The 71,841-nt window shown below is 36.7% G+C and overlaps 5 protein-coding genes and 1 long non-coding RNA gene across 8 annotated transcripts; 2 read left to right on the top strand and 4 right to left on the bottom strand.

Annotated features, from left to right (window-relative positions):
* Positions 1-25,255: 25,255 nt before the first annotated feature.
* LOC107590774 (probable RNA-binding protein 46) lies at positions 25,256-34,258 on the bottom strand. Of its 3 annotated transcripts, none has more exons than XM_016279678.1 (6): positions 34,169-34,258; positions 33,375-33,539; positions 30,809-31,146; positions 30,138-30,267; positions 26,825-27,631; positions 25,256-25,844 (listed from the first exon to the last, which is right to left on the bottom strand). In XM_016279678.1, the coding sequence occupies exons 2-6, from the start codon at positions 33,517-33,519 to the stop codon at positions 25,651-25,653; spliced, it is 1,614 nt and encodes a 537-aa protein (XP_016135164.1). In that variant the 5' UTR covers positions 33,520-33,539; positions 34,169-34,258; the 3' UTR covers positions 25,256-25,650. The 3 variants fall into 3 exon arrangements, with proteins under 3 accessions (XP_016135164.1, XP_016135165.1, XP_016135163.1); XM_016279679.1 differs by lacking the exon at positions 34,169-34,258 and adding an exon at positions 33,624-33,779; XM_016279677.1 differs by lacking the exon at positions 34,169-34,258 and having other exon boundaries at positions 33,375-33,779.
* Positions 34,259-34,862: 604 nt separating this feature from the next.
* LOC107590773 (lecithin retinol acyltransferase-like) lies at positions 34,863-37,721 on the bottom strand. The gene is made up of 2 exons (XM_016279676.1): positions 37,186-37,721; positions 34,863-35,033 (listed from the first exon to the last, which is right to left on the bottom strand). The coding sequence occupies exons 1-2, from the start codon at positions 37,693-37,695 to the stop codon at positions 34,878-34,880; spliced, it is 666 nt and encodes a 221-aa protein (XP_016135162.1). The 5' UTR covers positions 37,696-37,721; the 3' UTR covers positions 34,863-34,877.
* Positions 37,722-41,222: 3,501 nt separating this feature from the next.
* Positions 41,223-44,391, bottom strand: LOC107590728 (lecithin retinol acyltransferase-like). Its single transcript, XM_016279638.1, has 2 exons — positions 43,695-44,391; positions 41,223-41,393 (listed from the first exon to the last, which is right to left on the bottom strand). Exons 1-2 carry the CDS (start codon positions 44,220-44,222, stop codon positions 41,241-41,243), a joined length of 681 nt encoding a protein of 226 aa, XP_016135124.1. The 5' UTR covers positions 44,223-44,391; the 3' UTR covers positions 41,223-41,240.
* A 1,299-nt stretch (positions 44,392-45,690) lies between these two features.
* Positions 45,691-63,730, bottom strand: LOC107590749 (uncharacterized). The gene is made up of 21 exons (XM_016279656.1): positions 63,692-63,730; positions 61,438-61,573; positions 59,903-60,003; positions 59,641-59,707; positions 59,161-59,291; positions 58,210-58,298; positions 57,994-58,093; positions 57,230-57,273; positions 56,825-56,902; positions 55,757-55,953; positions 55,183-55,247; positions 54,974-55,080; positions 54,602-54,704; positions 53,779-53,878; positions 53,060-53,099; positions 52,895-52,946; positions 52,360-52,480; positions 49,249-49,332; positions 48,635-48,758; positions 48,066-48,156; positions 45,691-47,200 (listed from the first exon to the last, which is right to left on the bottom strand). The coding sequence occupies exons 1-21, from the start codon at positions 63,728-63,730 to the stop codon at positions 47,126-47,128; spliced, it is 1,944 nt and encodes a 647-aa protein (XP_016135142.1). The 3' UTR covers positions 45,691-47,125.
* A 6-nt stretch (positions 63,731-63,736) lies between these two features.
* Positions 63,737-66,939, top strand: fga (fibrinogen alpha chain). The gene is made up of 6 exons (XM_016279637.1): positions 63,737-63,877; positions 64,020-64,130; positions 64,257-64,440; positions 64,576-64,721; positions 65,140-65,944; positions 66,244-66,939. Exons 1-6 carry the CDS (start codon positions 63,824-63,826, stop codon positions 66,936-66,938), a joined length of 1,995 nt encoding a protein of 664 aa, XP_016135123.1. The 5' UTR covers positions 63,737-63,823; the 3' UTR covers position 66,939.
* A 2,305-nt stretch (positions 66,940-69,244) lies between these two features.
* On the top strand, positions 69,245-70,940 carry LOC107590772 (uncharacterized). Its single transcript, XR_001609817.1, has 3 exons — positions 69,245-69,468; positions 69,815-70,323; positions 70,818-70,940. It is a non-coding gene; the product is annotated as an uncharacterized lncRNA (long non-coding RNA).
* Positions 70,941-71,841: the final 901 nt, after the last annotated feature.

Genomic DNA, 71,841 nt, shown 5'->3' with positions numbered 1-71,841 from the left:
ATAATATATATATATATAAGTGTGAAGAGCATCTTCTGTGCTCGTATGCACAAGCCCAACTAATAACAATGATGAACAGATTAATTTAATGATTAAAAGAAATAACAACAAATCTCTTCTCAGGCTGCTGCTCTTAATTTGTCTCTATGATTTCATCTTCTATGTCCTGCATGAGTCATTGGCACTCATTAACAGAGATAAATCTGGATGTTTGGTTTGATGGATCACTTATCTTTCACAGCAGGGAATACAGCAGGTCACTCAAAGACGAAAGCATGTAGAAAACTAGATGTGCATTAACACTTTTTGGCTTTTTCTTCCAATTAACATGAATTGGAACTAACAAATATCAAAATGAAAGTGCAGAAAAGTCTGAAACAGAATAACAACACTATGGCAAATCTCATGAAGAAACAGCTCACTACTGACATAATGGTAAAAGCTAGTCAAATTTAAGTGAAAATTAGACAATTAGTGTTGGGTTCTGAAATGCGTTATTGGAGTGCTGCTTTCAGCTTTCTGAGCTGTGTTGTCTTCTGCTGCCTTTCCAGAATGTTATCTAATGTTCTTTTTTAAGTGCCGTTTCGAGGGAAATAGATGATACCACAATAATAGAAAAGCCTACAACAAAGTGGTAGGTCAAATGAATAACGGTGCAGCTTGAACACTTGTACAGATAACACAGACGAAATCACTGGAAATGACAGTGGTTAGACATTTCATGTGACCAGAAGATTGTTTTACACAGAGATAACTAAAAAAAAAAAAAAAAATCTGGAGACTTTTCTTTTCTTTTAATTTATTTTTGAATTGATCTAGAATCCCTCATTTCATGGCATAAAATTCAGTTTCAGTTCGTTGTTTTGAGAAAGCTCTCATCATCAGTCTGAGGCAGAGATTATACTGATGCCTACAAAGTTTATGGCCATATTTGCACTGTGACATTTTAATTTCTGTTCATCGCCATTTATGTTGGCCAACTCATCAGCAACCTCCCTCTTAAAATCATCAGAATAATACAATGCTCCAGGCTAAATGTTCCCGTTAGACATAATCCACTGTTTGTGTGCAGTGCAGCTGGCAAGGTCTGCATCCAGAGCAGCATCTTAGAATGCAAAACACATTTACAAATGTCAAGCTTTTATCTTTTATCTGAAAACTATTGAGCCTGCAAGCTGCTGCTATCTCATCCATTTCTTTGCATGCTTTTGTTGTTGTTAAGCAAACTGAAGTCCTCTGTTCATACTTGTTGTGGACAAACATCTGGACAACAGACAAAGGCCAGGGTCACTAAACACACAAACACACACACCAAACACACTTATGCGAGACATCATATCATGAATATTGTAAATGACATTGACACAGCTGTAAACCACATCTGAGAGCCACATCTAATCTAAAAAAAGAGCGGTCGATACATACTTTCTCGCTTTCATGCACTGTGTATTACATCCAAAACACTCTCTGCCACTCTCTGACTTCATGCAAGTGCAAACACACACTCACACAAATACTGAGTGCTCTGATGGGATTATGACTGAATGCTTTTCTACATGGGTGGTGCAAATGCTAACAGCTGGGGATGGATTGCAGCCGCTTCTGTTGCCTGTATTTGTGAGATTTTGAGTGCATTTGCATGGGTTTATGGTAAAAGAAAACCAGTTATGCATACAAAAGTCAGAGTGTTTTGGCTGCCACTTTGTCTTTCTCTCTTTAGTGTGCCATTAACCCTCAGACACACACGTTTAGGGTACCAAACCCAGGAATATGAGTTTCAGATGAATTTCCTGCAGTGAAGGTACTTCCCAGCCCATTACACCAACGTTTCCATGTAATCGACTTGGAAGTATCTCGCTGTTAAGAGTAGCAGCCACATCCCACTCGATAACCTCCATTTAACCTCCTTTTAGCAAATAAATAAGCACTATAAAACAGACCACCACAATCCGATCTCACAAAACACAAGACAGTTGAATTTCAAAGCAATAGATAGCTAAGTAGCCTTTAAAAAATGCTCTGAAGTAGGTGGTGCAATATCAGCTGTTGCAAATAAATGCTACGGGCTGGTGGTAAACAGACTTTGAGTGAGGGAACATCTCTCAGAGCTTAATCAGTGAAAACTGCTTAAATACAATTTGTCTGAGTGTTTGTGAAAGGAGAGGGAGTGAGAGGAAGAATAAGCATCAGCGAGGCAAATGAAAAGAACAATCAGAGTTTCATACTTATGTGTTTGAACACTTGTAGTCCCTGTAGCTCCAGCTTAATGTAAAAACAGGTGAATTTATTGCTAATTCGCTCTGTTTTGTATCTATTCAATTACTCTGGATCAGTTCTGTTTTCTTTTTTTTGAGTACAGACTGACTGAAATTGATCATTCTAAAGCTCTATCAATAAACAGATGTTTTCCACCACAAACTGACCTTTTCACTATAATCCCACATTTCATTTTCAGACTTTTTATTCGACTTAAGTTGCTTTAAATAATGTGTATATTGCTGATGGAATTTATATGAAGGCGATCCTAAAGGTAATCTTGTATTGAATCTGACAACAGCTACATTAGAAAGTACAAGTAAACAATTTCATAATGCTTTCTGTAAATGATGCTTTTATATGGATAATGTTTTCAAAACACTCACTCCTGTGCACTGATACTTTTTTCCATGCAACTGCATTACCCTATCTGAACAGTGGCTGTTTACTGCAAGCCTTAAAGAAGACACCCCCGAAAACAGATCATTTCATTTTTACCCGTTTTGAAATTATGGGTCAAATTACCCGTTTTTACCTATCAGAAAAATTAAAGCTAATTTCATTAAGCTGGAGCTACAGGGACTACAAGTGTTCAAACACATAAGTATGAAGCTCTGATTGTTCTTTTCATTTGCCTCCCTGATGCTTATTCTTCCTCTCACTCCCTCTCCTTTCACAAACACTCAGACAAATTGTATTTAAGCAGTTTTCACTGATTAAGCTCTGAGAGATGTTCCCTCACTCAAAGTCTGTTTACCACCTCGCCAACTAAAAAATAGGAAAAGGAATGGTTCAGTTATGTAGCTATCGCTAGAGGAGAGATAAATGCTAAACAAAACTAGAGACTAAACAGAAACACGGAATGGCTCTGTAAAGCAGCTAACACTTGGGGAGTGCTAAACGCAGAACAATACTCGGTGATCGGAGCAGGAACTGAGTGGGTGTTGTGTAACTGGTCTCAGGTGAGCGTGTGATTAGTGAAATAGTGCATGGGAAATGTAGTCCGTGGTGACGTGCAACAGTCAGTGTAGTGAGAGAGTCAATATGATGGACGAGTGACCTCTGGTGGCGATCGGATGGAAGTTCACGGACCGGATTTGTGACAGGGACTGAGGCAGGACTGGTGGAGCAGGGAGCCAGGGCAGAGCCGGCAGTACAGGTGGAGCTGAGGACCACCACAGCAGAGCAGATGGGACCGAAGATCCCCACGGTGGAGCAGAAGACCACCAGAGCAGAACAGAAGATCTCCACGGCGGAACAGATGACCACCCGAGCAGGACAGAAGACCACCAGACTGGAGCAGACAGAGTAGAAGACCACCAGACCAGAGCAGAAGACCTCCAGAGCGGAACAGAAGACCACCAGCCTGGAGTAGATACCCCTGGCAGAGACTGGGATCTAGGGAAAACTGAGACACACAAGACAGACTAAGGGTTCAAAGGCAGGTTTTTGGGCTGTGATAGACAGTTCACAATCAATCCCCATGGCTGGTTCAGAACAGGACGAGAGTTCAGAGATGGCCTCCTCGAGGATTCGCAGACGGCCTCCATAGCTGTGACAGGACAGGCAAAGAGTTCACAGACGACCTCCATAGCCGTGACAGGACAGGACAGGACGAGGATTCACAAACAGCCTCCATAGCCGTGACAGGACAGGCAAAGAGTTCACAGACGGCCTCCATAGCCGTGACAGGACAGGACGTGGATTCGCAGACGGATACTACTGACACCTCTGGAGGTTCTCTAGCGGATGCTGCCACCTCTGGAGGTTCTACAGCAGTACCATCAGGAAATAGGGAGAGTTCATTAACGGTTCCTTTGACTGCGACATGACAGGCTGAGAGTACCTTGCTGGGCGACACCACCGTACAAGGAGTTTAAACGAGCGCTGCCGCCTCGGGAGGTTCTGCAGCACACATCGCCACCTCTGGAGAAGCTGCAGCGGGCTTATTCCACAAAGAATATTCCTTGGGCTAACGTGGGTCTATGATTGGCGAACAGTATCTAGAGGGCTTGACAAGAGGGGTAATCCAATAAACACAGGCAGAAGGTCAGGAAACAGGCAACACGGAAAGACTAGACTAAGACTAAACCTAAAAAATGGGAAAAGGAATGGCTCAGTGATGTAGCTATCGCTAGAGGAGAGATAAATGCTAAACAAAACTAGAGCCTAAACAGAAACACGGAATGGCTCGGTAAAGCAGCTAACACTTGGGGAGTGCTAAACGCAGAACAATACTCGGCGATCGGAGCAGGAACTGAGTGGGTGTTGTGTAATTGGTCTCCGGTGAGCGTGTGATTAGTGAAATAGTGCATGGGAAATGTAGTCCGTGGTGACATGCAACAGTCAGTGTAGTGAGAGAGTCAATATGATGGACGAGTGACCTCTGGTGGCGATCGGATGGAAGTTCACGGACCGGATTTGTGACACATTTCATATTATTATAAACGTTGAGGACAGTTGTGCTGCTTAATATTTTTGTGGAAAACGTGATACTATTTTATTCAGTTAATTTTTTTTGATGAATAGAAAGTTCAAAAGAACAGCATTTATTTGAAATAAAACATTTTTTAACAATGTAAAAGGCTTTTTACTATAACTTTTGGTCAACTGATTTCATCCTTGTTGAATAAAAAATTTTTTTAAATTGTGAAAATTATGCAATTATTTTTGCATCATTGATGTGGTTGAATCGTATCTGCTTTATATTCCACTTTATATTAAGTTGAAAAGTGTTTTTATTTTTTTTATTAAAAAATAAAATCTGTAAGGATATTACAATGACCATAACGTAAATCCTTCTAACATGTGTATAAACTACAATGCTAAGAGAAAGTTGTTATTTATTTATTCTAACAATTAAGACACGCACATTTACCATTCAAAGGTTTGGGATAGGAAAGTTTTTTTTTTCATGTTTTTGAAAGTTTCTGTTCTGATCAATGCTGTATTTATTTGATTTAAAAAATAATACTAATAATACTAATATGCACATTTGGTGGTCAAGTAGCATTTTGTATTATTATCAATGTTGACAACACTTGTGCTGCTTAATATTTTTGTGGAAAATGCGATGCAATTTTATTCAGGATTTTTTGATGAGTAGAAAGTTCAAAAGAACAGCATTTATTTGAAATAATATTCATTTCTAAATGTCACAGTTGTTTTTGGGTTTTGTTGGTGTTCATGTCTTTTACTTTGTATTCATGCTCGTATGCTGCTTTCACGCCATGTCGTAATTACTGTAATTTCGAGATGACAACACGTGGCGTTCTAATTGGTGCTGTACACGCTCTTGGATTGATCACACTATCAATGCCTAAACATAGTAAGTGCGTTCGACTTCATGCGGCGCTGCTCAAACCGATCGGCGGACACTTTCTGCTCCCGTTAGTAACGCTCGCGCGGTGTTTGCATACTCTATCACAGATGAAGTGAATTAAATGCAATATTTGTCAAATACACAGATGTTTCAGAAATGTTTTCATGAGCAACAGAAACACTTTTTACATACTGCTTAATACAGCGCCATCTGTTCAAGAATAAAGTTCAACGTAAATATATACTATTTAAAAACTAATAAAGTGGGGGTATATATGCTTTCATGATAAACGTGAGTCAATATAACATTGCGACTACAGTAAAAAAGCTTTTACTGTTCTAAAAACACAGATTTATGAGCAGTATTGGATTTGAAGATGTTAGAAACACACGTCATTGTTGTCATGTGGTGAATTTGGCCAATCATGAAACAGCTGTGTCGTCATCAGCGCTCCTGCAGTCGCTCTGAAAAAGCTGTGCCAGCTGAGTCAGCCGGCTGCTATCTAAACACTATCGCGGTACTTTGATGCCATACGTGACAGTGACGTAGCATCGGCGCCGGTTCAAGTCGGACTAAATTTCTAACTGGCATGCACTGCTTCAAGTCAGCCGCTGATCAGTCTGCGCAGTGCTGCATGAAGTCGAACGCACCTTTTGTATAGTCCTCATGTGCCATTGTCTCATGTTTAGCTTTGTTCGTGTAATTACTGTTTGCTAAGCTTGTTCATGTTCTGCCAAGCCAAGCCTTGTTTTTTTGTGTATCTGCTCTCTTTTGGATTTCATTAAACTGCATATGGGTTCTAACGCAACTTGCCTTAGTGGATTCGTTACACTAAGACATTTCTACAAATTTATGTTAAATCATTTTTAAAGATTTTTTCCCCCATTTTATCATCTTCTCAAAAAAACAATGCTGTATGATAATATAATAGAATAATAGAACTCATTTTAATATTCAATTTATTTAAAGAATTAAATAGAATTAAAATAAATCTTTTTGCAATTATTAGTCATATTAAACAATTATATATTATACAATTTATATTCTGCTTTATATTCATTTTCAGTGTTGAAACAGTGTGTTGTTGTTGTTTTTATCTGTAAGGGTATTACACGAACCATACAGTAAATTCTTCTGACATGGTAATAAACGGCAATGAGAATGCAATGCAATTTCTCTCTGCAAGAGAAAGTCAATATTTATTTTTCTGGTTACTTGCCTATGCATTCTTCGTAAAAGAAATTTGCTTAAAATTTCACTTAGCTCACCCTCAGGCCATCCAACTCTCTCAGAAATAAATGTACAAAAGCTGTCACAGGGGCAGTACCTTTTCAAAAGGTACATGTTTGTATCCATTTTGGTATCTTAAAGGTACATATTAGAACCTAATAGGTACAAAAGTGTATGTACCAGTGACAGCTTTTTTTACCATTATTTCTGAGAGTGAAGATATAGATGAGTTTTATTTAGAAGAAATTTAAAAGAAGTCCAAACATCTGACAAAAACATCACAGTAATCCACAAGACTCCAGTCCATCAATTAATTCCTTCTGGCCAAAATACCAGTCCATAATCCATAATAACGCTTCCTCTAGTGAAAAAGTCCATACCCTGTTGTCCTCTCACATCAAAATCCATCGACATTTGTTTATAACGGTTTTGTACTATTTTCAGGTGTAAACGGTACTTGATCCATGAATGCTTCTCTCCTGATTCAGATAAGATGACTATATTATAGATAGAAGACTCTTTTTAAGTAAAAAATGCCTCGATAAGGAATTTCTTTACTGCAAACAGGCAGCTTTTGAATTCATAAGACATTAATTGATGGACTTGGAGTTGTATGGATTACTTGTGGATTACTGTAATGTTTTTATCAGCTGTTTGGACTCTCCTTCTGACGGCACCCATTCACTGCAGAGGATCCATTGGTGAGCAAGTGATGTAATACTAAATGTCTTCAAATCTGTTCTGACGATGAAACAAACTCATCTAGATCTTAGATTGCCTGAGGGTGAGTACTGTACATATTCAGCAAATATTCATTTTGGGTGAACTATTTCTTTCAAATGCATTTACACTGCACATTTTGATTTGACAATTTTATATTTCAGTGTAGCTTTTTTCATTATGAAAAACTTCACTGAGATAAAAGAGCTTGATGTGAGTAAGTATAGCACTAGTGCCTTTTCTCCATCAGGGTTAATGCCAGTACTTTTTCTGTGTGCCCTACTTTCGGCATCACAGCCAGATGAGAACTGCAGTGAAGGGAAAGTGTCTTGTGTTCCCTGGGCAGTTGGTAAAGGCTTTAGTTTGCTGCACACATGTACACTGGGGCTCAGTCTGCACACTCCACTGGGACTGGAGACTGGGGTGTGAATTTAATCAAGCCTCTCGGGATACATCTGGCAAGGTAACCTACTGCCATCACTGCAAAGAGAAGAAAACGGCATTTTAGCACTTTTTTAGTGTTTAAGATTGACCACAAACCTTGATCAGACAGAAATCATTAGCTGTAATACACGGCCTTGCAAAAGTATTTCATTTTTTCATGTCTTCTTATGTTGGTGGCTTATGTTAAACGGCTTTCTTTCTTTTTTTTTACATCAATCTACACTCCATACAACACAATGGCAAATTTGAATAGTACATTTTTTATTTTATTTTTTAATCAAATAAAGTTATCACAAGCCTGTTTTTTTCTTTGTCATTATGGTGTATAGATTATAGATCAATATGAAAAAAAGGTAAGACTGGAGTAATGGCTGCTGATAATTCAGCTTTGCAACACAGAAATAAATTATATTAAATATATTAAAATAAAATAAAAATATTCTAAATAGCAATAATATTCTTCAATATTATTGTTTACTGTATTTTATTACCTTTCAGAAAAAATCTTCCTGACCCCAAACCTTTGAACAGTAGTGTGCTGCATTGTCCTCTGCACCATAACAATAAATCTAAATCTAATTTAATATAATCTAATTAGGATGAATTGATTAAACAGTTACACAGCAGTGGAGTGATGCAGTACTAGGAACTCCAAATCATGGTAGTCTGCTGCATCCTCAACAACCAAGTACTCAGAATGAAACTGCAACATGCAAATTGTGTTCAGCATGAATGGTTTTGGACTGGTAGGATTTTTTTTTTTAATAAATCTTAAAAATATATATTTATAATTGATTTTTATTTAATTATTATCTCAATTTTAAAACATAAATTGCACCGACTATTTTAAATATAATCAAATTGGTTTCTGCCTGGTAGCTAAATCTGTCAAAATACAATGCTGAACATTAGATAAACAACTGTGCATATGCTTTTGTGTTATGAGACGAAGATACTTTGGCAGGTTGTCTGGTCTTATTAGAGAGAGCTTTCTCAGGTGTGGGCACAATACGAAGGTGAAGACGTACCTTGCATCCCTAGTCAAAGGAAATAAGCTGGACCGAAGGGGACAAGCAGTGTTTTATCTTTCATTCCAGCATTATTTATTCAATTTGTCTGACGCCCACATATCTATGAGGAAATGAGAGAGCGCCGATAAACAGAATCACCAAGTCCCAAAGGACTGCGGTCTGCATTAGCAAAACTCCAAATACAATCAAAATAGTCCCATTTTCTTTTAACTTTTTGCTTTGAATGGCAGTTATTTTCTATTATTTGCCTTCGGTTTGCGGTAGAGCATGTTGACCCCAATTTAAATCAACAGAATCCATAAAGCTTTTCTAGGTTTTTCTATAAATACAAGTTACAGCTTGTTTCTGCACCTGAGATAACCTCTGTAAAACACAGCTTTCAGAGATATATCTCCTTTGGCTTGGGTTATGAATATTAATGCCATATATTGGAGGCCTTATAGATTAGAAGCCCATTGGCCTGTATGAATACTAATGGATGGGGCACAGTGCAGATCCACAGAGAGTCTGTTGATTAACCTGCGCTTTAGTTGCTGAGCATCGCAGTCAAGCAATCAATAGCAATGGAGAATCTTTTCAAATAAAGCCAAAAATCGATTTCCCTGTAGATGTCTGTGTCTGGTCTTATTCATAATGCAACAAACTTTCCATAATTACAAGGCCAGTTCTTCCCAACACTTGGGAAACTTCTTGTATATATTATTGAAAGGTTGTGCAACCATATTCAAAAGAATAGTGTAAACAAAAAAATTATTTGATCTACTCTATTTTGTCATTCCAAACCTGTATGATGTTCTTTCTTCAGTGAAAAAACAAAAGATATTTTGAAAAATGTGTTGTTTTTTTTTTTTTTACAATGGTAGTCAGAGAAGTCCAAAGTTGTTTCTGAAGCTTTGTTTACCTGAGAACAATGTACTGCTTCACTATCTGATTTAAAAGAGGCCAGTTTTTTACTCTAATATAACAGCACAATGTTAGCATGGTTTCTGGAACAACATAAGGATCAGTAAACACATTTTCATTTTTAGGCTGAACAAACTATTATGTATTGTAGTGGTAGTTTAAATTTAGTTTCGCATGAATACCACAATCGCAGACTGTAATGAAAGTACTGAAGTCAGAGTGAAAAGTTGCATACTGTTAACAATACATTACTCTTGGTAAATAATTACCATCACACGCTATTGATTTCTCGCTGTAAATGGTTACATGTGCCTGTAAATGATTAACTGTAATAAATATCACTGACACTGTCAGGCAACACATCAGCTAGAACGAACAGACCATTTATATATGTAAATTTCCCAAGTCCCAATTCATGCACCAACAGGCTATACAACTTACCAAGAATACAAAAGGATTTGTGCAAGGAGCCCTGATGTCAAACTGTCCCATAGAATGTACATCAATTCAGATGTGCTTCAGTAGATACACAATACAGACGGAACTCAAAGGACAGGGGCTGTTTCAGGACATTTAGTTGTCACATTTATAAATGGCGTGCCTCATGTTGATCTTAAGATCTAGACAAATCTTGAATTTTAAAGACTTTATGTTAAAAATAAAAACACTAAGATATGCTTCATTGAGGGTGACATAATGTATCATGCAAGATAAAAATGTTTTGATATGCAAATTAAAACTCCAAACCAAAAAATGGTTTACCCAAAAATAAAAAATAAAAACATGTCATCATTTATTCACCTTCATGTCACTCCAAACCCGTATGACTTTCTTAGCACAAAAAAAGTAATTCTGAAGGATGAACTGGTTGCTTTTGTCAAGCTTTCAAGCTTCAGAAAAAAAATTGTATAGTACTATTTTTATATTTTATTTTTATATATTAATTTTAAAGTTTTAGTCATTTGGTTATGTACATATTATTAGCTTTAAAAATATATATATTTCTATTTAACTTTATTTTTATTTCAATTTTAGTAATTTTAGAATTTTATTTCAGTCATTTACCAAGGAAACATTTAAAATTTTCATTTAAGATTTAAGTTTTACATCTAATATATATATATAATTTTATTTCAATTTACAATTTTTAATAGTTTTAGTTTTTGTTAACAATAACAACACTGAAAAAGAACCATAAATGTATCATCAAAACTACAATAAAAGCAGCCCACAATTTACAATATTCTGCAATAGCTTTGTGTGAAAACAGAACCACACAAGCGAATTTCTAACAGAACTTTACAGACATTATGTCAATTTGTAGGCAAACCCAGAAGAGACTTTCGCATTTTGTTCTATAATTGTAAGAATGCATAATGGTAGTATTTATTTTACTAAATTTAAATAATGAAAAATAAAAAATAAAGGTTGTCCAGAGGATAACTTCAGTTTATTACAGTAATGGGAATGAGATTTTGTGTCACAAAGCAAAAATCTTATTGGTCCAAAAAATAGGTTTCATTTTCTGTATTCAAATATAATTTCTTATTTTTATCTTTTGATTTTGTAATGAAAAAAGACTATTTATTAAGATTCACCTCACAGATGATCTACAATAGGACCACTTAAATAACATTCCAGTAATAGCCAAAATTATTTAAACAGGTTTCACACAACCTTCAACCATCATAAGCTGTCAGAGGTAATTTCTCAGTTCCCTCAACCCCATCATCTCTCTTATCAGATCTAATTTGGAGCCATTACAGTTATTCTAACCGTCATTAGATGGACAGTCTCAACAAAAAGGAGTAAAATAAACATGATACCAGCTGTTAACCGTCTGTGCGCTTCTCAAGTGATCCGACAGTGATGCATTCTCACTCACAGACAGATGAGAAGATATAACAGGGAACGTGGATGGATGTCAGATGGATATTGATGATAAAGTCTTTACATGCTGCGGGAGCGTGATCCAGTTTACTATAAGACGGACAGAGAGTCAGCGGCAAAACAAACAGAATAGGAGACGGTAATCCTCAAAACACAGGTTGAAGTTAAAGATTACATGAAGAAAAGGACAGAGAATGGGAGACAGAGGAGATACAAGTTTGAATCCTGAGCATTTACTCTGAAGGTTATGGCGACCAGCAATGAGAAATGACAAGCTGTGAAAAGTAATGTGGAGGAGCAGAGCCGAGGCATGAGGAGGGATCGTGCTCCAGTGCTACATTACATGAGAACGAGATACGAGAGATTAAAAAAAACCCTGGATAGCAAGGAAATGTGGAAAGAAAGAAGCCGAAAAAGGGGAAAAACAACTGAGAAAGGAAAACAAGGTTGAGGACTGCAAAACTAAGAGGTCATATCAATATGTTTGTTTGTTTTTTCCGCCTGAGGTCGATTTATGATGTTAGTCAAGCTCTCTTGGACCATAAAGTCCCAATTTAGATTTTCAAAACCATTATCAAGCTTATCTTTGAACTAACCATAAAAGCTTGTCCAAGTAAACATGTGGTTTAATCCTTCAGACAGTAAAATATTACAGAATAAGCCACTTTAAAAGCTTAGTAATGCTAAACGATCTTTTTGACTGGAAAGGAAAATTTAAGACCTTAAAATGTATTACTTCAAACAGCTTAATTTCAAAATAAAGGGAAATTGGATTTTTCATCATATGATCCTTTAAGAGACAACACACATAAAATTCAATCTGATCATATCATAGTCGCGTTTGGTCTCGTGCTGTATCGCGTACCTTGTCAGTTTCATGAGCTTGCTTGGCCCTTTGTTTTGATAAACAGTAAAGCGTGTTCAAGTGCCAGCAAAAGACTTGGAACAGTGTAAAGAAATACCCTTTAAGAGAAGCAGTCAATCAGCGGAAGTTAAAAGCAGCATGTAAGTGTATTTATTTCGTACTAACAGTGCTACTGACACTCTCTGCTCCACTCTTACGTCTTGTTTAGACACCGTCTGCCCCCTATCTTCCAGGCCAGTCCGTACCACCCCATCTGCCCCTTGGCTATCTGATGTTCTCCGCAAGCATTGTTCTAAGCTCAGGGCTGCAGAAAGGGTATGGTCTAAATCAAAAAATCCTACTGACCTTAATGTTTATCAGTCACTCCTCTCTTCCTTCTCTGCTAATTTCTCCACTGCTAAAAGGACATACTATCACAACAAAACTAACAATTCATCTAATGCTCTTTAAAACATCTTCCTCCCTCTTTTGTCCTCCTCCTCCCCCTCCTTCATCAACTCTAACAGCTGATGACTTTGCCACATTTAATAAAATTACAACCATCAATGCACAATTTGCCACACCACAAACTGTCAAACACATCTTACCAGCAAACATATATAAACATTGTTTCTTCTCTCCACTCTCTGAGGCAGAAGTATCCAAACTCATATTTTCCAATCATCCTACTACTTGTCTGCTTGATCCTATTCCATCTCATCTCCTTCAAGCCATTTCTCCTGCAGTTGTACCTGCACTCAGATAACCAGGCTCAGATAACCCCACTACTTAAGAAACCCACTCTTAACCCAGTTCTTTTAGAGAATTACAGACCGGTATCCCTAGTCTCTACCTTTCTCACAAAGAAAAACCTGCAGCCAGTCTGGCTTCAGAAGTGGACATTCAACCGAGACTGCCTTGCTCTCGGTTGTTAAAGCCGTAAGACTGGCAAGAGTGGCTTCCAAATCTTCAATACTTATTTTACTGTATCTGTCCACTGCTTTTGACACAGTTAACCTTAATGTTTAATGTAGGGGAAGTCGTGGCCTAATGGTTAGAGAGTCGGACTCATAACCCAAAAGGTTGTGGGTTCGAGTCTCGTACCGGCAGGGATTGTAGGTGGGGGGAGTGAATGTACAGCGCTCTCTCCCACCTTCAATACCACGACTGAGGTGCCCTTGAGCAAGGCACTGAACCCCCAACTGCTCCCCGGGCGCCGCAGCATAAATGGCTGCCCACTGCTCCGGGTGTGTGTTCACGGTTTGTGTGTGTTCACTGCTGTGTGTGTGCACTTAGGATGGGTAAATGCAGAGCACTAATTCCGAGTAAGGGTCACCATACTTGGCCTCATGTCACTTCACTCACTTCACTTAACCACCAGATCCTCCTGTCAACCATATTGGCAAAGGGCATCTCAGGAACCGCACTCCAGTGGTTTGAGTCTTACCTCTCAAATAGGTCCTTCAAGGTATCTTGCCCGGTCCGGCAGATTTGCTTTATACAACATAAGGATGATCAGGACCTTTCTTTCAGAACATGCCACACAACTCCTTGTTCAAGCTCTTCTTTTATCCAGACTGGACTATTGTTCATCAATTTGCACTGGCTACCAATAGCTGCTCGCATAAAATTTAAGGCACTGATGTTTACAAAACCACCACTGGCTCTGCACTTCTTTACCTACATTCACTACTTCAGAATTATGTGCTTATTATAAGCTTGCATTCTGCAAGTGGAATGACGCATCATAGTGCCATGCCAAAGAGGCACTTTCACAGACTTTTACATTAACTGTTCCCTCCTGGTTGAATGCCCAATTCAATCCTTTTGTTGGTTTTAATTGCTTCTATTGTCCTCATTTGTAAGTTGCTTTGGATAAAAGCGTCTGCTAAATGATGTAATGCACATGTAGATATCAGAAACTATGACCTTATATATCACTCCACTGTCACAAAGTCACACGCAACCACCTCATCTGTAGTTTTCAATAAAAAGATGCCTGTGATTTAGGCCTAACTTGGTTCCATGCCCATTGAAACATCTGTTTCCTCTGAACAGGGAGTCTTTAAAAGCCCATTACAACAGCATAAGCCATGACAGCATCATAAAAATCACTTAGAACTGGCATGGCATCAAAACAGCCTGAACAATTTATAAGATGAACTGATGAAGGTTGTAAGGACCAGATGAAAATGTTGCAGCAAAATGAGCTAAGAACTCAAAAAACAACCTTCACACCCAGTGCAGCGAGATCCAGGGATGCTAAATGAAAAATAAAACTCAGAAATGATTTTGTTTTCCTGTGAACAAAACAACAACAAATGCTCCTTACCTCTTAGTTTAAGTTCATTTATCACGCACAAAGCCCTCACTGAATTCTTCATTCACACTTCAAACACATTTCGACATGCATTATGAAGCAAGCCGAATATATCTTGGGGATAATGTAGAACGATTACATAGTACATGCGTTGAGTGTTTTTCACAAAAGCGCACATGTATCTTTTGTTCATGCCCCAGATAAACACCTCAGACAGGCAAATGCTGTGCCACATGTGGCGATCTGACCTCTCATTTCGCTGACATTCCTGAAATTATCACAGTACGCTACACTTGATTACCTGCGCATCAGTTTGTAAGGTTTTAAGGCACTGATGTTTACAAAACCACCACTGGCTCTGCACTTCTTTACCTACATTCACTACTTCAGAATTATGTGCTTATTATAAGCTTGCATTCTGCAAGTGGAATGACGCATCATAGTGCCATGCCAAAGAGGCACTTTCACAGACTTTTACATTAACTGTTCCCTCCTGGTTGAATGCCCAATTCAATCCTTTTGTTGGTTTTAATTGCTTCTATTGTCCTCATTTGTAAGTTGCTTTGGATAAAAGCGTCTGCTAAATGATGTAATGCACATGTAGATATCAGAAACTATGACCTTATATATCACTCCACTGTCACAAAGTCACACGCAACCACCTCATCTGTAGTTTTCAATAAAAAGATGCCTGTGATTTAGGCCTAACTTGGTTCCATGCCCATTGAAACATCTGTTTCCTCTGAACAGGGAGTCTTTAAAAGCCCATTACAACAGCATAAGCCATGACAGCATCATAAAAATCACTTAGAACTGGCATGGCATCAAAACAGCCTGAACAATTTATAAGATGAACTGATGAAGGTTGTAAGGACCAGATGAAAATGTTGCAGCAAAATGAGCTAAGAACTCAAAAAACAACCTTCACACCCAGTGCAGCGAGATCCAGGGATGCTAAATGAAAAATAAAACTCAGAAATGATTTTGTTTTCCTGTGAACAAAACAACAACAAATGCTCCTTACCTCTTAGTTTAAGTTCATTTATCACGCACAAAGCCCTCACTGAATTCTTCATTCACACTTCAAACACATTTTGACATGCATTATGAAGCAAGCTGAATATATCTTGAGGATAATGGTTAAGAATTATTACAGTACATGCTTATCATGAGTGTTTTTCACAAAAGCGCACATGTATCTTTTGTTCATGCCCAAGATAAACACCTCAAACTGGCAAATGCTGTCTGTAAAGTACCACATGCGATCTGACCTCTCATTTCTCTGACATTCTTGAAATTATCCCAGTACGCCACACTTGATTTGTAAGGTGCTGCACACAATGCAGAGATAACACACACGCTGATGCACATTTATAATGCTCGGCTTGTTTGTTAGCTTGTTTCCTATGTGAGGGGAATGAGATGACCCAGATATGTTCACCCCTTAATGTTAGGAAATCTGTTCCATTAGCCTCTGTGATCTCACTTGCTTGAGAGGAGGAGATCCATAGCAACCAGCTGAGCATCACGCCTCCTCTCACTAGTGTGGGGAAGAGTTCAGGATTTCAAAGACCGTCATTACAATGGCACCTGCAGCTGAGGCGACGAGAATGGGTGTTAAAAAACATGACCATCCTAAGGCATTTTTCCTCTTTTCAATGCAGAACTAGAAAGAAAGAAAGAAAGCAAAGGTACATTTAAGCAAAACTTGATGGTTAGGAAATTCCATCTGCATTTTTAAATGAATCATTTGTTATATGCCAGTATCTCATGTGTATTCAAGCTATGAATAGAAATTAATTAAAGAATTGAACTGAGAATGCCTTTTGAATTTCAATTCAATTAATGAACTTGAATTTGAGGTAGCAAACAGTGTGCAGAATTATACAAAATAATTTGTAATAACATTTAAGGAAGCAGAATTCAAATGGAATGAAATTCAAATGACTCTAGGATGTGTGTTTCTTAAATAATAAAAAAATTTCAGTATGAATTATTCATAAACATTATTGTGCACACAAAATATGAGGTATTTCCAGAAACACTGGATGATTCATATTTAATGTTATTAATTATTAATCAAAATGCCACACAATACACACATATCTGTATTTATTGTATATGTTTCATTATATTTATTTAATTACTTTTATGCTCTAATTTATCCTTAAGTCTTCAATTAGAGTATAACAATTAGGTTCAGAAGATGGAAAACTTAAGTTGTTTCTGCTGTCTTTCTGATTCCAATTCCTTCAAAATTCTAACTCCTGAACTGAAATGGAATCAATTCTGCCCAGCCCTGATGCTTTATCAGTTGAACTACAGGAAGAAAGAACAGAAATTACAATTATATTGACATATGCAAGACCAGCAAATGTTAAAATATAAAGAATTCAACTTTCAGAAACATCAACAGAAGATAAAACATAACCTCAATGATATCGATCTGTCAGGGACTATGGGGCATTTTGTTTTATGCATAGTTTTATCAAGCAAAGCGAATCTGATAACAGCATTTAAACCCTTGAAGTTGAGTGCTTAAGAAAGAAAGAAAAGATAAAAAGAGAGTTTTTAACAGAGAACTCATGCACGTAGCACATAGCGGCAAGGACAGATGAACATCATTAGTACACTGAGCTCGAGAGCTCCCCTGCTATTTTCACTTCACAGTTCACACTGGGCCTTGAACTGTCCACAGCACTTTTTGCTAGTGAAAAATAACAAATTCTAGGGATTTAGGCTTCAACGTCAGCGGCACATGTCAGGGATTTAGTCTGAGCTGAGCATGAATCTCAGGAGCGTTTGGGTGTTAAATGGTAAAACTCACAGAGGTATTTCTTGTGAAAATTACTTTCTTTTACTTGCACAAGCTTTGTGAGCCCTGCCTCTATTAAATAAATCATGTTTTATTGTGTTGCTGAATGGTTTATAGCTTGTTGTATTAAAATATTAAAATATGCTGCAGACCAAATGCTGAGATTTATTAATTTCCATCTGCCTGCTAATAAAGTGCTTGATTGAAACTGAAATGAGGGCAGATTTATCATCTCTCCCCTGTAGTTATTTGCTTTTTTCTTTGCTTTCAGCATGGCACACCAAGCTTTACACATGGTGTTAAATGTTTTCATGACCCCATTTCACCCAGCTGTTTCTTGACATGCTTTTTTAGTTTCTTTTGTTGGTTTCCAGTATTTGATTACAATAAACAGGAGCCATAGTGGGCAACAGTGTTTCAACATAAAGGAGAAGAAAGAAGAAATTGTGCAAAAGTAACCACCATGTGACTTAACATCAAGTCAAGTCATCACCAAGAGAAAGGTGATTTTTTTTCTTATTCACTTTGGCACATTGTTTTGTTTTGTCTGATTTTATGCAAAAATAATAAAAAAATAAAACAAATCTTATTACAGGACACCTTTTTTTTTTTTCAAGGGGAGCTGTATGTTTTAAAGACAGGTGCCGCAAATGTGCTTCTCTTTATAATCACAATCTAGTGGGGAAAAAAAGAAAGAAAGAGGCACATCACAGTACATGCAGTGTTATTCTAACTATTAGTTTTGTAACTATTTTATTTTAAATTACATTTTATTTAAAATTTTATATCCTGTTTTCATTTAAATTTTAGTTGAAGTTGTAGTTATTTTGTTGCATGTTTTTGACATTTTTATTAGTTTTCTATTTTATTTTATTAAAATATGTCTGTATAGTTTTTATTTAAATTTAAATTATGTTTTAGAGAAATGTTGCTGTGAGAGGCCCTAGATATGGCTCAGGGTTCTCCTTCAGTGGAAGTCTATAGGAATTTTAAGGGAGATTTATTGTCCATCAGGTGAAGATCGCAAGCCAGATTGCTTAGAAAAGCTGTCATTCTCAGTCATTGTACTGTCAGGTACACATTTTCTCTTACCATTGAAAGAGGTTGATTGGCCAAATAACACCCCTGTAGTTTCAGTTACTGAACACTATAGACTCCATTACTAACCGATTCAGCTGAAGTTGTTTAAAATACACATTTTATCTTAATAAAACTGCCTTTGCAACTAAAACGTCACATTATATAACATCCAATTTTATTCAGCTGCTCGGATCAAATCATGGTGCTATACAAGACGGTTTTATAGAAAATGAGAGTGAAAGATTGATAGAGAAACGGAGAAAGAATGAAAGGATGTGCTAGAAATATTCATATAGAACAGGTATAACCCAGTCTCATTTCGCCTGGTTAATGTCCAATAAAGCAATATGTCAAACCGTAAAGTAGCTGTGCATTATATTACATTTATAATGAAAGTCTGGCACAAATGCACACACATTGAAAATGACCCTGTGAGTGTAAAGAGCACAGAAAATCTAATATATAGATATAGGTGTCTCCTGTGTCAATATTCTAGCTCACAGTGGCCAAAGGTCAAACTATATCATTGCATTGAGGCTGTGCTCTTGTCCAGATGATTAAGGTCTACCAACATATATGTGACTGTAGCTCCCACTGTTCACCAGATTGGCTTGTGCGTGAGCACAGAGGTTGTGAAAGTTCGTCATCATCTGTCACGGGGGTGGCCTATTTGACAGCTGGATACACATTGACCTTTGGTGAACAGTATTTCTCAGTCAAGCTGCAGGTGCAAAAAGCCGGTCAGAGCCATGAACATAAAGCCAAGATGAGAGATTTGTACGTTCCTGGAATGCTTATAAAATTCCTGGAAAGGCGAATGGTTATCAAGGTTTCTGATGTGACTTTTATAATCGTGCAGACTTCTGCATGGGCAATTGACTTTCCATGTAATTTTAATCTAAAAAAAATAAAAAATAAAAGGCAAGTCATCTTTGTTTGTCTTTGATTTTCATAATTTGCCGGGAAAGCTCTGTCTATAAAAATATAACAACCCATTCAAACTGTGTTTTGTTTTTAAGCAAATTGCCCTGTGACATGACAGAATTAATCATGAACTGCGATTAACAAACACATAAGAAGAGTTCTATGCAAACTGAATGGATAAACGTTAGCAACAATTTCTCTAAACAGCATAATAGCTTGAAATGTCCTGCAGTGTGACGTGTCCTGCTGCGTAAAATGCTTTACTCCATATACAACTATTTATCTTTATTATATATGAACTTTATATGATGGTATCAGAGTTTCAGAACTCAAAACTAACTTTAAAGTTTCAAATACTAAGTTTTGGTATTCATTTCTACCCTTCTGAAACACAGATTTGAAATCGGGAGAATTGTGACATCACGATTGTCCTTGACATGCCCCCTAACGTATTGTCGTATGTAATGCAAGGAGGTGTGTTCTGAACAACTCATATCTGTCCATCAATAATAAGAGTGATACTGCTGTTGGATAAAGGTTTTGATGGATAAAGATTTTCAGACTTTCTGAAAATGTTCAGATTCTCAAGACTTTCTGTTCTTTCAGTGGATGTAAAGAAACTGTACCTTCAAAAACTATGCCTTGCTAAAGATTTTAGCATTAGAAATGCATGGCTTAAGTTTATTTTTAATGATGCGCCGAGCAACTGAAAGATAACATTTTCGTTTGCTCTTCACATTTCACAAGACTGTTTTGTGAATTATGCTGCCATTTTTTCAAATATAATTTATTGAAAGATAAAATGCCAAGCATTTTGTCCTCTGAGGCAATGCAGTTAAGTACATTTACTTTAATCTTACAGTGTGTTTACAATAAAACCAGTGTTTAATGCTATTAAGACACTAAGCATATCATTGCTAGTGTGTTGGTAATAAAATCAGTACATACAGAAAAATTTCCTTCATTTGAATATTTTAAAACTACATAAAACAACCTTTAATTACACTGGCTATGTTATCAACTACTCAGCAGTTCGTATGTCACTACACATCTTATATCAGAGCAGAATATAGAGAAGTGCTGCCACTAAGCATGAAAGTTGCAACCAAAATAAACGTTTAACCCCTGGCAAATGAATGAGAAATAATGAAATGTCTTAAACCAAATCTTAAATCTTTTGAAATCAACAAGTAAAAATGGTACTTTTAAAACAATATACTGAAAATTAAGCAATTATCGCGCTGAAACACTGTTGCAATCACTGTGGTTGCATTGTTTCAATTTCCTCTGCCTTGGGATCTTACTCGGACTCAAACATATACAGCATCACTTTCCATCTCAAATATCAAAACACACAACATGCTGTAAAGGAGGGCATGAATATGGTGCAATGAAGCAGTGGGTGTTTACTTCCGTTTCTAAAAATGGAAACGTACCTTGCTTTTCAGAGAGTGAAAATAAGGATTTTTATTTTTTTTAATACAAATATTTGCAAAAAAAAAAACATTTGCAAACTTTATAAACTAGCATCGATAAATAATATACAACTCTGAATCTGCATTTCATGACCTCTTTAAAAAATAATTTGTCAAAACACAGGACCATTTATGTAAATGAACTAGTACTAGGGCTAATATAGTGGCAACAGTTATAGCATCTAAAAACATATATTTTAATATAAAACCTTTTGTTGAGAAAGAAATAAAGCCACATTATTTGTCTATTCATACAGATTGTGGCTGGTCTATGTGCATTTCTTCAAAATATTGCCCATCTGACTATCGTTAATAAAACACATCGTGATAATGTTGTAATGGTCTACACCTGAAAAATCTAAACTAATCATGACATTGTAAACTACTAGAGGGTGGGATGTTTTACTTGCAGGCTTTAGTAAAAACGTGCCACGATTAGTTCAATATCTATGCCTGACAAACTAATTTTGTTGTCATTACCTTCTGCAAGGTAATGACAACAAAGGGAAACAAAGGGAAAAAGATGTTGATTTCAAACGATCATTGTCTGTATGCTTGAACTAAATCATTTGAGTGCATGACAGATTTTAAAAATCTGGTTTTCTGCATGCCATCAGTCACAATCCAAGCTCAGTTATATTAAGGCTAAGAAACGGCATGCTGGGATCATTTTATCCTGTGGGGCCCACCATCTTATGATACCCTCATAAGTAACAATGTGTCCCGTGTGTACAACATCTATGAGGTTGCTTGAGAGAAATGAGAAGATATTTCATTTTTCCTCTAGTCTTCCTTCTGACATATGGGCTCTGCCACCTAAACCCATTCTCACAGCATCTTGAGACTGCTGCTTGACCTCATCTGTCTAACTTATCCATTTTTCATGCACGAGATTGCATGTTTGTGTGTATGTGCTTGTTTTATTGGACTGTATCTATAACGCATAACCAAGCACTGAGGCCCTCGACTTTATTAATACGATTTACTCTGAATTTAAAATGCTTGGCAATTGGCTCTTAAAATGAGACATTGCTTTGGGCACTCTCATTCCACAAATAGCTTAATTCCTAGCCAGAAACTAAATTTAAAAAAATGTAAGCACTAAGATGCTGCTGAAATATGAAGTGAATGCATATTCACCTTCTTCTTGCATTTACTTGACTGTACAGTATAGTACAGCTATTTTGTCGGAGACTAGTCTTTCAAGGTCTTTTGTAGAATACTATTACCACCATGTGACCTCTGCAACTCGCTTTAGGATGAAACCAGAAGATGATGCATTCACTAAACACGAGTAACATCTACAAACCTTAACATTCATTCTTAATCATGTTGAAGGTGCACTATGTAATTGGAATCAAAATTATATATGATCACGCTGTAAAAAATATATATATATGTGAAGTACTAAAGAAGGGGGAGTGTAATGATTACATAGCCTTATAAGTGAACTGCATAATGCATACTGAACTGAGCTGTGACAATGAAGGAGAGTTCGCAGCACTCGGGCCACCACTTCAACATAAATTCATTCTGGAGCCATAAAGAGTTGCACTGCCCCCTAGTGATAGCCACTAAAGACCTTTGTTTCCTAAGCCACCAATTTTTTTTTACCATGGAAATCATATTCTTTGGGACAAACATAATTTGTTTTTAAAGTTAATATTGGGGTTTGTACCATCTAAAGCACTGCACATCAGTTCATCAAGATTGTTGTACTCAATAGGTCTTTGACATACATATTAGCTAACAGATAAGTGGACACAAGTGCAACACATTTATGAGAAGATTCAATACACAAGGAATATTAAATATTCGTTCAAATATCAAATAGTAAATGCCATAAAACGATAATGTGCTTTTAAAGATGTCGCTTACAAGTGAAATTTGTATAGGAGTCTATCCTGTATATTTGTTAATTTTTGCTAAAGTCAATTTTTGGTAGACCAAAATAAGTTATATACACCAAAATGGTGAGGTAATCCTAAACATCACCTCTCAAGTGTGGGCAAAGCTTTCCATCCAATAAACTGGTTGTCCTCACCTTTTGAGAAGGGATGCTCTAGATGTCATGCTAAAAAGCCCTCCTTCACTGTTCCCTTCAGGATTTTCAAAGCTGGAGTACTTCCTTTGAATCAAATGAAGTAAATGTGACGTAAATGATCGCCAGAGTAATGCCAAACAGGTGAATTGTCTCACAGTCTGAAATGCTAAAAAAAGAGCTCCTAGGCTGAAAGCACTTTTATCAGCACCCAGCGTGGGCAGGTTAATTTACAAAGTCAACAGCTGCAAAAAAAGTATTCACTAGACCTGAGGTAGGACTGTCATTTTTAGTGCCTGTACTGTTGGCCTATTTAAATCACAACTTATGTGAAGTTTCTCGATACTTACAGTACCTGGAACAGGAGGAAAAAGCACCTATTTTACTGTTACTGTACATCAGATGATGACAACGATGGCCATCCAATGAACCAAGGTGCTACTTTTGTTCAACAAACCTTGTTCTGTCTTTCCAAAAAGGGAAATAATACAAATGCTTTAATAAACCAATGATGTCCCAAGTGTACTGAGAACAAAAAATAAATTGGAAGAGTTGCAGCCACATACCTGATTTGAAGTCAAAGACATCCCCTGAGCTTCTTCAAACATCTGCTTCTCTGGTGTAACAGTGCCTCTGGTCCTTTATGGGCATCAATAAAAACAGAAGCTGAGGATTTGAAAAGTAATGGTAAAGGATTATGTACAATACATTCTTGCTAAGACTCCAAATTAATATCCATTTCTAATTAAATATTCCAAATACACACTCAACTCAATGCACAACTTATGCAATGAAAGTTCAGGTTGAGTCTGGACTTCCAGATCTCACGACTTTCCTGTCTCTCTCCACTGTCCTGTAGAGCAAATGGATAGAAAAAAAAAGAAAAAGAAAAAATATAAAAACACACAAACAATACACTAATGGCTATATTTTGTGAAGAAACAACTTGTATGGTGTTCTAAAACATCTTACAAACCTTCTACAGCTCCTATCTTTACGGCAGTCTTTGTTTCTTAATTTCATCCTCCATACTGGTTTACATCTCTCACTGCTATGAACATAAATGGCTTTCAAAGCAAAAATCTCATAAAAAAAAATTACTGAAGTGGCCCAACTAAGCTTCGGTCCATTCTGTGAACAGCAAGACTGGAAGAAAGGCCCAGCACAGCACAACAGACAGCATTTCCATAACTAATTTAAACTTCTTCTGACTAAGGTGGTCTAAAATTGTCACATAGCAGCATAGCAAAGGCTATCCAATTACTGAAAAACAACTAAGGAGAGGACAGCAATGAGTCAAGCCAAGAGCTTGACACAATTATACAAATTTGTTATACTAAAATGTACACAACCTTTTAAGTTATTTATATAATTTGGACAATGATAATATATATATATATATTTTTTTTAAATTTAATATATATTTTTTTATCTTAGTCATTGGATATTTTTACTTTAATGCAAATTTTATTAATTTTGCCTGTATCCTAGTGTCAAATTTTTATTTTGTATTCTCAAAACTTAATGGAAATTTCAAAGGATGTACTGTTTGGATAAATAATTAGGTTGGAAATACTTACAATGTCTCAAAAGTGCCTAAAAGTATTACACATGAGGAACTGTTTAAAAAGATTTAAAATTATAAAAGCCTAAATAAAGCTGTTTTATCTTACATGGAGCAGGTCACATCATGAAGGCAGGCATGTTGAGATCATAATGAAGAGTTTTGCTTCTGCATGACACTGCATTCATGTTGCTATGTATCTGTACAACTCGAGGACGACTGGCAAACAGGCCAAGTGCAAAATAAACAAATCTTTAAAACACTAACTTAATGTAATGGCTGACTAAGTGGATATAATGTTTGAACATTTTTGGTCATTATAGCATAATCATTAACATTCTTTTTAAGTCCATAAAAAATAAACAATCCAAATGGAATTATGAGATTTAATCTGCCAGGGAAATGTAACAAAGTTGAACGCGCAACATTACCAACCCACTATCGCATTATTAAGAATATGCATCCATTTTCTTCGTTTTAATAGCATAACAGTTTGTATATTTTGTTTCTATTCAAACACTGTGTCTAACACAAGTAAATAACTTACTTCTTAAGAATAAAAAGGGAACTAAACACCCAAACAGAATATATAAAATACTCAGGTAAAGAAACAACAACAGTGGCTTGAATGTTATAATATGTGAATGGAGAAAAAAATCTTGCCAATGCTGCTAGTCATCTGGCCGAAACAGCACTAAACTAAAAAGTCAGTGAAACTATTTTAAAAAACGACTCATATGAACGTTTAAGAAACACAGTAAAAGTAAGTTCACAAATACTGGATGGCTTGACTACAGGAAGGATGACTGGTTGGGAATGAAGAGTCTTTGGGCAGAGGAGCAGGAGATGGGTAGGGGAGGTGAGATGGAGGACATGGGGTATGCTGGGTAAGGCACAGACCTACATCCAAAGGACAGGAAACCAGAGCCAGAAGGTGCAGGAGGAGAAACATTCACAGGGGAGCCGGGGGAACTGATAGAGCAATCTGTTACACAAACAGACGCAGGAAAAACAACTGTTAACGCGCATCTGTAACACATCAATTTTGGATATCAGCCGAAATTTGATATGTACAATACCATTCAAAGTCTGTAAGATTTTTAAAAATGTTTTAAAGGAAGCCCCTTACACTCATAAAGGCTGCATTTATTCATGTTATTTTATATATCATAATATATCATGAAACATTAATATTGTAAAATACTATTACAACTTAGAATAACTGTTTTCTATTGTAAGACCATTTCAAATGTAATTTATTCCTGTAATTTTTCAGCAGCCATTACTCCAGTCTTAAGTGTCACGATTCCTCAAACATCTTTATAATATGCTGATTTTATCATCACATTATTATCATCAATGCTGAAAACAGCTGTGCTGCTAAATATTTTTTGGGAAACTGTGACTTTTTTTTTAGGACTCTTTGATGAATAGCATTTATTTGAAATAGAAATAGTTTGTAACATTGTAAATGTCTTTACTGTCAATTTGGATCAATTTAATTTTCTTTGCCGAATAAAAGTATTAATTTCTTAAAAACTTGCTGACCTCAAGTTTTATAATTGTGCATGCTCATTTTGCCTGTTTTTATTTAGTCATCTAACGCTCACAAAAATTACAACTTTAAAAGCACTAATAATTCAATAACATTGTTAAAGGCAAATCTTAAAACAAATATCCATTCTTTGTACTGTACGCTATAATGTTGTGATGCCTACATTCAGTGCATTTAAAATTATGTTTTTAAATGACTAGCTTTTAATGTTATAGTTTTGATATATTTAGACAAAACAGAAGTGTAGAATTTTATGATTGGTCAAACTATCAGCCATAACATCAAAGTAATTATCATCTTATACTGTATGCATCAACCAGAATTTTAATATCAGTGCACTCCTAATTTGTATAGAATGCTGTACAGAAACGAAAACTACAGAAACTGGAAAACAATTGAAATAAACTAACCCAGGTTCCAGAGTGCATTCTGAGCAGCAAGCTCCTTGGCGTCCTCCAGTATGGTGCAGGCTTTATCAGGCATGAAGCTGCTCCTGGTGCTGCTGATAACCACTTTGTAGATGAGCAGCATTTTCCCCTCTTGTCCGGCTAGGGTGTAGAGATGATACTCCGGCAGAGACCAGTCATTCTTGTGGCAGTAGTAATCGAGCAATGATACAGCTGAGCTCAGCTGGCTGGACTTCAGGCTGTTCAGGCTGACTGGGACCACAGTGGATCCGGGTAGGAACGGATACACACAGCGATCTAAGTCTACTGCATACGGGCTGCCCAAGTGAGGCGGCAGGCTGAGGGGCCGCACAGTTAACCCATCACTTACTGCTCCTGTTCCCAAGCCGATGGTCACGTCATCTCTGCTCTGGAACAAGAAGTTGGAATCACCATAATTTCCAGCAGCTGCCACTCCACCATAGCTATTCCGCAACCCAGATCTTTTAGTCCCATCTTTGCTGACAGGCTTAGCAAGAGTCACCTCAATGGGCGAACCATCTATAACTTTCCCATTCATGGACTCAAGAGCGGTTAGGGCATCCTCGCGGTTATAGAAGTGGATGAAGGCATAATCCGTCAGCTTCTTAACACGTTCCACAGAGCCAGGCTTCATGCGTGAGAACTCAGAGCGAAGCGTCTCCTCCATGGTGCTCAACATGAGATTACGAACATAGAGGACTCGCACTCGCTGCATGGTTTCCTCATCTAATTCCTTTTCTGGTTCGGCCCAGTCAACCTGGATGGTGTGACCCCACAACTGAAATGTTCCTGAAACATCAAGACGACAATGACACACAGCAAGTTGCATGTTGGTGAAAAGATCTAACAAGTGTAATGATTACATTTCATTGTCAGGCCCTCATAGATTTTCCCTCAATAAAAGTATATAAACAGTGCTGCTTGTTTGCTTTCTAGGTTTTCATTTTAAGTTTATTTACTGTAAATGAGTTTCCTGTTCAGAAGAAAAAGGGTCAAAATTATTGTCCATTAAGTTGAAAATAACCCAGAATACACCATGTCTACAGTGGACATGGGTAGTATGTTCAGACACAAAACTAAATCACTAATCAATGAAGTTTGTATCTTGCCATGCTTCTCCAGCCACCTATCTGTCTGAAATAAAATTGATTACAAAATATCACATACGTGAATTATTTTTAATTAATTTTCCATGGATTTCACAGCAAAGATCACTTGTTTTACTTCCATAATCTGCTGTATCCTGAATCAACTAAAATATATTGAAATATAAAAATGAAGGATTGCGGAAGGGACTGTCCATTGGGAATCTGAAATCTGAATTGTGAAAAGTTGTCATTACATTCACTAGTGGTCAGAAGTAGGGCTGGGCGATATGGGCAAAAATTCATATCTCTGTATTTTTTGGCCGATTTGCGATATACGGTATATATCTCGGTATTTTCGTTTTTGTATTTGTATTTTAAAAAATCTGTATCCTTTAACTTTACAATTTTATTTAGTATTTAATATTTATATTTTATACAACCGTTCGTTCTGGTTCTCAAATCTGATTGGTTGAGAACCGTGAGATATTGTACTGGTATCGCTACAGGAACGCCCTTTCACAATTTTGTATCACTCCGCTTGTTCTGGCCGGGTCTATGTTTTTTTTTTAATTGTTCACTGAGCTACGTTAGTTAATATAAGAAGAAACGTCTAGTTTCGCGGTCTTTCTCGCTCTCATTTGGATGCACGTCTTGCCGCATTATTTTGCACTAATAACCTAACTGAAGCAGCACATGCCCTTGATACGAATTCTAAAAGTGACGTATGTTTGTCAACTTGAGTTTTGATTGATAAAAAAAATATGATTTTCTCACCTTTTTGCTCAAAATTATGCATTTTTAGTGTTGTGTTGATAAAAAAAGAATGCTTTAAGCTAGAATAAAACAGATTTTTTTGGTGTATTGATCTTTATTTTGGTGTATTGCATATTCAAATATTCATACAGCAAAATATTCTGGAGGCCATCAAATTTTAGTGAAAATCATCAAAATCGCGGACGGTGGCTTGCAACTTTTTTCAAAAATGCTGGCGGGGAAAGAGTTAAATTCACAAAACTAAAAATTAAAATAAATGAGAATAAAAGCACAGAGTTGTGTTAGGCTATTTTGATTACCCCATTACAGTCACTTTACAGTCAGTGCTATCATAAAAATAGACTTATTTGTAGGTTTAAAATTCTACATGTCACATTTATTGTCCAACTACAAATATTTCAGCGAAATGTATATTTTAGTCAGAATTATTGCGCTCCTTTTTAATTGAGCACCGTCTGTTTGGCGCGCATGCGCACGACGGCGCTCGTTCACTGAAGTCTGTGTGAAGTTTAGCGGAGAATCCCAAAGCAGAAGGCTCATGCACTTCTGACAGCAAAATGGAAATATTTCCATGACTTTCTAATATTTACAAATGGAGAACATACCTGTGAAATGCAAGTTATGCATTTAGGAAAACAGCACATCTCAAACACATTAAACAATGCGAGTAGCCTAGTGTCTCTGTCAGCGGCACACGCAGCCTTTCTGTCAGAGAATATGACTGGCCGAGCCGCTTAAACTAATATGCGAAACGAAACTATAAACTATACTATGTCTTACCAGTTTTTAAAGGCCTAAATATGAAGCTTGTCACATGTTTAGAACAAACTGGATTATGCACTTTCTCCACAGCAGCTCAGTCTGTGTCCTCCGCTATATTTTCAGATGCGCTCGTATCACACTACTGTATATCGATATAAACGGTATTGCCTCATATCGAATCGCTTATAAAGAAAATATCGATATATCGTACACTCGATATACCGCCCAGCCCTAGTCAGAAGTGTGGTATAAATAAGTTTTTTTTTCATGTTTTTTAAAGAAGTCTCTTATGCTCACCAAGTCTGCATTTATTGGATCCAAAACAGTGATATTGTGCGAAATTATTGTACAAACATTTTTTTCTATTTAAATATATATTAAAATGTAATTTTTTCCTGTGATGGCAAAGCTGAATTTTCTGCATCATTACTCCAATCTTCAGTGTCACATGATCCTTCAGAAATCATATGTTGATTTAGTGCTCAAGAAGCATTTATTATTATCAACGTTGAAAACAGTTGTGCTGCTTGATATTTTTGTGTAATCACAAAATTTTTTCAGGATTCTTTGACGAATACGACCCCAAAAGTATGAGCAATAGAAATAGTGATGCTTGCCATATAAAGAACCACAAATCATTTTTTATATATATTTCTACTGTGCTTTTGCACCTGGTATGAGTTTCCTGCGAGCCATGGCAGCTGCTTTGTGGGATTCATACTCAACAAAGGCAAAGCCACGATTCTTCATCCTGTCCATTGCACTGGGATACACAATCACATCCATGACCCCTTCAGTCACCTGGACATAGAATTGCAATATAAAAACGATTAGACATTATAACAGAAACAATAATAACTAACTGTTTTATTATTGCTTCTGTGATGTAATTAGTCAATTTCTTTTCTTTCACTAGATGGTGCTAGATGGTGTAACACAATGTCTTTCATGTTGTATTCCTTTCATATTGTATATGAATTCATATTGTATTCACACAATATATTTCATATTGTTTTAGTGAAGTGAAGTGGTGACATGTGGCCAAGTATGGTGTCTCATACTCAGAATTTGTGCTCTGCATTTAACCCATCTAAGTGCACGCACACAGCTGTGAGTAGTGAACAAACACACACTCATGAACACATCCAGAGCAGTGGGCAGTGCCTTGCTCAAGGGTCTCACCTCAGTCGTGGTATTGAAGGTGGAAGATCTCACTCCCACCACCTACAATCCCTGCCTGTATAGAGACTCGAACCCATGACCTTTGGGTTACAAGTCCGACTCTCTAACCATTAGGCCACGAGTTCTGTGTAGTTTCTAATATGCTGTGTGATATACTGACCTTCATCATTTCTTCTTGGATCTCCTCCTTTTTCTTGTCTTTCGGGATGGAGCCGATAAAAAGGCGACAGTTGTCTAGACTCACACATACTCCTATGAACTTTCCGGGCCGGATTTCATAGTTGTCTAGGAGCTGGATGACTCGTTGGGCTCCCTCGCGTGTGGTGTACATGACGAAGGCATAGCCACGGTTCTCCCCGCTGAACTCCATCATCAGACGGAACTCATAGATACGACCAGCCCGCTCAAAAACAGGTACCAGCTCGTCCTCATACATGTCTCTTGGGATTTTACCCACAAACACCTCACAACCTCTTGGAGGAGGAGGGCCCTCCCAACCTGGGGGCGTATTACAGAAAGATCTTAACTTTAGAATCTTATCTGTTAGGTAACCATGGCAATTTCAGTTAGGACCTCGTTTAGGACAAAAGCTATTACAGAACACCATTGCCTAAGTGCATTATCTTATCTTAACTTCAGATAAGAAAACGGTATTACAGAAGCATCTTAACTCGCAAAAAAATCCTAAAAACGGTCTTAACTTTAGGGTAACCCCACTGGTGTCACAACTTCAAACCTTTTTGAAATCCAACTGTAAAAAAAACACATTACATTAGCCCTTTTCAAGAACGGCATAACATTTATTAATCATACAAGATGAAGAGAAGCGAAGTTTGATGTTGGAGAGACTTTTGAAGGATCCAAAAGATGTGTTTCTCTTTGATGATAAAATACTTGTATATAATTACAAACTCCCACCACACATGATTTTGCAGTTAGTTCAAGTTCAAGTGATTGTCAATCCGCCATATGTGCAGACGTACAAATGTCGTGCCTCACAGGACCACAGTGCTACATATAGACAGACAGATATAACTCTATAAAAATATATATACATAGAGCCTATATACAGTATATAGAGTTGACCAATTGCGACAAACATTACAGAGTCCCATGAGCTGTCACAGAGCACTACCAGTCATTCTGCAAGTTAAAAGCAGGCCGTTGTTTCTCCATTTTGATTTGATGTTTGCCTCAGCAGCAGCTTGCGCGTAGTTGGTTGCTTGGTAATAGACCTGTCAGTGTCTAACTCGATCGAGCAGTTTAAGATTTCCTAACTAGACATGAGATACAATTTTGTAAGATAAGATAAGAATCCTAAATCAAGTTAAGATTTGCTTCTGTATTACGAATTTGTGAAAAATCCTAAATTAAATGATCAAGTTCAGACCTAAGATAGGAAGTTTCTGAAATATGCCCCCTGAGACATAACTTTAGTGAATGATTATGAACACCACTAATTCATGCTACATAAAATAATATTTTGTATTACATCATTCCAGTCTTAATTTTTAACATAGAAATGTTTTACAGGAATATTCTTGCACATTGTATGGTAAATTATGATACAGGATAATAAAGCTAAATATATCATGAGAAGTGGAGCAATTTAAACTTTGGCTACTTGCAAATCATATACTTATGAATCAATCTAAATCTACACTGTTAAATGTTAAAGTCAATGTGAAATGGCATTTCCAGGTCATTTTAGGACCGTAATATGATATGTAATGGTATTAATCAAGAAAAAGCACGGGTTGGAGCTTGAACTATATCTATCTTGAATTGATTGGATTTTGCAAAGGTGGTAACCAAACAGTTGCAGGTAGCCACTGATTTCCATGGTATGGTAAAAATTCTATGGAAGTCAATGATTACCAACAACTACCAACAACTGTTTGGTTACCAAAATATCTCATTGTGTGAGAAGAAAGAAATTCATACCATTTGGAACAACATGAGAGTTAGTAAATGATGAAAAAAAAAAATCATTTTTGGGTGAACTATCCCTTTAAGCTTATTGTGAATTTGTATTTAATTGTGAATACTTTGTCCCGGGATTTAGAGATTTAGAAAGACAAATGTAACTACAATAGTAGCCTAAAACAGGGGGTTTCAAACCTGTTATGGAGGCCCCCCCAGCACTGCACATCTTGTGTTTCCCTTATTGGACACACCCGATTCAGGTCTTGTGGTTTCTACTAATGAGCTGATGGGTTGAATCAAGTGTGTTAGATGAGGGAGACACCCAAAATGTGCAAAGCTGGGGGGGCTGACTTTTTTCTTTCTTCTGTGGAATGCAAAAGAAGATATTTTGAAGAATGTTGGTAACCAATCAGTTTCAGTTCCCATTGACATCAATTGATTGGACAAAAAATACAATAGAAGTCAATTGGAACCTTTTGGTCAATGGGAAACTGTTTGGTGGCCAATATTCTTCAATGTAACTTCCATATAAGAAAGTTATACAGTTTGAAATGACTTGAGGAGAGACATTTTTGGGAGAATTATCCATTTAACATTATTTTCCCTTCCCATGTGACCTATTAACACAGTATTCACGTGGACTAGATGATGTCAGCCAAAAAGAATAGATTTATATATACAATATATACACATTCACCCTATTTACTTACCTATGAACTTATAGAAACATAGCACACAGAAAACTAAGAATCTAGCTAATGTTATGTAATGCAATGTACAGTAAGATTTTTTTAGTTTACCTGGAGGTGGACCACCAAACTTTCTCTGACCATTTTCCTGAACCATGCTGTAGCCTGTCCTGTCCATCAGGGCCAAAAGAGCAGCTTCTTTAGAGCTGTCCATCTTACTGTTATCAGATTGCTGACTGGTGCTGCCTTCATCCATGACCACTTCAGAAAACAGTGCTACCAAAGAAAATCGTGGTGTCAGTTTTCTCTCAAATCTATCACATTCGACGCCTTTCATTTATCATACTTCAAATGACGTACGTATATTTCTGTAGATAAGCGGACTATGTAGGAAAACTGTACGGCGTTACATACAAATGTCTCTATTTATTGATAACATGTGATGACTTGTGAGATTCAAGGCTCTCGTAGGAACGCAGCTTTGCAGCTCAGCTAGCATAATTGCACAGTTAGCATCATAACTATATCTTTCAAGTAACGTAACAAAATATACGGTCTTATACGAATTTAATGTCTATTTATTTATGATAATAACAATACGACCTATTTTAATAAATCACTATTATATAAAAACTTCGATACTCGTGACAAAAAAATCTAAGTCAAAATTTTGAGGTAAAAACGTTCGTCGTATTAAATGATAACAGGACAGCCAGACCATTTAAACGAGCGGGAACCTGTAAAGTCGACCAAAACAAGTGTTTTTAGTCGATTATATGTTATATACCAAGCTGCATGTGAATACTATTATGATCTGAGAAATGTGTGACACACTTATGTCAGCAACATTAGAACTAATCTTCAAACTCATATTGATTTAACGTTAATTAAACCGCTTCTCTTACCTTTTGGCCACTCAATGAATTAACAAACGTATAAAAATGGGGATAACTTCGTGTGACGCTCGATGATCGACGGTTCGATGCTCAAACGCTATTTACCTGACAGTCGGGTTTCAACCAATGATCTGCAGGGTATTTCCGCAGAAGGGCTTCATTTGATCTACACTTTACACTTGCAATTCACTTTTCAACATTCAAGAGAAAAAGTGTTTGTCAAAATTGAGGAAAAGCAGGGATATTTTTTTCACTCTGAACTTGTGCATTGTCCAGTGAGAAGACAGAACCAAATTGTCATAGGCTATATGGCATTTATTTATTTATTTTATTCTTTATTTATTTACATTAACTAACATACCATGGCTTTTACAAAATATACCATGGAATTCTTTAAAGTACCTTCAAGTATTATATAAATAAGCATGTACAGTACATGATCATCTTTAATTCTTCTTTAATTTTTTAATAGGCCTACTGACATGGCATTATTTTAAGTCACAACAAACAGTAAGAAAATAAAGTATCTATCTGCTGTGCCTTAACATGACAGCACTGGAAAGATCACATCCTTATATGGGTTTAATCAAAAATTCTTCTTTTTCCTGATAAAACTTAATTTAGCTACTACCTTCTTTTTTTTTCCAAGAGGTGCCCCAGGATAATAAAGCACTATTTTGAACTCATTAATAAAATAAAATAAAATGAAATGTCCACTTCAGGATGCCATCCAAATAATGAAGGGGATGATAAGCATTGGTAAAATTCCAAAGATGGACACAGACTCCATATAAAACATGATGAACAAGCACAACAGAAAGCTTAGAAGAGAGCTTGTCTTGCTGCACGCGATCTTGCGCACAGCTTTGCAGAACTGTTGAGGAGAAAACAAAGAAATCCAAAGTTAAAAATTTAGCATTTGCATTCAGAAGAATCAAAAAAAATTTGACAAATAAAAATGAGAAACGTCAGTTGAGGAACTTGAGTCTCTCTTTAACACTACACTGTAAAAAATGACTGTGAATTTAACGGTAAAAGACTGTAAAAATGCTACAGTAAAAACCTGTTAAATGGTTAACGGTAAATTCCCCTACTATATACGGTGAAAAACTGTATTGGAAATTACATGTATTGGACATAAATTTTATGGTAGTATACTGTTTTTGGAAGTGAAAAATACCGTATAATTTACAGTGAATAACCGTAAATTGACATTCCCAGAATTCCCTGCATTACATTTCAAATTTGATGTTTTTTTCGTTGAAATAACTATGTTTCTTCTTAGTTTTTTCTTATCAGTTTTGTATATTAGGGTTGTGTGTTACACCTAATGTTGTTAAATGAATGTTTATTGCATTATTTCAGTTTCATGTGTGTTACCATGATGGCGTTTGTGTGACTGACACTGTGCACCTTCTATATATGTTATTATTTAAAAGCTGCTTGTGATGGGCTTTGGTTCATCATGTGACTTTCTCATCACCACCTGCATTTGGTGGTTATCAGTGTATCACAAAACATATTTCAGTACTTCAATAGGTTGGTATATTATATCAGTTAATGAAATTACGGTATTTAACTGTAAATTTTATTTAAAACCTAAAACGTTGCTACCGTATTTTCTACGGTAAAATTCCGGCAACCACAGCTGCCGTTTTTTTACCGTAAAGTTTACAGAATTTTTTTTACAGTGTAGGTGACAGTAATGTTTTTTTGGTGTTGCTTGGGTGGAATTTTACTAAATGCCTAAATGCATAATTATTTTCAAAATTACCACCACAGATTTCATGATTTCCATGGTTAATTTTCATCTAATGGAAATTAGATCATTTGCACAGCCTAAAAAAAAATTCTCCTTTGATGAGCCTATTTTAGATTTTTGTGGCAAAATCATGCTTTCACCACAGTTGGAGAGTGGTTAGTTTTTATTATGCATGCCCTTAGAATATCATAATCTTTCTTTAGACAAAAACAAAAAACAAAGCGAGATTATGTGTTTGTGTGTGTGTGTCCATTGAAAGAGTTTCAAAGAGATTACAGCCTGTTCCCATGGAATCTGCAGATTAACATTCTTGCTCAAATCCAGCTGGAGCAACTGAATCAAAATATAAATAAATATGATAAAAATGCCATAAAAGTCAATGGTCAGATAGTTTAAATGCATGTTTGATGTCTGCCTGTCCTCTTCCACATCTTGGTTATAATATTGAATTTTCAGATATTTATTTCAAAACATTAAATGAACCATTAAACATTGTTTTAACTGAAAATACTGATACCAGCTCACATATAGTGATATAGATTTTTTTTTTTTTTTACCTGTTTGTGAACTGAAAGTTTTGTGGACCTGAATGACTCTATATACTATGTAAACAGATATATTTGACTAAGTTATTCCAATTCACATTTACTTCAGCCCTGCACATTCATTCACCAACCTTACAAAAGAGGTTTATTTCTCAATCGCAGTAAATTTCTCAACCTGATTTTTGCATGTAATCTCATTTGAAACGGAATTAGTGCTGCTGCCACACATCCTTAACCTAGTTCACCAGCTAGCTGGTCAACATTACAATGCAAATTAATGTATTTTCATCCTAATTCCAAGAGTTTCAGGTAAATAGTCAATGCAATGTGGCTGAAAAAGTATCCTCAGCCACGTCACACATTAATTGATTGAAAGTAGCAATATAGATGGGGCAAATAACTATATGCTTCATGAATTTTAAGACTCCTTACTTACTTTGGATTACTTTTATTACATAAATTCAAGTTGACATGGTCTTACATTTAAAAAATACATGTTTATTCAGCAACCCAACCTAAGAAAGTCAAATCTGGTACTGAATACTGAAGTTCTTGGTACTGAAATTGTTGATAAAATGTAAAGATTTACAAATACCACTGAGCTTCAGGTGAATTATTTCAACAATATCTGATAACCTCTTTGATTTACATATTTACTGATTGATAGAATATCACAGACTGCTGATTTTGCTCCCTTTTTCTCTCCTGAAAAATCTCACCTGGTAGGTCTGAAAGCTCATGCTGGTGCCATATCTGCAGTACATGACGTAATGCTCGCAATTGTACCACAGCAGACTGTAAACCACGGAGCCCAAGAGCTTTTCGGCTCTCTTAGCGACCTCCTCACCCTCGAACGGAGACCGACTGCACACCTTGTCCATGTGGTTGACCAGAATTTCTGCTCCATACGCAAAGTCCTCCAATGAGTCCACGCGGACACTTGCTCTTTTTGCTATCACACCCAAAATCAGCCTGTTGTTAGTCACCATTTTCTCAAGGGCATTCTTGTCAGTGGTCAAGACTGGCATGATATCAGGAATGAGGTGAGCCACACGGTTGTTCCCCAGATAAATTCCGAAATGTGTAAAAAGAGTTCGAGGGACCTCTAGCAGATCTCCTCTGTTGTACATGGAGATGTCATATTGGACCACTTGCTGCTTCTTCTTCTTGTCTTCAAAGTCTGTGGCCATAGCAATGTAAAACAGGCTGAGGAACTGTAGAGGAAACATCCTGGAGATGTGGTGAGATTCTAGACGGTCTGACACCTGCAGGTTTTATCCCACTTGAGGCAGACTGGGGAGGGGCTTGAGGATTACAAACCCAGAGCTATTTTCAGAAAAAAAAATAAACTCCATCACATGCCTAATGAAACAAACAATTCATAGTTACCCAATGACTTTCTCACACTTTGTGGATTAAATTACCTAAGGTTTTCTATTTCTGTAACAAAGAAAGGCATGCTCCTTATATAATGAACAAATGTTGCGGCAATGGCGATATATAATTCCTTAACATGAATTACTGATTATAGAACTTTTCCAAATTCCCTTGGTTAAATAAAATCAACTCTTATGCTTGAACAGACAAAAATGAATTAACAATTTTCAAAAACTACTTGTTAACACTGAAAAAAAAGAGTTAAATTGTAAAAATAAAAGTGCAATTGTAAACTATACATTTTTAACAATTGAATTGAAACAATTGATGTTTGTCTTTTTGTAAACAGCTCAGAAAATAAACACAAAAGCAAAAACTGATTAAAATTATTGTTTTATTATTATTAACCCGGTGTCGGGTTTTGCTCCAAGAGACTTTTTTGTAGGTTTTTTGTTTTTTGTAAGTTTTTTCGAGCATGTCTAAGCCCTCAAAAATGTGATTCATTTTGGAGAATAATAATAAACAACTGACCAATTCCAATTTCGTTGAAGGGCGTGCACTGCGGTGCTCAGGCCCTAAATATCTTAGCCTGTTTTTGTGCTATAATTAGGCAAGAGCATTTAAAACACAATTTTATCATTTGAATTTACATTTATTTACTTGTTAACAGTACAGTATGTTTTCAAAAAAGGGTGTCATAAAAAATTTACAACAAAGTAAAATGTTAATATATGAAGGTAAAAATAATGAAAAAGATTAAGTTATCAATAGCAAAAAAATACAACTGTCAGTGACAACAATCTCTGCAGTGACATTCTATAATAAAGCCAAAAATGCAAACTTTTTCTACATTAAATAGTTCGTAAGGGTTTAGATTTGAAGTGTCTCTCATCCAGCCATCCACAAGATGAAAGGAATGATAAAGGTTGGAAGTGCGGTGGACGGCGCTATTCCAAGAAAAAACATGGAAAGCATTCCGATGACAGTGGTCAGAAGAACACTCCTCTGGTCCCGGATCACTGATTTTAAACTTTCACAGAACTGTTGAGGGAAAGAGATGGCATCGATGAGATTCAGAGCATTAAAAGAAATAAAAACAGTCATTCACATTTGAGACATGCTGCATTGAATTGAAACAATTGATGTTTGTCTTTTTGTAAACAGCTCAGAAAATAAACACAAAAGCAAAAACTGATTAAAATTATTGTTTTATTATTATTAACCCGGTGTCGGGTTTTGCTCCAAGAGACTTTTTTGTAGGTTTTTTGTTTTTTGTAAGTTTTTTCGAGCATGTCTAAGCCCTCAAAAATGTGATTCATTTTGGAGAATAATAATAATAATAAACAACTGAGCAATTCCAATTTCGTTGAAGGGCGTGCACTGCGGTGCTCAGGCCCTAAATATCTTAGCCTGTTTTTGTGCTATAATTAGGCAAGAGCATTTAAAACACAATTTTATCATTTGAATTTACATTTATTTACTTGTTAACAGTACAGTATGTTTTCAAAAAAGGGTGTCATAAAAAATTTACAACAAAGTAAAATGTTAATATATGAAGGTAAAAATAATGAAAAAGATTAAGTTATCAATAGCAAAAAAATACAACTGTCAGTGACAACAATCTCTGCAGTGACATTCTATAATAAAGCCAAAAATGCAAACTTTTTCTACATTAAATAGTTCGTAAGGGTTTAGATTTGAAGTGTCTCTCATCCAGCCATCCACAAGATGAAAGGAATGATAAAGGTTGGAAGTGCGGTGGACGGCGCTATTCCAAGAAAAAACATGGAAAGCATTCCGATGACAGTGGTCAGAAGAACACTCCTCTGGTCCCGGATCACTGATTTTAAACTTTCACAGAACTGTTGAGGGAAAGAGATGGCATCGATGAGATTCAGAGCATTAAAAGAAATAAAAACAGTCATTCACATTTGAGACATGCTGCTATGTTTTTCTGGGGGCTCGCATCTCCCCAAACCCTCTTGCCACTGAAAGAAGCTGTTGTTCCTTTTTGCGCTAAAATGACCCAGATTTTAGCTCTAGGTCAGCTAAATGACATGAAAATACATTGTCACTGGAGATGGAAGCAATGAATTAAAGAGAGGTAGAAAGAAAAACGCCCAACACTAACGCCTATCTCTGGCATTTCAGAAAAGCATCTTAAAGAGATCTCAACCCTAGCTTTTAGTAACACTTTCTTTTAGTAGCACTTTATTCGTACAAAAATAGCTAAATACACCTCTTGGACAAAAATAAATAAATAAATCAGAAGAAATTCATTAAGGTGTTGATTTGAACATTTTTGTTTTTAAAGGTGACATATCATGAAAATCTGACTTTTCCAGGTTTTAAGTGCTATAATCAGGTCCCCAGTGCATCTACCAACCAAGGAAACGTGAAAAATATTATCCCAGTAACTTTGTTTTGGGAAGTCTTTTTCTTTTTTGCTCCCTTGGTGACATAGCCCAGTGGTTCCCAACCCTGGTCCTTGAGGCACCCCAACACTGCACATTTTGCATGTCTCCTTTCTATAGGCGCGTTTCCATTACAGATTTGCGCAAAACTTTGGCGATATTTTATAAATGCCGATTAAAAAAAGTATTGCGAAATGACGCCGTTTCCATTAAGCATATTTTCAATTCGCAATTTCAATTTGCGCAATTTGAAGGCTAATGGAAACGTGCCTTATGATGCACCAATTTCAGGTCTTGGAGTCTCTACTAATGAGCTGATGACCTGAATCAGGTGTGTTTGATTAAGGAGACATGCAAAACGTGCAGTGTTGGGGTGCCTCAAGGACCAGGGTTGGGAACCACAGACATAGCCAATGGACCTCATTATAATATTACCGCCCCTTAACCTGTAAGTTTACACCCACAGCGCCGTTTTTGTGTTTTCGCAAGCGACTACAGTGTACCAGTTCTAATGCCATGGTGAAAGTTTGAGCAAAACATGCTAACTGTTCTGTAATTGGCTGCACAGATGAGCACAGAACTCTATTTACCGTCCCAGCCTCAGAGGAGACAACAGAGCAGTGGATTTATTGATTTATTTACAGTATATTGCAGCTCTATTCTGGAAAAGGGGGCGGGGAGCAGCAGCTCATTTGCATTAATTAGGCAAGAGCATTTAAAACACAATTTTATCATTTGAATTTACATTTATTTACTTGTTAACAGTACAGTATGTTTTCAAAAAAGGGTGTCATAAAAAATTTACAACAAAGTTAAATGTTAATATATGAAGGTAAAAATAATGAAAAAGATTAAGTTATCAATAGCAAAAAAATACAACTGTCAGTGACAACAATCTCTGCAGTGACATTCTATAATAAAGCCAAAAATGCAAACTTTTTCTACATTAAATAGTTCGTAAGGGTTTAGATTTGAAGTGTCTCTCATCCAGCCATCCACAAGATGAAAGGAATGATAAAGGTTGGAAGTGCGGTGGACGGCGCTATTCCAAGAAAAAACATGGAAAGCATTCCGATGACAGTGGTCAGAAGAACACTCCTCTGGTCCCGGATCACTGATTTTAAACTTTCACAGAACTGTTGAGGGAAAGAGATGGCATCGATGAGATTCAGAGCATTAAAAGAAATAAAAACAGTCATTCACATTTGAGACATGCTGCTATGTTTTTCTGGGGGCTCGCATCTCCCCAAACCCTCTTGCCACTGAAAGAAGCTGTTGTTCCTTTTTGCGCTAAAATGACCCAGATTTTAGCTCTAGGTCAGCTAAATGACATGAAAATACATTGTCACTGGAGATGGAAGCAATGAATTAAAGAGAGGTAGAAAGAAAAACGCCCAACACTAACGCCTATCTCTGGCATTTCAGAAAAGCATCTTAAAGAGATCTCAACCCTAGCTTTTAGTAACACTTTCTTTTAGTAGCACTTTATTCGTACAAAAATAGCTAAATACACCTCTTGGACAAAAATAAATAAATAAATCAGAAGAAATTCATTAAGGTGTTGATTTGAACATTTTTGTTTTTAAAGGTGACATATCATGAAAATCTGACTTTTCCAGGTTTTAAGTGCTATAATCAGGTCCCCAGTGCATCTACCAACCAAGGAAACGTGAAAAATATTATCCCAGTAACTTTGTTTTGGGAAGTCTTTTTCTTTTTTGCTCCCTTGGTGACATAGCCCAGTGGTTCCCAACCCTGGTCCTTGAGGCACCCCAACACTGCACATTTTGCATGTCTCCTTTCTATAGGCGCGTTTCCATTACAGATTTGCGCAAAACTTTGGCGATATTTTATAAATGCCGATTAAAAAAAGTATTGCGAAATGACGCCGTTTCCATTAAGCATATTTTCAATTCGCAATTTCAATTTGCGCAATTTGAAGGCTAATGGAAACGTGCCTTATGATGCACCAATTTCAGGTCTTGGAGTCTCTACTAATGAGCTGATGACCTGAATCAGGTGTGTTTGATTAAGGAGACATGCAAAACGTGCAGTGTTGGGGTGCCTCAAGGACCAGGGTTGGGAACCACAGACATAGCCAATGGACCTCATTATAATATTACCGCCCCTTAACCTGTAAGTTTACACCCACAGCGCCGTTTTTGTGTTTTCGCAAGCGACTACAGTGTACCAGTTCTAATGCCATGGTGAAAGTTTGAGCAAAACATGCTAACTGTTCTGTAATTGGCTGCACAGATGAGCACAGAACTCTATTTACCGTCCCAGCCTCAGAGGAGACAACAGAGCAGTGGATTTATTGATTTATTTACAGTATATTGCAGCTCTATTCTGGAAAAGGGGGCGGGGAGCAGCAGCTCATTTGCATTTAAAGAGACGGCCCGAAAAACAGCGTGTTTCTGCTTCCACTCAAAATAGGCATTTTCAAAATAATATAATAAATCATCTGTGGAGTATTTTCAGCTGAAACTTCACAGACACATTCTGGGGACACCAGAGACTTATATTACATATTGTAAAAAGGGGCATAATATGTCTCCTTTAAAGTAAACAATAGATAAAAAGCTAACTGTGGTAATAGTTGAGGTAAATTATTTGGTAAAATAGGTAAATTATTTGAATTAAAAAAAACGTATATTAATAATATTACAAATAACAGAGAAGTAATTAAAAAAATATATATTATTATTAAACATTACTAAAAACGTTAATTTGCTAATTTAAAGTCAGAGTGAGGAAAACAAAATGCAGGAAGCCATTTTGTTGTCATGTGACAAGAAAACCATGAGCCGACTCCTTTAGATCGGACTGCCGAAGTTATAAAATTGTAATAATAATTAAAGAAAAAAACGTTTTTGAACCTTTCATGAAAAGGCATGCTTTGTTTAAGTCAAATGGAGCATATTAAGCAAACTTCTTAAAAATGTGGAAAAAAATCATTAAAAATATTTTGATTGTTACACTACTCTTCTTACATTTCTTACTTACATTTTCGACATTTTTAAATTCATAAATATTTTTTGTATATAAAAAAATATTCTCATTTCTGGGAATGTCTTTTCTTTATTCGTCACCGACTCCTTTTTAACATTAATTTCTTTAAGCTATATAGTCTACATAAATGAATTAATCCGTTTAACCCATAAATTACGTCTAAAAATATTTAAACTAAAAAAAAAAAAAATTCTTATCATCCGTGTGCAAACTTGCATTTCATCTGTATGTTTATATGAATCTTGCTAAACCTATTTTTAAACGAATCTTGCTAATGTATAACTGTGCGTAACATCCAAAGAAAAAAGTCAATAAATTGGTAACATTTAATTATTAACTTTTAAGTGTCTCTACAGGCTGTGGTTATGAAGTATGCACTCTTCGACTCTCAAGGAAAACGTGCAGAAGAAGCCAACCGTGTTTACCTGCTCTGTCTGCAGGCTGACCGCTGTCCCGTAGCGGCAGTACGTGACAAAATGTTCGCAGTTATTCCACAGAAGGCTATACGGAATATGACCAATAAGTTTTTCAGCTCTTCTGGCGACCTCCTCAGCGGCCAGCGGCTGTCTTCTCAGGGTAGTATCCATCGTGTTGAGCAAAATAAGAGATCCGTAGGCAAAATCCTCCACCGTGTCGACCCGTATCGAGGCGTACTTGTAGATCACACCGAGCAGCAATCTCTTATTAGTCACAACTTTCTGGATTTGAGATGTGTTGCTCGTCAGAACCGGCAGTATGTCAGGCATTAGGTGTGCAACTTTGTTGTCCCCGAGAAAAATCCCAAAATGAGTGAACAAAGTGCGAGGAACCTCCAGCAGATCCCCGCGCTGGAAATAGGAGCTCTCCTCGCGGCGTACTGGGCATCTTTCTTGTTTAGATGAAGTTGTGCTGAAAAAGTGAAAATGTGCAAGAAGGAAGGTTTTCTCCAACAGCAAAGCAAGGGAATCTAACATTTTGCAGTGCTGCTCAGGCTTCACTTCCCCGCTTCGTTTTATTCTAAGGAGCAGCGGTCCGTCATTGCGTCACTGCGTTGGCGGAGACTATTGGCCGCTGCTGATGCTCTGTTGAAGAGCTGTACAAATGGAAACAACTGTAAACATGGGGAAAAATAATGTAATAATGGTACAATGTAAGTGTAAGTTACCTTATCGCATAAATGTAGCCTATACTTTGGACACATATAAGAAATGTTGTCTTAACTAAGTTTGTGTTTGTTTGTTTGTTTGTTTGTTGTATAGACTAAATTTAGGAGTGGAAGTAGAAGGTAGGACTTATGCAAAATTAGTATTATAAAAAAAGGTAGATCAAATAAACTCAGGCTCCAGTCTACACCCTTTTCAGTTGATATGGAAAATTACGTATAAATAGTATTTATGTATAACTTTGTATTTATTAGAATTTATGTATGAGGACCCAAATAAAAATCTTGATCATGATGGAAGTACTCACCGTTCATTTTAATTTAGAAGTAAAATGCCATTCTGTAATGCTTATACGGTTTTATTTTTACACAAAAAAGTTTTAAAGTAAAGTATTTATGAATACACTCAAAACATTATCCCAATTGGAGTACTGTGTGTGTGTGTGTGTGTGTGTGTGTGTATATACTGACATTATACACACTAAAAAATGCTGGGTAAAATAGGGACAAACCCAGCAATTGGGTTGTTTTGACCCAGCGGTTGGGTTAAATGTTTAACCCAACCTTCTGGGCAGTAACCCAACCGCTGGATCAAAATAACCCAATTGCTGGGGTTGTCCCTATTTCACCCAGTTGTATTTAACCCAGCATTTTTTAGAGTGTATTATATAACGGAGAAATTGTTAGTAAATTTCGCAAACAATTACAAAGAAATGGCAAGTAACAATAAATTAAACTTTTTTTTTTTTTTACATATAAATATAAATGTAATTTTTCTATTTATTTATGTTTCAATATTTTAGTTATGAACTCAAACGTTGTTCTGCAAATCTATTTAATTTGTTCTTATGGCTATTGCTCAAAAATGAACAAACAAACTAGTTAAACCGAAGGTCTCTGAACTCCAGCAGTGTCTGGACTTTCTCTGATGTAGGTATGTGCAGGGTAGACGTGGAAAACGTGAGAGCAGAAAGTTTGGGTAACGGTGGTTTGAAGTTGAGAGCTAGTTCATGCCATATGGCAATAATTAAAGTCCTCAATACATTCACCCAGACCGCACCAAACAAGAGCTCCTTTTACCAATAGACCAGTTTGCGAGACGTGCAGACAGAGCACGTCAGCACTTTATTAAAAGTCCTCAGAAATGCAGCCATCACATTTCCAAAACAGAAAAGGATTGAATTCACCACGAGTTCAGCAGCACTACTAATGAATACCAATAGCACTAATGCTCTAAACTATAGAGTGTGTCAATGGAATGAAAACAACCAATTGTCTTGTAAATAGTCCAGCTCCATACAATCCTTAATGCAAAGTTTATAAAACCCACATTGAGCTTAACGGGACATTAAGTGGTGAAGTGTTAGCAAAATGATGCAAAACAGTCTTAACTCAGAGATAAAGAAAAGGATTAAAGCTGCCCCAAAAAGCCGCCCTCCCCCTGAGGTTCACTTTTGGGGGACAGCGATGATGGACAGGAGGAGAAATCAGTGTCACAGTGGTAACAAAGGTGTCCCAGTGAGGGCAAAAGCTGAATGTTGAGTGATTAGTGATTATTCGGTTCTCTCTCTCAGAGCTGTTGCTTGCTTGAACAGCAGTGCAGCGCTGAAAGATAGCGGGTGATAAATGATAAGCCATTTATCTTCCTTCTCTGTTTTGTCCCCCAGCATCCCAATGTCTGTATGTGACAGCTGAATGCGCTTGTGATAAATGTGCGAGTTTTGAATGAGAGTGATTTTGGTTTATGTGACCGTGAATGACACACTGTTGCATTAAGATGAAGCCAAGAAGCTCTGCATCCGCACAATGAAGAACTGCTGGATCTGTCTGTCAGCCATTGACAAATGAATTCTTCACATGTCTCACCGTCCACTTCCCACTGATCACTCTGCACCGCTGAGGTCATGCTGTTAGCGCATGCTAATGCGGGTCAAAACATCACAGTTTGAACGATTTCCCATAAAACCTGACAAAAGAATGTGTTAACGTCACAGTGAATAAAAATGCATGAGGTAGTTGAGGTTGGAACATTTTCGACAATCATTCTTTAATGATAAGTACTCTTTTTCCAGCAGCATTAAAGCAAATTCTAACGGTAAACAGAAACTCAGTCATCAGAAGAGGAAAAACCTTTTGCTCTCTGACTTCCTGTGTCGTTAGGGGTCAGAGGTAATATGAGAACATTGTGGCTCTGGACTTCAAGGGTTTATTGTTTTGCCATCGCCTGTTAGACGTGACCAACTCAACACAACTAAGTGAAGGACGTCGTTCTCTAATGTACTCACTACATATCAAAGTGCTTGCATGTTCAACAACGACGCACCAAAACTGACATTCAGCTTCAATTAGCTCTTTATTTTGTTTATCTTTAATGCTTTTTTATTTTGTTTATTTTTAATGCTCATTTGTTTTACTAATCATTCTTATGTGTATTAATCACAAAATAAAATAATTTTAAAAAACTAATAAAAGGCACATTTATGTTACAAAAGTTCACATTTTGATCGTGTGGAACTGCTTGAACAGTTTGGGAACTGTTAGTAGACACAAACTAAAATGGAAAACACTGTTTACATTCTACAAAGTTCATAATATAAGCCATCTGGGCATTTTCAAACATTATAAAATCACATTTCTTTGACATTATCCATTTGAAGCAGTTTTTAAAAGGGAAATCTCAACACACCCCTGACATCTTTTAGTCCTTGTCCTTTATTAATCGACCAGTGATTTCAAATTAGGAAGGCCTTTCAGTTTGTAGTCAAGCAGCATTTGCCCATAAGCTTTTCCCTGCAGAAACAACACAATTTTAGTAACATGATGTAATTTTTGATGTAACACTATGTTGTGAGGGATTTATATAACTGGTAAATATCTAAATGTTGATTATAATAAAAACTATAATTTAAAAGTTTGGGGTCGATAAAATTTTTTATGTTTTTGTAAGAAGTCTCTTCTGCTCACCAAGGATGCATTTATTTCATTAAAATACAGAGAAACACAGTGAAATATTATTATAATTTCAAATAACCGGTTTCTATTTTAATCTTTTAAAATGTAATTTATTTCAGTGATGGCAAAGCTGAATTTTCAGCATCATTACTCCAGTCTTCAGTGTCACATGATCCTTCAGAAATCATTCTAATATGCTGATTTGGTGCTCAAGAAACATTTCTTATTATTATCAATGTTGAAAACAGTTGTACTGCAGTATTTCTGTGGAAACCGTTACATTTTTCCAAGATTCTTTGATGAATAGAACATTTATTTGAAGAGAAATCTTTTGTAACATTATAAATGTCTTTCCTTATACTTTTGATCAGTTTAATGCATCGTTGTTGAATGAAAGTACTAATTTCTTACAAAAAAGAAACTTATTGACCCCAACCTTTGTACCTTAACATACAGGTTCAGAACGTTGAGGGGTGAGGAAATAATTCTTTAAAGTTGTGAATATCTAGATACCCAAGTAATCTCATACCAAGTGTAAATAGTTTTCTTCCTTAACATAAAAAATCCCCCCCGTAGAGTTTTATGATCATTCTTTAAACTTTCTGTGAAACTTCAGAAAGACCCACAGTCACTGTGTCTATGTACATTTTGCGAGTTTGAATGAATGAATGTGTGCCACACTGTCTGCGTATGTGCGTATTACCTGAGGGTCGCTGCGCAGTGACGCCACCCCTCCCCCTCCAAGTGAGTTTTGAAGAATGAAGTTCAGACCATGAATGCCAGGCAGTTCGTACCTGGAAGTCACCGCAAACATGTGAAATAGATTATTTTAATTGAGATCACCTCCCCATTTTCACACATCTGTGCATTAGCTCACACCTCACTCTCAGGCACCTAGACATGTCGATCCTCAGCAAGAGGTGGTCCTCATTAGCGGCACCAAAGGAGTTTTCCACAACCCATAAAACAAGAGGCTTGCGTGCATGGACTCTCCCTCACACACACATAGGTCTTTAAAAAGCGGTACAGGCTACAGATGTGGAGTAGCTCAATATAAAGGTGTTACAATGTTTATTTTGCGTGACTAACTTCCTTACAGCTTCAGACTTTAACTAGTAATGATTTCCTTAAAAGTAGGTTACTAACAAAGTGTTTAAGGATAACTTATTTTAAAGATTGTCCGTCTTTGCTTTTTGCTTCATCAAACCATTACATGTTAACATCTTTCCCCACTAGACATTGTCTACTAGCACATTTTTTATTTCTTCTTACCGTATGACAGAGGGTAGGTCAGTCTGATCCTTTCTGATCAAATGTTGGAAATACTGTTCCACAACTTCAGCAGTTAAAAACTTTTTCAGGTAGGGGAAATACAGTGGGTGTCTTGCAATAACCCCTAAAAAAAGAAGTTATACATATTCGATTTTTAGATCTATGGATCTACAAATTGGGACACTGGGATGGATGGATTTGACCTATTGACATTTCGGTTCAATTTGAATAGATAGATAGACAGACAGACAGACAGACATGACCTATTGACATTTCAGTTCAATTTAAAATTTCAACAAGTTAACAAATTATGTAAAAAAAATTCTCATGTCTACTCCCAGTCTACTGTGAACAATACATAACCACCCGTCACATCTAAGATGAAGTTAAGACTAGGGCAGGTTGCCACATCACAAGAGAGTGTTGCCTTTTGGGCTGCAGACAGTGAGCTGTGATTTGTGGTTTGTGGTCAGAGAACATGGTCTGACCCAGCATTTTCCCAGCATTTATTGCCAGAATGGCTTTTTTGGTATGACAGTGACACGCAATAAGCAAACTGTCTCACCATTCAAATATTATTCACTGCGTGTGAAAGCACATGGGGAGACACTTACCGATGTTTGAGGAGTCCCCTTTGTCTCCACTGCGCGTGTATGCTAACTCCTCCAGTCTGAAGGTATGCGGGCCAGAGGGCAGATCTGAGAGAGACAATTTTGTTCTCAGCGTAATTAAATTCAGCAGTTGGCAGGTTGAACTAACAGCGAGCATCTGATCCTATTCAAAGCCTATTTTTCTCCCAGTCAACTCACAGATTCCTTGATCTGATTGATAATTTAAATTGGTATAAGCCAGGGGTAGGCAAGTTCGGTCCTAGAGAGCCGCAGTCCTGGAGAGGTCAGCTCTAACCCTAATCAAACACACCTGAACAAGCTAATCAATGTCTTCAGGATTACTAAGGCTATAGGCAGGTGAGTTTTGTTTTCAGGGTTGGAGCTGAACTCTGCAGGACTGCGGCTCTCTAGGACCGAACTTGCCTATCCCTGGTATAAGCAAACAAAAATTAAAAAAATTTGGGGTCAATAAGATTATTATTATTTTTTTTTTTAATTAATACTTTTATTCAGCAAGGATGCATTAAAATGATCAAAAAATGACAGTAAAGACATTAATAGTGTCTAAAAAAAGATTCATATTTAAAATAAATGCTGTTTTGAACTTTCTATACATCAAAGAATCCTGAAAAAAATCATGGTTTCAACAAAAATATTAAGCAGCATATAATCATAAGAAAGAGTAATGGCTGCTGAAATTTCAATTTTGGCATCACAGGAATAAATTACAATTTTAAATAAATATATTAAAATTGAAAACAGTTATTTTAAATTGTGATAATACTTTGAAATGTTGCTGTTTTTACTGTAGTTTTGATCAAATAAATGCAGCCTTGGTGAACACAAGACTTCTCTTTACAAAACATAAAAAAATGGTACTGACCCCAAACTTTGAACAGTAGTGTATGTTTTACAGAAGAATGTAAGTGGCTGCCATGATGCTAGTGTGGTTTATGGTTACCAGGGTTGCAGTTCCTAGGGTGTTTTGAGCAGTTGCTTATTGCCTCAAGTCTAAAAAATAACAAATGCAAAGTCTCTGTCCACAGATATGATTTTTTTAAAACACGTAGCCTTAAAAGAATAGTTCACCCCAAAATTAAAAAAAAATCTATTTACTTACCTTCATGTCATTCCAAATTGGTATGACTTTCTTTCTTCTGTAAAATACATATATTTAAAGTAGAATGTCCAAAATGCTCTTTTCCGTACAATGCAAGTGAATGGAGGCCACAACTGTTAAGCAAGATTTTTCATGAATTACAACAAAATTCTGTCTATTTCTTATACAAAGCTATTTCATGCTTTGAGGAGACGGTACATAAGCTATATAGACTGCTTTATGATGCTTTTGTTAAGTACCTTTAGTGCAGAGAAGAGAGCAGCATGAACATTATTCAAAACATGTCCTTTCATGTTCCACAGAAGAAAGAAAGCCATACAGGTTTGGAACAACATGATAGTGAGTAAATTATTAAATAATTTTCATTTTTGGAGTTCAACACAGCTCATTGTCGGTCTAATTGCTTTATCTGGTTATCATTGGGTAAATCGCATATAATCAGTTTTTCAGTCTCAGAAAAAGCCCCTGGGCTGCAGAAACATTAGAAGCCTCTCTCACAATCAGCCCTCTGTGATGCTCTAATGACCGAGGCTCCAGGTTCTTCTGTCTGTTTGTGTCTGTGCAGATTTGGGAGGGAAGGAACATGAAACAAAGTGAATAGAAAAAGTGCAGAGACTATGTTGCTTTATATTGTGTTCATTTGTATTTAAGACCTCCTGTGTTTGTGTGCATGGCCCTTGCGTATTTGTGAATGAATGCAAGTGTGTGAATGAGAGTCTGCGCCTGCATGTGTTCAAACACTAGATCCAATGAAAGGATGTTCCTGATTATTTAAAGGGTATAGCTGCTTGTTTAGTGCAACTGGGAAGTGGCAGATAGATAAAAAGACTCAAGCAAACACTGCCAGGACACCACAAAGGTTGTCCCTTTCAGAGAACCTAAAGCAAAAGGACTCTGGGAAGAAAAGCAGCCCTGGAATCCGGTGCAAGGGATCTTATAAAACCTTCTCTCGGTAGAACAATCACACTGGCTCTTAAAACAAGGCTTAAGCCTACTTCTTTCAGTTGAGTTTGTTGCTCAAACATTCCATCCACCTCCACCTTGAAGTAGGTCGTATCAAACACTGAACGCTTGTCTCCATGTGAAAAAAAATGTTTTGATACACAATAGCGTCTATCTTTAATAAGATCACATAATGTGCTGATTTGGGAAAATTTAGGGGGAAATAGTGTACAAAGCATGAAAAATGTTCTCTGAGAAAAAGATACAGAGAATAACTCGTCTGTGAAAAGAAAGAAATGCAATACTATCCTTGTCATATTCAGACTCATTTTGAACAAATTACCATAAACTATAAATTCTACAGGATTCGCTGGCTCCAATGTAAATCAATGTGTTTACAAGCAAACCTTTTACTTATTATTGTCATTAAATTCAATATTGTTATGGATATTTAATTGAAAGTGTACTGTATGTCCTTTAGAAGTGGTCTGTTGTTATGGAGCTTGACAGTCAGGGTTGGCACCATTTTTCACTGTGTGGAAAAGAGCAGCTTGGACATTTTGCTAAAAAAAATCCTTTTTGTCATCATATAGGTTTCAATTGTAAGGTGAACAGTTGATGGCTACATTTATCAATATTATGAAATATTATTACAATTTATAATAACTTTTCTATGTTAATATATTTTCAAATGTAATTTATTCCTGCTATGGCAAAGCAGAATTTTCAGCAGTGTCACATGTTCTAATATGCAGATTTGGGGCTCAATAAACATTTACTATTATCATGTTGAAAAGAGTTTTTGCTGCTTTATATACAGTGAAAACCATGATACATTTGATCAGGATTCTCTGTTAAATAGAAAGTTAAAAAAAAAATGACATTATTTCAAATAGAAAGCTTTTGTAACATTATGTCTATTCTGTCACCTTTTTAAAATTTCTTTTAAAAAAATACCCCTAATTTTGAAGTAGTACGTATAAAATAGTGTAAGTTTCATATTTATGTGAACTATTCCATGAACACTTCACATTTCACAATCAGCAGGGTACCTGTGGGTGCTTGGCCATGTTCCTCTGAATGGAGGAAGGGGTCGTGTCCTTCAGTTAATGAAGGGTCTGATACTGCCTCTCTGTGTGTCTCCACAAACTCCCCATTCACATAAATGTGCACCTGAAATCCCCAATTAATATTCATTCATTCACTCAATCATCCATATGTATAATTCAAATGATCCATTTCCATATTCTGTCCAATACACCTTTTATATTAATAAACGTTTTGATTTTGTTGAATACAATGATGAAATTTGATAAAGCATGAATTCAGGATAATCAGGCCACTTTTTTCCCATTTATCTTAACAAGAAATCTAAGCCAGTTTACACGATTTCACCATATGCTATGGTCCTGTATTTCAATATTCAAAATATGCAATATGGTATTTAAGTGATTCTCCAAAGGAATATAACAGTATTATTAGCATGTTACATTTTAAACAAAAATATTAAATAAATAAATAAAAACAAATAAGCCAATAAATAAACATGGTATTATCATGGAAGTCATAAAAAAATAATGTCACTACCTCCAAATCTGCTTTGGGATGCAGGAAAAAGAAAGGCTTCAGCACTGGTGATCTAGAAAAAGAAAACAGACATTAAATAATACACATGCAACATTTGGCGGGATACTTTTACGTGAAGTTCTAAACAGTTTTTTTGTACTTAAAGAACTACTTTCTAATACTTACATTCTTGGTCGCCCTCCTACAATAGCTGTGAGTCCTGGAGCTGAAGAGAGAAAATAAATTACATATTGGCCTAATTTGAACAAATGTTCTTTGACTTTAAAGGGATAGTTCACCCAAATATGAAAATTACCCCATGATTTACTCACCCTCAAGCCATCCTAGGTGTATATGACTTTCTTCTTTCTGACGAATACAATCAGAGTTATGTTAAAAAATGTCTGGGCTCTTCCAAGCTTTATAATGGCAGTGAATGGTGGTCAAGATTTTGAAGCAAAATAAAGTGCATCCATCCATCATAAAAGTACTCCACATGGCTCTGGATGGTTAATAAAGGCCCTCTGAAGTTTTAAATATGGATATTTATGGATTCTTGCATTCTTACAAAAATGAATCCATTCTCTTCAGAAGGCCTTCAATTAACACCCTGGAGCCATGTGGAGTACTTTTATGATGGATTGATGCACTTTATTTTACTTTAAAATCTTGACCACCATTCACTGCCATTATAAAGCTTGGAAGAGCAAGGACATTTTTAAATATTATTCCGATTGTATTTGTCTGAAGGAAAAAAATCATATACAACTAGGATGGCTTGATGGTGAATAAATCATGGGGTAATTTTCATTTTTGGGTAAACTATCCCTTTAAATGAACAGTGACCTTAACTAATGTGATTTGGAAACAAGGCAGGATAAAACTGAGATGAGGTTTTTACTCACCCATGCCTGTACCCGCTGGTGCCACCTCTCTGGAGAAAAACTCTAATGCTTTCTTCTGCTTGTGATGGACAGCCATCCAAACCACAGCCTCACGAGGACTCTGCACAATAAAGAGCAGCCTTCAAAAGCTGTAGGTTATTTGTTCTAATTGTAAACTGACAGTTTACCAATTGCTACACAATTCATAGTTTTCACGTGACGTCACACCCTTACAGGAACGCCCACATGGAGGGCAAAACAAGGCTTTCCTCCGCTGACCGCCAGTTATTTTTTTATTAAGTAGTATTGTAGTAAGAGAGTGATATTTAAAGGCCGAATTCAGTATACACCTTATTGATGATGCATACTTTGTACAGGCAAGCAGATGAACCCAGAATATAAACGCAATGCGCAAAGTTTAATATTAAATATTTTCCCATAGAAAACCATTATAAAGAAAACACTTAACCATTTAGTACATTGCGTTCATATTCCGGGCTCATTTGCTTGCCTGTGTAGAGCATGCATCATCATTAAGGTGTGTACTGAATTTGATCTTTTAGTATCACTGTTTTAAAGGCACTTTAAGTGTTTTCCCATTAAACGTTTAAGAATGTACCGCTGTTTTTAGTGATTTAAATATTGTGGCGGTGCTTCATATCGATTGCTAATGGCCAAAACTTGCATTTTGTTCACATATCTTTGTTTTATACTTTTTAGAGGTGATCTAAATATTTTTGGATTGGAACAGATAGAAAATTGACAGGCTTGTGCTGCAGTTCTATGGCTGTTTTGTCCGCCAGGTCTTCAAATTTTTTACATAAAACAGAAACAGACAGCCTACTGTATTGACGGCATGTGGTCCATATGTGTCCTCAGCTCCCAGAACTTGAATGTTGACTTCAGCATAGTCCTCCCAACCCAGCTGTTTGAAAATGTGCTGGGTCCTACAGATATTTCATGGTGCATTTTCACAATACAGCACTACAGTTCATTTCCTGCAATGTCATTAGTCATTAAAGCTCTAGTGGGGTTTAATACACTTTATAAACACTGTATTTAACTAACTTTATTTAGGATATTTAATCTTAGCTGTCTTAATCAACCTTATACCAACTTGTATTGCTGATTACGATAGCAAAAACTAGTTTTTTTAAAACAATAAATTACATATCAAGTATTTGACCTATACAATCACTCAGAATAAACGATTAACCTTTTGATAATGCTCTCTGCTGTTCTTCTGGCTTTTTCTACAGCTCTCGGACCACCAACAGGACAAACCGCCGTCGCCCTGAACCCATCCATATATGTGGCACAAACCTATAGAGGACAAAATATAAAACATAACCATTTTTTTAAAAGAAGTTAAACTTAAACGGAAATGACTGATTTAAACCAACCAAACCAGAAATGGTGACCAACCTTGTAGTCACCTGATGGCGGTGATCCTTTGGCACCACCTACTTTCACTGCTCCACCATCCACATCTACACACATATAAAGCCCAGTCAGATAATTTGTGAGGTATCAGATTTGCCCTGGAGTTTTGAATGTTCAGCAGTTTTTCTTCAAATCAAATCAAGTTAGTGTACATACATTAGCTTATTGATTACACAGACAATGAGATGGAAGTTTAGGGGACAAAGAAAATATTTGTTTTGTGACCAAGAAAATAAAATTAGTTAAATGAAAGAGGTTGCAAAGGTTATAGCAGATAGATGGAACCGGCTTTTAGGTAGCCTGTCTAGATACTGGTGTAAAGTCAATGGCCTGCGTCTTTGAGTAAGACATTTAGAGATAATAAACAAGCAACCATCTGATCACTGCATGAGGACTTTTTACTGGAGATAAGTACTGTCATCAGCCAGCTTCAGCTTCTGTTTGCTTAAAGTTATCTATCCACAATTTTGAAGATATTACTACTATATCTATAAATATGCCACTGCATGAATATTATAAACAATCATGCATGTACAATCCAGTAAAGTTGACTGACCTGGTATCTCAGTAATGGTGACATTGGAAAAGTCACATGTGACATCAGGCAGGAGGTAACGCTGTGGGTCTCCAATCTCATACACTAACTGCTCTGCCACTGTACCAAATGAAACCAGCCCACCGGTTTTTGGAGGTTTGGACAGTGTAAATGAGCCATCAACAGAACATTCTACCACCGGGAAGCCCATGTTATCCCTGAAAATGAAAAGAATGAAGGTGAGAATGCACATATATCAAATACTTCCCACTGTCATTATATTCAGTATATGAAGTATGTTTATTTGAAGTCATTGAAGTTAAAGTTACAGTAAAAGAAAAGAAGTGATCTCAAGGATAAAAGACATATGAAGTGTCAAGGAGTCAAGAACATGTCTGTGTCATATTTCACTCCCAAAACTGAAATCAAAAGGAATTAAGAAATTGTATTTTGCTTAAAGAGAATGAAGCCTTTTTTCAGGACCATTAGGATTTTTGTGAACACATTTGACACATTTTCATGAAAATTAAGCACATCCTCCCCAACAATTCTCATTACCTGAATAAAGCTGCACAATTGTTTTTTAGCATAGATGATAATGGAAATGTTTCTTGTGCAACAAATTAGCATATTAAAATGATTTCTTAAAGATCATGTGACTCTGAAGGCTGGAGTAATGGTTGCTGAAAATTCAACTTTGCCATCACAGAAATTGTAAAATATATTAAAATAAAAAGCTATTTTAAATTGTAATAATATTTCATAATATTACAGTTTTTTATTGAAGATTATTTCAAATTATTATTAATTATTATTATTATAAAGTATTTAAAAAAAATTTATATAAATTTTTTTTGATTGACATATGTGTGTATATATTACTAATATTTTTATGCATTACAATAATGAGAATTTAATGCAACTGTAAACAGGTATAAAAAACATAAAAATAAAACATCAATGAAACATCAAAACAAATTACTGTAATGAGAAAATGTGCTTAACTGTCATGAAATTGTCACAATGCATTTTTTGTCTTTTGATTTTGAGGTGAAATGTACCATGAATATATCAGATTTGAGTGCTTACCAGTCAGGAACTGTGTGCCAGTCTGTGAAAATTCCTCCTGTGGCCTGTGCACCACACTCAATCAGATGACCAGCAAGGCTACAACAGAGAAAAAAATTATAATTTCTCATGAAATTTCACAGCAACCAAAATCAGACTTGAATTTGAAACCCAACTTGAACAATAACATATGTGGTTAACCACAAATAATCTTACACTGAATGATCCTTCACACCACGCAACAAAAACAAATAAATCATGTGTAGCCGTCTGCCCTTATGTTCACCTAAGTGTAGTATAGTGTACATTTTTGTCCTGTGTCTGCTGATATGTGTTTTCAGCAGTCTGATACATTGCACCAGCGTGTGTGTGTGTGTGTGTGTGTGTGGATGCATACATTTCCAGAGCTCATAGAGTTTACAGTACCTTCCAGCAGCCAACAAGTCATAGTTATTGCAGTCCCATGCAAACTGTCAAAACAAACAAACAAACAAAGAGCTATAATACTCTTTTTTCCACACTGAATAAAGTTATATAAATCATTTATACATTCATAAGAGTTCTATTTTCAAAGAATTTAAAATGAATATATAATATATACATTTTTTATATATTTGTAAAAAACATTTTCATATATAACAGATATTTTTTCATGTTTTTTTTCATGTTTTTTGATATATATATGCATACACATACATATCAAATATAATTGTGTATATATAATGAGAATCTAATGCAACTGAGAATGAAAAATATTAGTGAAACATTAAAATTACTGTAATCAGAATTTATATAGAAAATGCGCTATATAAATGATTTAAAAAGAGACCGATTTTAAATACAATAAATTTAAAATAAAGATAAATAAAGTCAAGAAATTGTGAATGACAAATACGTACAGAAATACTGTTAAAAACCACCGCAACAATAAGCAGTTTAAAAAGAAAACGGAGGAAGCTGGTTTGAATTTGAATGTGAATTTTTTCTTGAATTAAGCCTCAAACTCTCCCTTTAGAAGTAAATTTGGCACTTTCTTAAAAGACACACTGCTGGTGTGATACTTGTTTCTGTTTTTGTTTTGTGCTGATGAAGGAAGTTAAAATTACCAACACATCGTCACAGAGGAAGAATGAGACACAACAACTGTTGCACAAAAAACCTGAAGGATGTTCTTGCGTGACAAACCATACCGAATGCATCAGCGGTCCAAGAACCACAGCGCTGTCCACGCAGCGTCCCGTCACTACAATATCAGCCCCGAGGTCCAGGCACCGTTTAATAGGGAGGGCGCTGTGAGATACAGACACAAGAAAGCTGAATCTCATATGTGCAAACCACCAGTCCGGCTCCAGACACAAATAACAGACAAGACCAATGACACACTGTAATTAACTTGTAGTTCATACCCCAAATATGCATTCATGCTGTGGACGGTTTTTGGAAGCGGTTTCTTTCCCTCGGAATCAGCCATCCGGAGTTCAGTCAAAGAGTCTTTCTAGGATAAACAACAAACCAGAAGATCACAGGGAGGATTTCAACACTGTCTGAACATTTCTCTATAATATTATGTAATATAATGAGTGATATAGCTATATACTAATCACTACTACTATCACTCATACTTAGTCTAGGAATTTGAACAAACCCCTGAGAATTATTGCAAAAAGTAGAATTAAAGTATTAACTATACACTACTTGCCAAGCTGAATTTTCAGCATCATTACTCCAGTCTTTAGTATCACATGATGCTTCAGAAATCATTCTAATATGATGATTTGCTGCTCAGGAAACATATTCTCGTGGAAACTGTAATACATTTTTTCCCAGGATTTTTCGACAAATAGAAAGTTCGAAAGAACAGCATTTATTTGAAAGAGAAATCTTTTGTGACATTATAAATGTTGTTACTGTCAATTTTAATCAGTTTACGGTAGAATAAGTATTATAGTATTTACATTTTGTAAAACTCTAGACACTAAATATGCCCATAAATATTATAATTAGTCAAGGTGTGCTGAATACTAGATGCTAAGACAATAAACATTCTCTCTCTTAAAGCTTTGAATTTTTTTTGTTTGTTGTGCTGCATGATATCGCTGTCTGATATGATTTTCATCTTGGACTATACTGACACCTAGAGGTGTGGCTGTAGCATCATGCAAACGCAAAACTTTCATTCTGCTAATGCTATTCTCAACTGTGGTATTTGCAGTCATCAATGATTATCTTATTAAGTGCAAGTGTCCAATAACAGGGTGGTTACTGAGATAAAATGAGTAGTATTCACCTGGTCATGTGATGTCAACATGTCAGCTCGCATGAGATGAATTACAAAAGCATAAATGGAGCTCAATTACCTGATGCATCAGCTCATCACCAGTAACCACAGCTACCTTCAAGTCAAGCCCCGCCTTTTGAACTACTTCCTGTAGAGCTGCTCCACAGGCAAGAGGATTGACACCGCCAGCGTTACTGACCACACGAATACCTGCAGGACACAACGAAGTATAACACCAAAAACATCTTTAATGTGTCTGAAATGACTAAAGATGAACATTATCCATGATATTTAAAAAAAAAAAAAAAGTAAGTATTTACATAAAATGTTTCCAAATATACCTAAACTGCTTAGATGAACATTATCAATGGAACTAAAAATGCAAAATCTCAAAAGTATCTTCATAAAATATTCGAATGAAAAATGTATTATTTTTGTGTAATTATATAATATAATATACTGTTATATGATATTAAGAACATAAAACAACCTAGATAAACATTAATTAACCTCAATAAAACGTGTCTGCATAAAAGTCACATTCTTATCATAATTTTACCTTTTTTGCTGATATCCTTAATAAATGGAGAAAGGGAAAGGACAAAATCAGGAGCGTATCCCATATTCTAAAAGAAAAGAGCATTGTTAGAGTCAACCCAAGTGTGTATTATAATAAACAAAAGTAAAAAAAAATAAAAATAGGAATAAATATTAATGAATCACCCTGAATTTATCATCATAAACAACAAGAGCAGTTTTATGAGTGATATCAGGTATAAATAACCCGTAAATGTAAATTGTAGGATGGAGGAATAACTTACAGGTGCTTTAGCTTTGGCTGCTGAAAGCAGTGACATGGTGATTTCAGACAGATAATCAAACACAAGGAAGTCCAATTTCCCACCATATATGAGCTGAGGAACTGCATGGAAGAGATTTGGTAAGGTTTGATGGTTCTTTTTACACAGCTTCATCAAGACATACTAGCCCAAAGAGTTGGACACGCAAGCCACACAATGTACGAATGACTTAAAAAAAGATCAAATCAAATGGCATTTATTGTTGAGGAATATACCATTGGTATACTTTCCCCTAGCATTTTTTTTTCTCACAAAATAGCTTTTTAGCTTAAAATGATCAAACAGAAATGCTTGGACACTTTGTGGTTGTTAAACTTTAGTTGAGCATCTTTTATGAGCAGCCACTAACATGAGCTTGAGAGCAGTTGGAAGAAAATGTCGAATATAATTTGTTTTCAGATACACACTTATTTCGATGTATTTTATCGAATGCAGTAATATTCACACAACAAATGTGGTTTAAGAGTTTGAATCTTTTTGGCGTCAGGAAGGTTAGAAATGGAGAAAAGGCGTGATATTATTGCTTTGGTGACATCTAGTGGTCATACACGGAACTACACATGGAGAGGATTAGTTCGCTTGTTCTGTGTAATTCCGTCCTTGTGAAGAACTATTGTGCAGAGCGATACATAACTTATAATCAATGTTAAATCATATAAAGCAGGGGTGCCCAAACTCGTTCCTGGAGAGCTGGTGTCCTGCAGAGTTTAGCTCCAGCTTGCCTCAACACACCTGACTGGAAGTTTCTAGTATGCCTAGTAAGAGCTTGATTAGCTGCTTCAGGTGTGTTTGGTTAGGGTTGGAGCTAAACTCTGCAGGACACCGGTGTTCCTGCGAATTCAGTTCCCCTGTTTCCCCCTCACAGCGCCTGCGCAACTTCGCAGTGTTGCCAAGTCCGCGGTTTTCCAGCGGTAGTTTTTAGCCGCAATTGGGCGTTTCTTTTTTAAATATCCTGGCAACCCTGAAACTTCAGAACTAAAATCATGACTTCATGATTTCGCCCGGGCTAAGCAAGTCAGCTTATGGTGGTTTTGCTGTCTTTCTGCAAGTAACGTTTATTTCACCGTGTTAATTAGATAATTTGTAATTAAATAGGTATTCATGTACATGACGTCCTGTTCAATCGCAACATAGAGTCAGATTTCCTGCTAATTCTAACTTTTTCCTGTTTTATGAAGTGTAACACCATACATTACAATTAGACAGTTCAATTCCTTCGTTAGGGGCATTCTTTTGTTCAGACGCCCATTTCCATTTGATTGTTATTGTTATTGTTAGTGTGTGTGTGTTTCTGTTAAACAACTTAAGCCTTGTCGAAATAACAACAAATAAACGATATTGCAACTACCGCTGGAAAACCGCGGACTTGGCAACACTGCGAAGTTGCGCAGGCGCTGTGAGGGGGAAACAGGGGAACTGAATTCGCCGGAACACCGGCCCTCCAGGGCCGAATTTGGGCACCCCTGATATAAAGTAAAGTAATTTTATTCAAATACCTGAGGTTGCAGTATCGCCCCAAAACCCCGATGCGCATCCGATGCGTGTTTTATGCGCTGATGAGGCGTAATGTCTGTGACTGCTTCGGTGACGCGAGTCGCTTGTAAAACATCTGACAGTTTTGAACACAGTCACCTGTACAGAGCACATTCAGGGCTTTTCAGAGATCCACTAAATTTTTGGATGTTTCACCATGACCACTCCCTCTCCTTGGTCTTCAAAAATGTCTGATATTAATTTAGTGGCACTCTTATGGAAATATGATAATATTTTGTAATTGTCATTTAAATCGGACTCATTTTGAAACTGTGTGTCATAACTCAACATCTCAGGAAAATGTTATGGGGTTTCAAATCAAAATATGACTTTCTGTTACGAAACAGGACGATGATTTCATGCATGTCCTTATATGAAGACACCGGGACTAAAAGCATGTTTATTACGCATTTTGGGAGACATATATTTGTATATATTTGAAAATATATTTAAATATTCCTATGAAATATATATTATTATGAAAATCTTGTCAATTATTACTCTGAATATTACACTTCTTTTTTCATTACATGTTGCCCCAGAAACACATTAATATGCTAATAACACATTAATAAACTAATAATTTAGTTTATAGATACATTATATAGAATGAGAAAACCTGTTTGTGGCCATTTTACACACATTTTGCATGAAGAAAAATAATATATCAAATCATTCTGTTATAACATAGTTGAGAATGATCTTTATACAAAGTTTGGTAAAAAAAAATCCTGAAAACTAAAAATGTATTGTTGATTTGAAAAAAAATCTATTGTTTTTGCCTATGCATGTTCTTTCATGTTTTTTCTTCTTTTGTTTTAAGAAACTGAGTCCCGATGTCCTCTACCAAGGATGTAGCATAACTTATGAATGAAATATAAATTTTTAAAAAATTTTGTTTACATTTTTTTTAATGCTCTAAACCAGGGGTGCCCTAACTCGGTCCTGGAGGGCTGGTGTCCTGCAGAGTTTAGCTCCAACTTGCCTCAACACACCTGCTGGTAAGTTTCTAGTATGCCTGTAAGTGCTTGATTAGCTGGTTCAGGTGTGTTTAATTGGGGTTGGAGCTAAACTCTGCAGGACACCGGCCCTCCAGAACCGAGTTTGGGCACCCCTGCAACAATGTAATGACATCAAAAAATACAATTTTTTTCCTAAAATGTTTTGCCGGGTCTTAAGAGGCTATAGTAGACCTAAGTATATTGTAAATGTACACAACACTTAGTGAAGAAGAACAACAGTGCTGCTGAGCTTTCTTTCATTAACAGAAGAGATGTGATCTGTATTGTGCAATGAGAGTTAAGCCCACATCCAAACAACTCAAAACAAACATTGGTTGTGTAACTGAAAAGGACAGTCCTAGAAATGATCCTCGCACAAACTCCCACCTGTGCATCCTACTTGCAAAGTGTTGATTCATGATTTGAACGTTCATGATGATTCATCCTGTTTGCAAAAATGCAATGTAATGAAATTTGTAGAATCAGTCAGCAATGATTTATTCACAACCTTATAATTATATACACATGGGCACATTTGGAGTATCTTATGGTCACCAAAGCTACATTTAATTATTTAAAAACAGCAATATTATGAAATATTTGTACAATTAAAAATAGCTGTTTTCTATTTTCATGTATTTTAAAAAGTAATTTATTCATGGGATGGCAAAGCTGAATTTTTAGCAGCCCTTGCTCCAGCCTTCAGTGTCACATGATCCTTCAGAAATAATTTTAATATGCTGATTTGGTGCTCAAGAAACATTTCCTATTATTATACATTTTTAAAACCATTGTGCTGCTGAATATCTGTGTGTAAACCTTGATACATTCTATTCATCAGCATTTTTTGATGAATAGAAAGTTCAAAAGAACATCATTTATTTACATATATTATTTTACTGTTACATCTGATCAGTTTAATGCACCCTTGCTGAATAGAAGTATTAGTTTCTTTCAAACAACACAAAAATCTTTCTTCAACCCCATAAACTCCCCAAATATATATATTTTTTCAATGATACAGTAATGAGCTATGAAAATATATTCCACTAATGCACTCTTAGCACCCTAAGGAAAGTCAAATCTCACACTGCAGTGCCAGTTCTTGTACAAGCACCATGCGCTGTCATTCCTGTAAACCAGTTGATAACGGTTGAAAGTTGTGTAATTTGCATCTCTCTCTCTCCATCTCTGTTTCTCTGTCCAAACACTGTACTGTGTTCCAGACTGCGGGGGCTGGGGACTGAGTGACCATGGTCAATAATGAGTCAATCTGTTGATCAATCAGAAGGGTTCATATGGGATGTGCAAGCAGTGAGAGTCTGTATTCTGCACAGAGAAGCCAGAGATGAAGCTCACACATTCGCTCCTCTGCCTGTTCGTGTTCGTGTCCTCTGCCTTGGTGAGTGATTTCTTCACGCATTTAGTCTCTTATCACTAATCACTAACAAACAATCAATACATTTCCTTTATTCAATCTTTATTTGAACCTATTTGAATTCTTAAATTATGACCTCTAATTAAGTATTTATTTTATTTTTCAGTCAGAGGACACAGTCGTGAACCCTAGAGGTGCTCGTCCTATTGAACACGGCTACAAGGCACAAGACACCTGTAAGACAAACGAATGGCCTTTGTGTACAGATGATGACTGGGTATGTACTAGTATTTAATTATTATTTAAGTCATAAATATCAAGTCAAGGTTTCATTAAGGACTGAAAATGTAATGCCCACCAGGAAGTTGGCTAAAGATAGCAAACACCCATTTAAATTCTTCAGGGAACCAAATGTCCATCCGGCTGCCGAATTCAAGGCCTCATAGACAAAGCTGACCATGATATCATCAAGAAGATTGATAAGATTCGTCGTCTCCTGAACGAGGGCCAGAAACTGTATCGCTCCACTGATCAAGTGTCCAAAAACACTTATACTTACCTAAGAGAGCGACTGACCTCTAGCGCCGGTAAGAATTTGTTTCGATTCCGTCCTTGATTTTTGGAAATTTTGATCATTCATGCCAAAGATAAAGTTGATTTGTGGAAGTTCACAGAAGTATTTTCAGAAGACACTATAGAAAATATTTCCTCCTTCCTCTTAGGTAATGATAACAGGTACAGCACCTTGGCTGAACAGTTGAGACAGAGGATTACTGATATCAAGATTAAAATTGACCGTCAGCTTCGGTTACTGGACGCTCTGAAGTCGCAGGTCAAAGATCAAGTTGTTGTAATTCAGCGACTTGAGGTGAGCAAAATATTAAAAAGTGCCTTTTATTGTCTAATATTGTATTTTATGAGAAATATATGGAAGCCCTTTGAGAAAAAGAAAGTTTAAAATAATTATATAAATCACAATTATGAAAAATAAAGTAACAATTACCTTTTATTTAAAATGATTTACTCTGGAAAAAAATTCTGGAGTTGGAAACATGTTTCCATGGAAAGTGACATCTTTGTACTTACACCAAATATGGCAACAAAAATGGCATAATATGAAATAGCATAAATATGAAAAATATGAATTGTCACTCTTGTTATTTGTATTTTTAATGAAATATTTATTATTTTTTTTTATAAATGTGTATTATTTATTTCATAAATATTTATTTATTTCTCTCTTCACTGATTTCTTGACATTCTCCCAATATTATCTCTTGGCGCAGGTGGACATTGACATCAAACTACGCACATGCAAGGGCTCTTGCGCCAGCTACAGTGAGTTCTCGGTGGACAGGGAGAGCTATGTGGCTCTGGAGAAGCAAATGGACAATCTGAATGCTTTGCGTGTACAGAGCGTGGAGACCGTCAGTTCCCTGGGAATCATGAAAAGCAGGCCGTTGAAAGACGTGGTTTTACCATCCATATATAAGAGTGGAACGGGCAAAGCTGAGCAGAAGCAGCTCCTCTTCGGAGACGTGGGTCAGATGCAGCTTACTCTGGAGGCGGAAGGTTCCACTGCCAAATCTGCCGCCACTGTTAGCAAGTTCCCCACATCAGGTATGGGCTCAACTTCCTCCTCTTCATCACATACCTCCTCCTCCACCTCCACCATCAAGCAGTGCACCAAGTCACTGCGCAAAGTGATAACGCACACCAAAGAAGGGCCCGTGGAGAAGATTGAGGTTTCGGCAAGTGGGCCCGGGTGTGAAGATTTAGGAAAACTTGGTGGAGATGAAAAGTCCATCACTACTCTCTCTCATGGCACCGATGACCTAGGTGGCTTCGGTGGAGGTTTCTTCACGGGGCTTGGCACTGATACCCAAAGATTATCCTCATCCTCAACCTCCTCGAAAACAGTTGTGTCAGATGGAAGCAAAAGTTACTCAAAGACCACCCTCTCTAGCGACCCAAATTTTGGGGATGACTTTGGTGCTTTCATGCGTGGCGACGTGGAAGAAGATCTACCCGACATCCACGCACGAAGTGTGAAATCACGCGACGAGCGCAAGGCTGCCTTTGTTGGTGGAGGTACACTTGAATGAAACTCTTAACTCAAGCAGCATACACAAGTGAACCATTAGCAAAAGTAATTCTCTTGATAACTCAAGCAAGAGTTTGTTTAGAGCTTCTTGGAAACATGTGGTGTGGTGTAATGGACCAAACTAATATCCAAGTAATTACAAATAACATGTCACATTTAATTGCACTCAAATGCTCATCTAGAAATAATTATGCAGAACAACGTAATTAGGTCCGAAATGATTTATTTGGATCTCTGGAACGAATGCAGCTCTGCCCTAATCAGCAGGTGTGTAATCTTCTTTCAGATTGCGCTGAAATCCTGCAGAAGCATGCGAATGGCGGTCAGAGCGGCCTGTTCAAAATAAAGCTGGCCGGGTTGGAAGAGGTAGAGGTTTACTGTGACCAGGGCACTGGATTGGGGGGCTGGACTCTGGTTCAGCAGAGAGAGGATGGGTCTGTTAACTTCAATCGCACTTGGAAGGAGTATCAAAATGGTTTTGGCCGGTTAGACCAGCAGGGTAAGGGTGAGATCTGGATCGGCAACAAATTTCTACACCTTCTCACTCAGAAAGAGAGTCTTCTGAGACTGGAGCTGCAGGACTGGGATGGGAATGAGGCCTACGCCGAGTACAATTTTAGAGTTGGCTCGGAGGCCGAGGGCTTTCCGCTGACCGTGTCAGATTACGTGGGTGATGCAGGTGATGCGTTAGTGCAAGGGCAGCCTAACCTCGGATCCTTCCTTTCACACGCTGGCATGAAGTTTAGCACCTTTGATAGGGACAGTGATAAGTGGGAGGAGAACTGTGCGGTAATGTACGGTGGAGGGTGGTGGTACAATAACTGCCAGTCAGCCAACCTTAATGGGATTTACTATAAAGGAGGCCAGTACGACCCCGGCACCACAGTCCCTCATGAGATTGAGAATGGTGTTGTGTGGCTGCCTTTCAAACCAGCTGATTACTCCCTAAAAGTAGTGAGAATGAAGGTCAGACCTGTCTAAACAGTGAAACAGAGGTGATGGGGGGGAAAAGAAAGATACCCATTGTTTTGAATGATCAGTTTTATCTATATATGTAATGTTGCCATTTTCACACAACCATCTTACCTCATGTTTCCAATAAAAATGTGTTCACTTTAAATTTTGCAGTGTGTGTTTTTATTTCAAAGTATCTGCTTTGAGAATAATTTTCTATAAATATATACCCTACAATGAATTCACAACCACGAAAAAGCACAATGTACTTTTATATACTCAGATCATTTTGATTTCTTAAAATTTTCAATAAATAAAGCTTAATTTAGTCTGAATTTTTTTTTTCAAAAATTTTTACCTTCAAAGGTACAAGTTACTGGGGCAGCCCCCCCCCCCCCCCTTTTTTTTACCCCCAAAAAGGTTCATAGTTGTACCTTCAGAGTAAGGCTAAGGTACTAATATGCGCCTTTAGGGTAAATAAGGTAAAAGGTTGTCCCAGTGGCATTTTCTGACAGTGTATCCTAAAGATCATAATATCATTTTGACCACTAATGATTAAAAAAGGCATTTACCAACCACACTCTCAGAAAAAAAGGTACAAAAGTTGTCACTTGGGCGGTACCTTTTCAAAAGGCACACCTTTGTACCTAAAGAGTCCATATTGGTACCATAAAGGTACATATTAGTACCTAAAGTGTACATATTAGTACCAAAAGTGTACCTTTTGAAAAGGTACCACTCCAGTGATAGCTTTTGTCATTCATATATTCTGCTTAAAATAATCCCATAGACATGCTCTACTGGTTTAGATAAACCGATAGCTGATTTCACATCAAGGTTGTAAAACAAACAATGAGCTTACAACATTACCACCATTACAATTGTATGATATGGCCCTGTTAATATGTATGCAATTTTCAACATCAGCCATGATCACTCATCTACGAAGCATAAACATTATTAGGTTTAATGCAAGTGTGTGGTTTGTTGCAGTGTGTACGGTCTTGAAATCCAGTCTTAAACAACAGAATCACTATGGTTTAACCAGATTTTGACAGTGTCCAGCACGGCCAACACACCCTTTGTGGGTGAGTTATTTCGGAGAATCTGATCACTTGTCTTCCAAAAAGTGTTTTTTAAATTAATTAATAATTAAATTACTAATAAAAATTACAGTCACTGATAAATATTATTAAATATTTTATAATAAAAGGTAAAGAAAAGTTTTTGCACAGGAAAATAAACAAATGATTAATCTTATTCTACAGTTTTTTTATGTTTTTTTTTTTGTAGGACAATAAATGTCCATCTGGGTGTCAGCTGGAGGGCCTTATTTATCTTGCAGATGAAGACATTCAGAAACGTCTGAGAAATATTTGTGAAAGGGTTCAACAAAATCAGAATGTCACTTCATCAGTAATGCAAAAGATTGTCCAGTTTTATGGGTCACAAAGAAAAGCTATCATCCAGACATATAGTATGTTAAATATTACGTTCTTTATTTTATGTGCTTTTATATCTAATTCTCAAATCAAGGGTTTTATAAACAAGGTAAAAATGAAAAGATACCTGAAGCATCTTAGATTTAGAACGATCAGAAGAACCTCTAGACATCCTTTTGAAGGTGCTTTAGATTCAGCTTCAACATATACGTAACCTCATATCTTTTCCCTTATGATGAGGTTACTGGAGGAATCATTGACTGGAACTTGTAGCTTATCTTGTTTCTCAGAGAACCTTTTTGAAAGGGTTCTGAGTGGTTCTCCGGAGGGTTCCACCAGTGTGGTGAACAGTTATGTTATTTACAATATTCATTTCAAGAACATAAATTTACCTTCAGAAATTACTTATTATTTTACCTTACAAAAATCTTATTAATATTCAATTTTAGTATTTAATAGGAGCAAAAGGCTTTATAGACCTACATAAACGACTTAAGGGTGTCCTCATGGTATTTTCTCTGTGCAGTGCAGGAGCTCAGATATGCTGAGTTTGCTGAAGCCCTTCACAGAATGTAACAGTCCTGCACAAGCGGTCTACAGAACTTGCAAAAGACTTACAGAAGCACCATCACTTGATCTGGGATCAGATAAATGAAATCCGTCAAATTGAGGTAAGACGTGCCAAAATACTTTATATTAGTGGTTCTCAACCTTCTTCAAAATCAATATTTGAAGGTCCCCCTTCATAGCATGAATAAATATCTCTAAGGGGTAAAAAAAAAAAAGAAAGAAGGCATTTTGCTGTATCATGGGAAGTTAACCTCATATCTTTTCCCTTATGATGAGGTTACTGGAGGAATCATTGACTGGAACTTATTAATATTCAATTTTAGTGTTTAATAGGAGCAAAAGGCTTTATAGACCTACATAAACGACTTAAGGGTGGCCTCATGGTATTTTCTCTGTGCAGTGCAGGAGCTCAGATATGCTGAGTTTGCTGAAGCCCTTCACAGAATGTAACAGTCCTGCACAAGCGGTCTACAGAACTTGCAAAAGACTTACAGAAGCACCATCACTTGATCCGGGATCAGATAAATGAAATCCGTCAAATTGAGGTAAGACGTGCCAAAATACTTTATATTAGTGGTTCTCAACCTTCTTCAAAATCAATATTTGAAGGTCCCCCTTCATAGCATGAATAAATATCTCTAAGGGGTAAAAAAAAAAAAGAAAGAAGGCATTTTGCTGTATCATGGGAAGTTTATTAAAACCCCTTGGTTGAGAACCACTGCAGTTTATTTTATTGACTGGAAAGTCAGTAAATTCAGGCTCACATAATCAGTATATTTGATCAAATGTTCTGCATAAACGTTTGAGTAAGGGATTTCACTATTTGCTTGAAGTTGAAATGTAACTTTTGTCCTGATTCAAACTTGTTTTTGTTCAATTTTTGAAGTGAAGGTGGACATTGACATCAAAGGATCATACAAGCAAACCTTTGACCATGCCGTTGATAACGAAGCCTTCAAAGCTATGGAGAACAAAATGGAGGAGTTCAGCATTATCTCAAAGAGGCAAAAATCATTCTCCAAAAACAACAAACTAAACTTCAGTCTGTTGATCGGCCCAGTCTGTCCCCCTCTTACTGGAAAAATTCCCATTGTTCGCACTGAGCTGCTTACAAAGTTTGAAGACATTGAGCAGCATCAGGTGGTTTTAGATGAACTCCTGGAAGATATTTAATCAGATTTATATCTAGATTAGTAATATGGGTTATTATTGTTATCTGACACTGTGTTTGGTTTAGTAGCATATGAGTAGTTTATTGAAAAATACTGCCCTTATTTCTTGTGGCTTATTTGTTATCTATTTACTACATATTTATTTAAAGACCACTGTGTGCAAAATCACGTTTACAGTTTCACCTTCTTTTTTTACTGTATACATCTAACTTATGTCCAGTATTCCAGGTTGTAACAAGTTTGTAGATCGGGAAGCAGGAGGCGGGAACCGGTGAACACTCAAAGAACTCTTTAATAAAATAAACAAACACAAAACAGCGCGACAGCCCCTCGCGGACGACTGTCGCGCACAAACAAAACCAAAACACAAAATAAAATCCAGGCCTGGTCCTCCTCTTTCCCTGTCGTCACTCCTCCTTTGTATCCTTCCGGAGCTCCTCCGTGAGACTCGAGACCGGTGAGTGGCGCAGGTGTCGCCACTCAAAACAGCGCGACAGCCCCTCGCGGACGACTGTCGCGCACAAACAAAACCAAAACACAAAATAAAATCCAGGCCTGGTCCTCTCTCCTCTTTCCCTGTCGTCACTCCTCCTTTGTATCCTTCCGGAGCTCCTCCGTGAGACTCGAGACCGGTGAGTGGTGCAGGTGTCGGGCATTCGCAATTACTCCACCGGCCTCGCTCCGTTCCCACGGCTCTCGGCCCCGCCCCTCTCGTCACACAGGTATACTGTTAGAGGCTACAAAAAATAGTACTATGGCTGTGCCTTAGTTGCAAATGTGAATGAGAGACTGTACAAAATGCCATTTCACGAACAAGCAGGTATCAGCCTGTCAAACACAATGTATTAAATACCTCAATAAAATCTCAAAACTGTTTAATGTTTTTGAAAATATGCAATGAGTTGACTATAAATATTTTTATTTGCGTATAGATGTATTTTTGGTCCCTTTCATGTATCAGTGGATGATTTTAGCGATTTCACTTTTAGTTAAGTAGCCTATATTGTAACGGGCGAACGAGACGAGAGACATGCGGATCCATTTGCAAAGCTTTATCCTTAAACATAGTCAAAACAGGCAAGGGTCGGACAATGGCAAACAGGTATTTAGAGGGCAAGACAGAAGAGTGATCCAATAAACAGGGATAGGTCGATTAACGGCGAACATAATCCAAAGGATGAGGCAGGCGAGTAATCCACAGACAGATATTAATCCAGGCGAGGTGCGAACAGAATCCAAACAAGAAGAGAGAGAAATCCAAGACAGGCAGGTTATCAGGAACAGACAATCAGGCAAAACTAGACGTTACGAAACAGGACTAGAACTAGGAACTAGACTAGACTCAGACAGGATACTGGCTCTGTAAAGCGCTACCACTAGGAGAGTGATAAACGCAGAAAATACTCAGCGATTAGAGAAGGATTTGAGTGGTTGGTATATAGTGTGTGTGTGATTGGCTGCAGGTGAGTCCAATCAGTGCAATGGAGCGTGACGTGCAACAGTTGTGGTGTGAGAGTCAATGTAATCAGAAGGCGACCTCTGGTTGCGAGCAGGCGGAAGACCACGGACCGGATTCGTGACATATATAAAGGTCACATTAAAACTGCAATGTTTCCACCACAACAAACTTTTTTTAAGTTAGTATACTTGTTAAAGAAAAATGAAGGTATATATCACCTGTGAGCAAAAATATTTTAATGGGCGTAATTTCCAGTCATTTGGGTGTTATTTACAATTATTATTTAA

This window comes from Sinocyclocheilus grahami, unplaced genomic scaffold (assembly GCF_001515645.1).
Source record: "Sinocyclocheilus grahami isolate Dianchi unplaced genomic scaffold, SAMN03320097.WGS_v1.1 scaffold132.1, whole genome shotgun sequence".
NCBI classification, from domain to species: Eukaryota; Metazoa; Chordata; class Actinopteri; order Cypriniformes; family Cyprinidae; genus Sinocyclocheilus; species Sinocyclocheilus grahami.
This window is presented reverse-complemented; position numbering and strand designations above follow the sequence as displayed.

Bases quoted from the DNA above. Each gene is read 5' to 3' on its own strand.
- LOC107590728 (XM_016279638.1), bottom strand. From the start codon at position 44,222: ATGTTAGATTCCCTTGCTTTGCTGTTGGAGAAAACCTTCCTTCTTGCA. The intron at 41,394-43,694 runs GTAAACACGGTT...TTCCCTCAACAG, and splicing joins TCAGCCTGCAGACAGAGCAG to TTCTGTGAAAGTTTAAAATC.
- LOC107590774 (XM_016279677.1), bottom strand. From the start codon at position 33,600: ATGAAAGGCGTCGAATGTGATAGATTTGAGAGAAAACTGACACCACGA. The intron at 31,147-33,374 runs GTAAACTAAAAA...ATACGCCCCCAG, and splicing joins GTTTGGTGGTCCACCTCCAG to GTTGGGAGGGCCCTCCTCCT. The intron at 27,632-30,137 runs GTGCAAAAGCAC...TTGATGTTTCAG, and splicing joins TCGCAGGAAACTCATACCAG to GAACATTTCAGTTGTGGGGT.
- LOC107590749 (XM_016279656.1), bottom strand. From the start codon at position 63,730: ATGGTCACTCAGTCCCCAGCCCCCGCAGTCTGGAACACA. The intron at 54,705-54,973 runs GTTAATCGTTTA...AAATATCTGTAG, and splicing joins GCAGAGAGCATTATCAAAAG to GACCCAGCACATTTTCAAAC. The intron at 49,333-52,359 runs GTACCCTGCTGA...TGTCTCTCTCAG, and splicing joins ACATGGCCAAGCACCCACAG to ATCTGCCCTCTGGCCCGCAT.
- fga (XM_016279637.1), top strand. From the start codon at position 63,824: ATGAAGCTCACACATTCGCTCCTCTGCCTGTTCGTGTTCGTGTCCTCT. The intron at 63,878-64,019 runs GTGAGTGATTTC...TTTATTTTTCAG, and splicing joins TGTTCGTGTCCTCTGCCTTG to TCAGAGGACACAGTCGTGAA. The intron at 65,945-66,243 runs GTACACTTGAAT...ATCTTCTTTCAG, and splicing joins GGCTGCCTTTGTTGGTGGAG to ATTGCGCTGAAATCCTGCAG.
- LOC107590773 (XM_016279676.1), bottom strand. From the start codon at position 37,695: ATGTTTCCTCTACAGTTCCTCAGCCTGTTTTACATTGCTATGGCCACA. The intron at 35,034-37,185 runs GTGAGATTTTTC...TCTCCTCAACAG, and splicing joins TGAGCTTTCAGACCTACCAG to TTCTGCAAAGCTGTGCGCAA.